The sequence below is a fragment of the Microtus oregoni genome, unplaced genomic scaffold (assembly GCF_018167655.1).
Source record: "Microtus oregoni isolate MIOR12 unplaced genomic scaffold, Mior012 000012F_ref0000307, whole genome shotgun sequence".
In the NCBI taxonomy this organism is placed as follows: Eukaryota; Metazoa; Chordata; class Mammalia; order Rodentia; family Cricetidae; genus Microtus; species Microtus oregoni.
In genome coordinates this window covers 20898941-20959888 of record NW_024543071.1, presented here as the reverse complement: position 1 = coordinate 20959888, position 60948 = coordinate 20898941, and the positions used below count along the sequence as shown (strand labels likewise).

Genomic DNA, 60948 nt, shown 5'->3' with positions numbered 1-60948 from the left:
GACTACAGAAAGAGTGATGAACTAGACAATGAAGAGGAAGAAACTGTCTGTCAAAGTACATGATACACTTGAATGAAAATATCATTTTGAATCCTATTACTTTGTGAAATGAACATATGCTAATTACATATCCATTAACTATTTTAAATAATCACAAAAACAAGCATACAGTAGAAACTGTAAAATGGCAAAATTATACTATAATTTCAGAATAAAATACTTTCTAAAAATTAACTATTTTCAAATAAAAACTGATTTTCAAAATATCAAATTCATTGTTCATATTTATCACCAATATTTGGTCATAACTCTGTAAAATTAGGTCAAAATCACTAAGACGCACCCTCTAAAGGACAAGGTTAAATAACTGTTCATTTCTATTTTTTGTTTTCACAGGGACAAAGTCTAGTTGGAAGAGAGCTTAAACAGTGCCTAGTTGGTTACTCAATAATGCTCCAAAGTACAAGAGGACAATTCTATGGCCACATTATAAAACCTCTGTACTACCTGATCACACTTGTGCCAGTGGGAAGGCTAACCATGGATCTGCTTATGGTCTTGGTGCTCATTCTGACATGTCTGCTTCTGTTCTCATACTGGAAACGGAGTTGTAAGAGAGGGAAGCTACCCCCTGGACCTACTCCTCTGCCAATTATTGGCAATATCCACCAGATAGATGCCAAGAAAAGGCACCAAGCCTTTACCAATGTAAGTATACTTTATGCTTGTCTGGTACTTTGTAAAGAGAGATATAAGTAATGCTGCTTTCAAGGAAACTCTAGTACTAGAGAAAATATTTTTAAATAGACGTGGAGTGAAAAACTGTAAAGTTGTTTTTGTCTTTTCTGAGACTTGCCTGTAGTACTGCAGTTGGAATTAGTAATAAACAAGTTTTCAAATACTGCTTTCATAAATATTTTCTATTATTTTGATTAATGGCGAAGACTGAGGATTATAGTGATATTTTGTGATCTAACAAATAAATCTTGCCTAAAGATCAAAGTGCAGAACTAATAAAAATATATATGCTGTGGTGGCACAATACTTTAATTCTAGGACTTAGAAGACAAAGGCAGACAGACCTTTGTCAGTTCAAAGCCACCTTGGGCTACACTATACTGGTGCCATCTCAAAGAGAAACAAAGCCATGTGGTTGGTAGTGGCTCACACCTTTAAATCAAGTACCAGGGAGGTAGAGAAGGGAAGTGATATGGTTGGGCAGAGAGAGAACTCAAGGCGGGAGGAGACAAGAGCTCAGATGTGCTCTGAGAATGCCATCTGAAGATACAGTCTGAGCATTCAGTCTGAGGATTCAGTCTGGAGATGCAGTTTGAGGTTCAAAAGACAGATTCACACCTTTGAATCTGAGGATTCTGCAGAGGTAAAAGTCCCTCTAGTGGCTGGCTGCACTGCTTCTCTGATCTATCAGCTTTCACCCCCTAATATCTGACTCTAGGTGTTTACTATTAAGGCCAATTGGAATTAGCATTACAATGAATATTATTTAAATGAGTCATAAATGTAGAGATACATTGCTCTTAGATTATTCATTCATGCCTTACTCTGTAGAATTAATTGGATCCTGATTAAAAGTAAAGCAATGGGCAGGGATCACATAGGCAAAGGAAACCATAAACAGTGTGGCTTAGCTTATACTGTGGTTTCCCGATCTCCTTTGATTCCATACAAAGCCTATGCCTGGGACCAAAAATACTTCATGATGAGGATATTTTTTCTACAGTTCTGTATATTGTGGTGCAGCTTCTGTGACGCTTACTCTGTACTTTTGTAATAATAGATGAGGACTGAATTTGAACTCTTGTGCTGACCCAAGAGTTTAGATGTTTACCCTTCTTCACAGGTTTTGTAATTTTTAACAGAAAGTATTCACAGCTGGGTCCACAGAAGTCATGTGACATGTCTATGTCAGTATGTAGTTAGCGTGAGAATGATCTGCATTATCCATAAAATGGATAAGAATAGTGTGGATTTGAAGGCTCTACTCCTTTGCATTAGAACCCAGGAAATGAGTGTGGAATTTTTACTTCAGGTACTTTGTGAACTATGACAAAGTGACCTGTTGAATATCATAGTAAGGTGATTCCTTCTCTTTAGACTATAAGTGTCCTGGGATATTGCTGGCACCCAGAAGGTCATTTATATGAAACAATCATCATATTGAAAGGTATATACAAACTTCAAACTTAGTTTTTCTGCATAAAAATATTTTAACACAGTTCTATTGCCAGTATGAAGAGGTCAACTACAGTGACAATTTTAGAATATTTGTTTTCTATTATTATTACAGTTCTCTAAAATCTATGGCCCTGTGTTCACTCTGTATTTTGGCATGAAACCTACAGTGGTGTTGCATGGCTATGAGGCAATAAAAGAAGCTCTCATAGGTCATGGGGAGGAGTTTAGTGGAAGGGGAAGTGTCCCGATTCTTCAGATGGTTTTAAAAGGCTTTGGTAAGTATGCATGTGTTTCTGTGTATACTGGGTAATATACATAGTGAGGTGGAGGGTGGAAAGCAGAGGTCATGTTGCTCTTCAGATATATGTTTGGGACTCTATGTCTGCGACCACTCTGTTTATTTATGTATTTCTCAGACATACTCCCTAATCTTCTATTTCAATTTCTTTAGGCATTTCTTTTACCAATGGAGATATATGGAAAAAAACAAGGCACTTCTCACTCCTAACCCTGAGAAAACTGGGCATGGGGGAAAAAAGTATTGAGAACCATATTCAAGAGGAAGCACCGTTCCTTGTGGAGGAACTGAAGAAAACCAATGGTAGGTGCAGGTTTACAATCTGACATTTACATCTTGTCCTATGTATATCTGTGTTAGTCAATTTTTCCCATTCTATTCAAAGCATTGTTTTCTAATGAGATGTCATGGGTATGGGTCTCATGTTAATTTTCTATGGAATTATAGAGCAATACATTACCCTCATCAAAAATACTGTTTTCCTTTGCTTATCATCTCACCACAATACAATTTCCAATAGCAATAGTTACTAAGAAAACATAAGAACCCTAGAAAAGATTGGATTAGCTTTCTTTTCATTACCTTACTTTTCTTCCATTTTCCTCTTTTTTCTTGAACAGGTCTAGACTGCTTCTCTAAAGTGTCTAAGTGTCCTTGTATTATGTTTACTGTTTTTGGCAACTGTGGTATGATGTAATAATTTTATTTCTTTTTGAGTGTAGTAGAATTCTTTTTGATTAGTGCATCTCAGCTGCTTGCACGGTATCAAAATGATATTGTTATATCTTCTTGCATAACATTTAGTGGTTTGATTTCTGACCTTAATAAAACATGTTTCAATATAAATATTCAAAAGAAATGTACATGCGGAAATAACTAAACTTAGTAATTTTACTTGAAAAGTTGGCATTGTTGGCTCTCTAACATTTCCCTGTGTGTCTTCAATTTTCATGTCATTTTCTCCTTTAAGTTTTTGTGTTAGCTCTCGGTGCCAGGAGAGCCAGCATTGGGGTGAGTTTATGACCTAGTGGCAGCAGCCCAGGACAGGGAACTCAGAAGCTCTTCAAGCCCCTTTCCTTCTTGGGCTCTCTGCAGAGCCTCTACGCCCTGCATACTGCCCCTTTCTTTCTATCCAACCCAGCTTGCATCCAGAACCCTCCCCACTACTGCCCCCCTGCCCTCTTTGGGCACATAACATCACCCAGCTCAGCCTGTCTGGGCACTGGGGCCGAATCCTCAGGGCAACCAGGCAGGCGGGAGTTCCTTTGTTTCAAAAGGCTGCCTGCACCAAGCAAGGTAGGAGTTTTGTTTATGAACTACCCAACAAGCACGAAGATCTGATCTCAGCACCAGGAGAGCCAGCATTGGGGAGAGCCATCACTGGGCACGGATATCTGATCTCGGCACCAGGAGAGCCATCACTGGGGAGAGCCATCACTGGGAAGTTACATCAGTAGGCAAGGAGACCTGATCCTGTAAAAGAAGATCCATAAGGGAGCATTAGGAGGAAGAGATGGGCAGGCGCCAATGCAAGAATTCACCCAACAATCTGAAAAGCAACATGAAACCACCAGAACCCAGCGAAGTCACAACAGGAGGACATGAACACCTTAATCAAGAAGAAGTAGAAAAAATTAACTTTATGAAAGTGATTGATGCCCTTAAACAGCATGTAAAGAAAGCCCTTATAGAAATTGATGAGAAATATAACAGAATGTTTGAAGAACTGAATAAATCAGTGAATGATAACCTAGAAAACCAAGAGAAAACAATCAAACAGATAATAGAAACAGTTCATGACTTGAAAACTGAAATGGAGGCAAAGAAGAAAACACAAACAGAGGGCCGGCTGGACATGGAAAATTTAAGTAAACAAACAGAGACTACAGAAACAGGCATAACCAACAGAATACAAGAGTTAGAAGAAAGAATCTCAGATTCTGAAGATACCATAGAGAAAATAAACACTCTAATTAAAGAAAACAGCAAGTCCAACAAACTCTCATTACAAAACATTCAGGAAATCTGGGACACAATAAAAAGACCAAACCAAAGAATTATAGGGGTAGAAGAAGGAGAAGAAGTGCAGCTCAACGGTCCAGAAAATATATTTAATAAAATTATAGAAAAAAACTTTCCAAACCTAAAGAAAGATATACCTATGAAGGTTCAAGAAGCATACAAAACACCGAATAGACTGGACCAAAAAATAAACATCCCCTCGCCATATAATAATCAAAACAAAAAGCATAGAGAATAAAGAAAGAATATTAAGAGCTGCAAAGGAAAAAGGCCAAGTTACTTATAAAGGTAAACCTATCACACTTACACCTGACTTCTCTATGGAAACCATGAAAGCCAGAAGGTCCTGGATAGATGTACGACAGGAACAAAGAGACCAGGGATGCAAGCCCAGACTACTATACCCAGCCAAACTTTCGTTCACTATAAATAGAGAAAATAAAATTTTCCAGGATAAAAACAAATTTAAGCAATACGTAGCCACAAATCCAGCCTTACAGAAAGTAATAAAAGGAAAATGACTAACCAAGGAGTCCAACAATGACCACAATAACTCAAACATCTAGAGATCCTTCACCAACACATCTCAAAGAAGGGAAACACACAAACTCTACGACTAAAAAAGTGACCAGAGTTAACAACCACTGGTCATTAATATCACTTACTGTCAATGGACTCAACTCACCTATAAAAAGGCACAGGCTAAGAGGTTGGATACGAAAACAGGATCCAACATTCTGCTGTTTACAAGAAACACACCTCAACCACAAAGACAGGCACCTACTCAGAGTAAAGGGCTGGGGAAAGGCTTATCAAGCAAATGGATCTAAGAAACAAGCAGGTGTGGCCATACTAATCTCTAACAAAGTTGACTTCAAACTTAAATCAATCAGAAGAGATGGAGAGGGGCATTTTAAACTCATAACAGGAACAGTTCATCAGGATGAAGTCTCAATCCTGAATATCTATGCCCCTAATATAAAAGCACCCACGTACATAAAAGAAACATTGCGAAAACTCAAGGCAGCCATCAAACCGCACATACTAATAGTAGGAGACTTCAACATTAATCTCGCACCAATAGACAAGTTGATCAGACAGAAACCTAACAGAGAAATAAGAGAAATAATGGAGGTAATGAAGCAAATGGACTTAACAGACATCTATAGAACATTCCACTCAAATAGGAAAGAATATACTTTCTTCTCTGCAGCTCATGGAACCTTCTCAAAAATTGACCACATAGGCGGTAACAAAGCAAACATCCACAGTTACAAAATAATATTAGTAACCACCTGTGTCTTATCAGATCACCATGGATTAAAGTTAGAATTCAACAACAATGCTACCCCCAGAAAGCCTACAAATTCATGGAAACTGAACAGTCAACTACTGAACCATACCTGGATTAAGAAAGAAATTAAAGTATTCCTGGAATTCAATGAAAATAAAGAAACAACATACTCAAACTTATGGGATACTATGAAAGCAGTCCTAAGAGGAAAGTTCATAGCACTAAGTGCCCACTTAAAAAAAAAAAACAGAGAAAGCACACATTGGAGACTTAACAGCCCATCTGAAAGCTCTAGAAAAAAAAAAAGAAGCACACTCACCTAGGAGGAGTAGAAGACTGGAAATAATCAAACTGAGGGCTGAAATCAACAAAATAGAAACACAGAAAATAATGCAAAGAATCAATGAAACAAAGCTGGTTCCTGGAGAAAATCAACAAGATTGACAAATCCCTATCCAAACTAATCAAACGGCAGAGAGAGAATTTGCAAATTAATAAGATCAGAAATGAAAAGGGGGACATAACCACAGACACAGAGGAAATTCAGAAAATCATTAGATCATACTACAAAAGCCTGTATGCCACAAAACTGGAAAATGTAAAAGAAATGGACACTTTGTTAGATAAATACCATATACCAAAGTTAAACCAGGACCAGGTGAACAATCTAACTAGACCTGTTAGTAGCAAAGAATTAGAAGTTGTTATCAAAAACCTCCCTACCAAAAAAAGCCCAGGACCAGATGTTTTCAATGCGGAATTCTACCAGAACTTCCAAGAAGACCTAATACCTATACTCCTTAATGTATTTCACAATATAGAAACAGAAGAGTCATTGCCAAATTCATTTTATGAAGCTACAGTCACTCTGATACCAAAACCGCACAAAGACTCAACCAAGAAAGAGATTTATAGGGCAATCTCACTCATGAACATCAACGCAGAAATCCTCAACAAAATACTGGCAAACCTAATCCAAGAACACATAAGAAAAATTATCCACTATGATCAAATAGGCTTCATGCCAGAGATGCAGGGCTGGTTAAACATACGAAAATCTATCAATGTAATCCATCATATAAATAAACTGAAAGAAAAAAACCATATTATCATTTCATTAGATGCTGAAAAAGCATTTGACAAAATTCAACATCCCTTTATGATAAAAGTCTTGGAGAGATTAGGGATACAAGGGTCATATCTAATTATAATTAAAGCTATTTACAGCAAGCCGACAGTTAACATCAAATTAAAAAGAGAGAAACTCAAAGCCATCCCACTAAAATCAGGAACACGACATGGCTGTCCACAATCTCCATATCTCTTCAATACAGTGCTTGAAGTTTTAGCAATAGCAATAAGACAGCATAAGGGGATCAAGGGGATTCAAATCGGAGAGGAAGAAGTTAAACTTTTGTTATTTGCATATGATATGATAGTGTACATAAGCGACCCCCAAAACTCCAGCAAAGAACTCCTACAGCTGATAAACACCTTTCGTAATGTGGCAGGATACAAGATCAACTCCAAAAAAATCAGTCGCCCTCTTATACACAAAGGATAGGGAAGCAGAGAGAGAAATCAGAGAAGCATCACTTTTCACCATAGCCACAAACAGCATAAAATATCTTGGGGTAACTCTAACGAAGAAAGTGAAAGACCTATTTGACAAGAGCTTTAAGGCATTGAAGAAAGAAATTGAAGAGGATGTCGGAAAATGGAAGGATCTCCCTTGCTCTTGGATTGGGAGGATCAACATAGTAAAAATGGAAATTCTACCAAAGGCAATTTATAGATTCAATGCAATCCCCATCAAGGTCCCATCAAAATTCTTCACAGATCTTGAGAGGATAATAATCAACTTTATATGGAAAATCAAAAAACCCAGGATAGCCAAAACAATCCTATACAATAAAGGAACTTCTGGAGGCATTAACATCCCTGACATCACACTCTATTACAGAGCTACAGTAATGAAAACAGCGTGGTATTGGCATAAAAACAGAGAAGTCGACCAATGGAATCGTATAGAAGACGCGAATTTTAACCCACAAACCTATGAACACCTCATTTTTGATAAATGAGTTAATAGTATACAACGGAAGAAAGAAAGCATCTTCAACAAATGGTGTTGGCACAACTGGATGTCAACCTGTAGAAGAATGAAAATAGACCCATATCTATCACCATGCACAAAACTCAAGTCCAAATGGATCAAAGACCTCAATATCAGTCTGAACACACTGAACCTGATAGAAGAGAAAGTGGGAAGTACCCTACAACAGATGGGCACAGGAGATCGCTTCCTATGTATAACCCCAGCAGCACAGACATTAAGGGCAACGTTGAAAAAATGGGACCTACTAAATCTGAGAAGCTTCTGTAAAGCAAAGGACACTGTCACTAAGACAAAAAGGCAACCTACTGACTGGGAGAAGGTCTTCACCAACCCCACAACAGACAAAGGTCTGATCTCCAAAATATATAAAGAACTTAAGAAACTAGACTTTAAAATGCTGATTAACCCAATGAAAAAATGGGGCACTGAACTGAACAGAGAATTCTTAACAGAAGAAATTCAAATGGCCAAAAGACACTTAAGGTCATGCTCAACCTCCTTAGTGATCAGGGAAATGCAAATCAAGACAACTTTAAGATACCATCTTACACTTGTCATTATGGCTAAAATAAAAAACTCCAATGATAGCCTTTACTGGAGAGGTTGTGGAGAAAGGGGTACCCTCATCCATTGCTGGTGGGAATGCAAACTTGTGCAACCACTTTGGAAAGCAGTGTTTCGGTTTCTCAGGAAATTTGGAATCAACCTACCCCTGGACCCAGCAATACCACTCTTGGGAATATACCCAAGAGAGGCCCTATCATACAACAAAAGTATATGCTCAACTATGTTCATAGCAGCATTGTTTGTAATAGCCAGAACCTGGAAACAACCTAGATTCCCTTCAATAGAAGAATGGATGAAGAAAGTATGGAATATATACATATTAGAGTACTACTCAGCAGTAAAAAACAAGGACTTATTGAATTTTGCATGCAAATGGATGGAAATAGAAAACACTATCCTGAGTGAGGTAAGCCAGACCCAAAAAGAGGATCATGGGATGTACTCACTCATAATTCATTTCTAGCCATAAATAAAGGTCACTGAGTCTATAATTTGTGATCCTAAAGAAGCTAAATAAGAAGGTGAACCCAAAGAAAAACATATAGTTATTATCCCTGCTATGGGAAATAAACAAGATTGCTGGGCAAAAAATTAGGATCGTGGGGTTGGAGTGGGATGGGGGTAAGGAGAGAAGGAGAGAGAAAAGTGAGAAGGGGAAGTTGGGGGGAACTTGGGGAAACGGGATGATTGGGGATAAAACAAGGTTGGATAGAGGAGCAGGGAATCACATAACTTAATTAAGGGAACCACCTTAGTGTTGGTAAGAGACTTGAACCTAGAGTGGCTCCCAGGTGCCCAGGGCAATGTCCCCAGTTAGTTCCTTGGGCAGCTGAGGATAGGGAATCTGAAATGACCCTGTCCTATAGCCATACTGATGAATATCTTGCATATCACCATAGAACCTTCAACTAGCGATGGATGGAGATAGAGACAGAGACCCACACTGGAGCATCTGACTAAGCTCCCAAAGTCCCAATGAGGAGCAGAAGGAGGGAGAACATGAGCATGGAAGTCAGGACCACGAGAGGTGCACCCACCCACTGAGACAGTGGGGCTGATCTATTGGGAGCTCACCAAGGCCAGCTGGACTGTGACTGAAAAAGCATGGGATAAAACCAGACTCTCTGAACATGGCGAACAATGAGGGCTGATGAGAAGCCAAGGACAATGGCATGGGGATTCGTTCCTACTTCATGTTCTGGCTTTGTGGGAGCCTAGCCAGTTTGGATGTTCACCTTCCTAGACCTGGATGGAGTGGGGAGGACCTTGGACTTTCCACAGGGCAGAGAACCCTGACTGCTCTTTGGACTGGAGAGGGAGGGGGAGAGGAGTGGGGGGAGGGGGAGAGGGGCGGGAGGAGGGGGAGGGAAATGGGAGGCTGGGAGGAGGCAGAAATTTTTTTTGCCAATAAAAAAAAATTTTTGTGTTAGAAAAGTGATGGTTGTTACTTTGCCAACACTCTGGATGCTACTCCTGTTGCTTATGAATGAAGAATCTTATTATGGCTGTGCATCCCTAAGTCAATTTGTTTTAGCATTCTTGACAAGTATAATAAAAGATTGCCTATCAGATTTTATATATGAATGGCATGCACACATGCAATAACAATCTCAATGTCTTACCTTCCAATGTTTTGCTTAAACACTTGGTATTTCTTAGAGTACTGCATTATATTAATTGTAAGGTAAAATATCAGTAAGTTCAAGGAATTTCTTATGCTCACTAGTCCAAATTTGTTATATTATTTGCCCTTATTTGGGTTTACATAAATTAGGCTCAACTTCAATACAAACAATATTGGTCACAGCAAATTCACCACTGAAAGGAATAAAAGGAAATAATCACTTTCTCCTATCTATTTTATTCTTTTCTGTGTTGTCCCAAAAATAATCCACCCAAGTGAGTCATATCACCCATAGAATGTTGAGTCCTCCCTCATCATCAGAAATGCAGGAAGAGCATGAAAAGATTATGAACTCAGTTTAGGTTGGTGGAGCATTTACTCTTCTGAGTTTTCTTCTTTTGTGCTAAGTGTGGTTTGTGTCAACTTGACTTAAACTAATCAACACAGAAACTGATTACTCACATTTTTACTTGTGAAATCAATCACATGATATATGTAATACATACATTTTAATCATTTTTGTGATATGCTATTTTGATACTTACTCTAAAGTAGCAATGAAAATATCCACAACTGTGAGTTTTGCTCAAATGTATTAAATGCGAAGTTTGGCCATGATAAATATTATTTTCTTTCCAGAAAATCGCATTGTTGAAAATCCACTGGATTCTGGATGACATCGTGGAGACAAGTTTCTAATGACAGATCATGAACTTTTTTAAGTCACACTGATTTTTTTCTCCTCCTTTTTCTTCCATTATTTCCACTTACATTCACTTTTGCTTTTATCATTCTTTCACTACAGGTATTAACATGAAATAATTTTTTAAACAGCAAAATTCACTATTTTAAACATGAATATGTGAAAAGGAAAGTCTTCAATAGTTTCCTCATGATTTTTGCTTTATTTGTAATGGACTTTGGAAATATAGGCTCTCATATAATTTAGTTATGTAAACAGGTCAGGTAATAGTTAAAGTTGTTGCTTTTACACTTTCTTCCCATGGAACACTGACTTATCCCATTTTTCAAGTTTCTTTTCCTCCTAAATCTTCGATGTTTATACATGATCCCTCTAGTCCAAATTACTAGCACAATAGATTATTAATTTTTGTTTTGGTTTTTTTTTCTGTTTTTTGGTTTATTGAAATAGGATTCCTCTGATAGAACTGAATGGCCTGTAAGTAGATCTGTAGACAAGGCTTGCATGGAACTCAGATTCACCCATGATTCATAGAATTGTCCTCTCCAGTTTTCCAGGATTAGGCACTACTGACACAGATGGGAGCATTGTTGAGATTGGCCCATAGGCTTCTCAGCCCTGCACACACAAGCACAGAAAAACTGTCAATCCAGACAGATTTCAGAGACTCTTTTCCCTATCAATGATGAGCCACAAGGGCTTATATCTTTATTTGAGAAAGAAGATGTTGAGTAGTCACTGGTACCTATTCTCAGAAAACATTTCACAGAAGCAAAAAGATTAAATTTTAGTGGTAAAAATGTTTTCATATAAGAAAGAACTCTTGCGGTAAATTATATCAGTTCTTATTATCCAGAAAAACAAACCAAAAAAATTACAATGAAAGAAACATTCACCTGAATATTAAAGAAAATGATATGCCCAAATACTTGTCACTGTCAATCAAACTATGTCAAACTCCTATTACAACAACTTTCCTCATTTGATTGCTAAGGATGAAGGATAAGACTAGAATCAAAAGAGTTATAATCAATTCAGTTTTATATCAATCAGTTATAATCAACATGGATGACATTTCAAAGGCCTCCATTAGTTCCACCTTAATATTTTGTTTGTGACCTTGGAGCCCAGACCCATTTTGATCTCAAGAATCACTACTATATTTTCAATGGATCTTATGAGACAAATAAGCTGCAAGACTTTTTGATAGATTCATAAAAGTTTTTTTTCTGTCCTGAGTGTAAGAATCTTGAAACAGATCTGCATGTCACGCCAAAGGAGCAAACAATAGCTGATTCTTATAATGTCTGTGGGTATCAAATTTGTTTGATATATGTTATAAATTCTGGACATTCATTATCAAAAACCCAAGTGAGAATGGTGATAACAATTCAAGGAGTAAAAGAAAGGTGAAGAAGAAAAGGATTTGACATATCTTAAAAGAGATGTATGATGCAGACCTTTAGTGATACAAATTTTCCCCAGATGGATAGAAATATTCTAAAAAATATATCTCAAAAGAATTTGCCAAAGTTATTTGTGTTCAAATAGAATCATTAATAAAATTTTGATGGACATGAAGGAAGTATCTTCTTGTGATAAAAGAAAGATTGTTGTGAAAATATTTAAGTGTTATATTCAAATATTGTTAGTGTACCAAAGTTAAAATGTTGTTATCTGTCAAAGATGAGATTAAGACATTGATGTTGGTGCCACATAAATAGATGGATGCAACTTAAGAATTTACTGCCAGAAAACTTTTTCTATTATCAGCCAGCAGTGCACCATGTACATACAAGAGCTGAAATGGTTTAATATCATGCTACAATTCACATGAAAATGCTATTATTGTGAATGACCTGTGATTAAGCCCAATAAGATAGCTAGAGAGTCCTTCCATATCACTGAGTAATGGAAGTTTGCTCAATTGATAAATGTTTTAGAACACTAGTATTGGACTAATCATACCTCATTTAATAGCTATAAAAATAAATAATTAATATTGATCATTGTTCAAACTTTGGACTATTAATAGTCAATGTTAATGTAATTGGCTAATTTTTTGGATGTAGTGTCATTTATTGTAAGATCCTGGAACGTGGAAGATTGTTCTGTAATACAAACTGCAGAATACAAACAAAAACTTTTTGGTGACCTTACCTATTAGGATACAGAATGCTCTAAAAGTGTCATCAGTATCCTTTCAAATGGGCAACGGGTAATTCCTGTAATTCAGATGATCAAATGGCAGTGTGACATCCTCACAAGAAGTAAAAATGATCTGCTTATTTTAATACAAAATTTTCAGTCATCGAGTTATGACTTTTCAGTTGGTATACGGCCACCCCAAAGTAGGATTGTAACTGTGTCCATTGCACATTAGATGATCCAGGGAAATTATAAACCAACAAGCATTTTGCATGTGTTCTGTGGTTGCTTTGTCCTGAGAGTAAAGGTTTGATGTGTGGTTAAACGTAAACTCTTATACTACTACTTAGGAGAATCCAGAAAAAGGAGCATTTACTCCCTAGCAGAAGTGAGTGGAGTTTTTACATTTTAATCTCATAAGAGAATTTCAATATGTTTAGACATACTGTATGTTGTGTATGGTATGCTCCCCCTTTACTCCCTAGAATAACTTACAATTTAATGCCTTTTATGTTTATATATAATAGCCTATAGTTCAGGTTTGGGTTACAATCTTGCCAAAATAATTGTTACTGAGTACTATTTACTCCATGATCCCCAATTGTCTTTTTTGAAGGGAAAACCAAAGTCAGAATTAAATAAGTAAATAAAAATCAATTTACAAATAATAGCACATGCTTAGGGTTAAACCAGCCAGTAAAATAGACATGATCTCTTCTTATTTAACTAATGAGTTTGAAATGAACTGAAATGTAATGTCAATATGGCTGTGTATTATTCACCAGATAAATATATAGTTGTTAAGAATATTCAAAACTATAATTCCATTTAAAATGTTTAAATTACTTTAACTAGTTAACAAAAGCAACATTTCTTCTTCATATATTTTAGTAACATTTGGCATTTGTTTCCAACTCTTCAGGTTCACCCTATGATCCCTCCTTCATCTTGACCAGTGCTCCCTGCAATGTCATTTGCTCTATTATTTTCCAAAATCGTTTTGAGTATAAAGATCAAGTTTTTGTTAGCTTGATAGAAAAACTGAATGCGAACTCTAAGATTCTGAGCTCTCGTTGGGTACAGGTAAAGCCAATATCCTATCCTTCTGAGAACACACTTATGGTCTTTTTTCCTTTCAGCTCAAATCAATATGGATCAGGAAGGAGGGAGGTGACCAGCTGACAAGGGCTAATGTATTGTGGAAATAATTCTCTGGAGGGAGGACTCAACCCATAAGTGTACAAATAGCAAAAACCTAGAGGCAGATGCCAACTGAGTGAAGCCTGATCGCTTCTTATCAATTAATCTTCCTGTCGATTTATACAGACTTGTTAAAATACTGCATCTGTTTCTATAAGAGTGATCAGTCATTCACAGAATGTTTTACTAATCAAATACTGTATCTATTTTTCATCAAGCACATTCTGAACATATTACTGGGAACTTTATTTCAGTATAGACAGAATTTTCTCTGAAAGGAGGAAGAATACTAATGGCAAAGAAAGCTGACAGTAAACACTGAGTACTCCTGTCATTCAATGGGTCAGTTGGGATTCTAATTTATAGATTGTCAGTAAAAATGGAAAGATGTATGTTTTAATGCTATGTGGACCATAAATATCCTCATAGAATTGTTCTAGTATGAACGAAAGTTTCTTGCTCTCTGCATACAAAATGATTGTTTGATCAAAGAGAAATCCCTAAGGCCTATGTAGTGCAATTGATTTTACCACACACACATTTCTCTGAGCCAAACCCAACACTAAAGAGTCATTGCATTTCAAAAGATGGTTGATAGATAGTGAACCTGGGACACTAGATTTTTCTGTAAATGTCACCCCAAAAATTTTAACTTCTATTGTCACATTGAAAGGCTGTGAGTGTTTAAATCACATGTATTTCAAACTGTAGGACAGAATTTATTTGAGCCTGCAATGAGTTTATGTGAACAAAATTTATGATAAAAGGTGACGATGGAAATTTTACTAAGGTCATTAACAATTATGGGAAAATTGAGAAAAATCTTCATCAAGTCTATTTAAATAAAGAATGTAATCAATACACCTTCTTATGATGAATATGAATCATTCCTCTATCTAGCAATTCAAATCATTCATGTGACACATTACTAATATATCTTACTTAGGTCAATACAGTGTCTATTTTTTGTAAATTCTTGCATTTTCTTGCAGCTTTGCAATATGTTCCCTGTTCTGATTGATTATTGTCCAGGGACCCATAATACATATTATAAAAACTTGACTTCTATCCAGAGTTACCTTTCGGCAAAAATAAAAGAACATGAGGATTCCTTGGATGCTACCAACCCTCGGGACTTTATTGATTATTTCCTAATTAAAGGAAGGCAGGTAAAGTGTTAATATTCATTTATTCAATTATTAAATTGGTAAAGTATTTTATACTTCATTGAAGTGATGTTTAAAACCATGGCAGTATCATTTGAAAAAAAGATAGTATTGTTTATGTGTGTGTAAGCCTGAAAAAAAGATGGTTAATATCGTTAATAAGAGCACATTGACACCATTCTTTTAATTAAAACCAAAAAAGAAAAACTCAAAAAATCTAGCATGATATAAAGACAACACAAAAGCCAAACAAAAGGAAACAAATTTCAATATAGTCATAAATCACAAATTTTCTGTCTTAACTTGAACATGAATATCATCAATGACTGTGTTTTGATCACTTGCATATCATACAGATTAAAAGAAATCTGTACACATTTGCACTGATCAACACAATATTGACTTCTAAAGGATGAATGATGTGTACCATGGGGAATAGTAGGTGGATGAAAGAGTAAAGCTTTGAGTATAATTTCTCATGAGTTAATGAATTAATACCAGTGCGGTTAGAAATTGGGTTGCTGTCAGGATTAACTGTTGGCATTGTGTAATTTTAGAAAGTGTTTCTCCACAATTTAGTTTGCACTCTTGTTAAGAAAAAAACTAATGATAAATATTCTGGTGTGATGGGAGTCAGTTGTACTTCCATTTTCATGGTTTGTATATTTTATTGGTAGTTCAGTATCCGAGGTCTTTGTTATTGAAATATTATGTCAGTATTTAAAATCCAGAATTGTGAGTCCCTGAACTTTGCTACATGTTTCTGACAGACTGCTTTACCATTCTGAATCCTTTAAATTTCCATATGAATTTAAAATATGGTGTCAATATTTGTAGAGAGGCCAGTGGAAATTCACACAGAGACTGCACTTAAATGTCAATCATTTAAAACAGAGGTAATATTAACATATGTTGCCAGTCACCAATTTGAAGCACTGACAACCTTCTAGTTTCAAAATGTTGCATCACTTTACAAATTGCACCATGCATTATCAATAACTGTGAGTGTAATTTTTCTCTTCATGGACTTTCCTGTATCTCTCTGACAGAGTATACTGACATCTAAACCAGTTCTCAGTAGAAGGGATTTAGTTTTCTCTACCTGCACATGCATACAATCTTGGATGCTTCTTCAAGTTCAGCTTGTTTCTGTACTGTGGTCACCTGTTACTGCAACCTTGGTTTACAAGAATGATAACAACACACTCATTCACCATTCTGTGTCTTTGCATTATTTCTACCTCTGACTCTTCTGAGCTATTCGTTTAGAAACGTGTGCGTGTGTTCCTTGATGGCAGGTTTTCATGTTTTTTGTGCATATCCCCAGCATGGAGTTCCTGTTTCAAACTCATTTCATATTTATCTTTGTGAAGAACACACAAAATTTTCAACTAACTGTTTAAGATTCATAGCTTTTTTATTTTTTGAGTTTTCTTTCATGTGTAAGGGATTTTTGCCTTTTTACTCGCCTACATATTATTCTGTATATCTGGCTATCAAAGTATTTTGCATCTTGATGTGTGTGCCAAAACCACACTGCATTCATTGCTGTAGGTTTCCATTTTGAGGGTTCAGATCTTTCTCTATAGTTTCATTTGAATCTGTGGACTTGTTTTCCTATTTGATTTTTAGTACGGATAGAAGTGACTCATTAGATTACTTTGAGGAATAATAATGTTGCAGGAGGTCCTTCTGTATTTGCATTGCTTTCATTGGTTAATCAATAAAGAAACTGCTTGGCCCGGTAGAACAGAACTTAGATAGGCAGAGAAGGCAGAACTGTATTCTGGGAAAAAGAAAGCAGCAGATAGAGCCGAGCCGCCATGCAGCTGCCAGGTCAGACATACTGAATATTTCCCGGTAAGCCACGACCTCGCGGTGACATACAGGTTATTATAAATAAGTTCAATTACAATGTGAGAGTTAACCAATAAGAGGCTAGAGCTTATGGGTCAGCCAGTATTTTAATTAATACAATTTCTGTGTGGTTATTTTGGGGGTTAAGCTAGCTGGGCAGCTGGATGCTGCCCACTCTCCTCTTTCTACGTAATACCTCCATTTTAAAGCTTTTTCAAATTTCAGGGCTTGTGTATGAATTGGTTTTCCACTTATTTACTTATATTCTGCTTCTTAGTTCCAGAAATGGTTCGAAGTGTGTCAATCTTTCATGCATGTAATTATACAATATTAAATCTTTTCCAACAATTTAAATGTTATTATTTATTTGATTTCATTTTCGTTTACTAATTTCTGTTGTACAGAGTAATACCTAAGTTTAATTTTTTACTTCAAATTGCACCGATGTAATTTGTTAGGTTTGGTAATTTTATCTTTTTCTGTTTATTTTTTGTTAATTTTATATACCAACCACAGTTCCCCATCTTTCTGTTCCTCCAACACCCACTAACCCACACCCTTCCACTCCTCATAAAGGGTAATATTTTGAGTGTATTTTCATGCTAGATCCTGTTCTTGTCTCTGTATTTCCATATCTGTACACCTATTATATATAGATGTTAATATCCTTCTCTAGTTTTTGGAAAATTTCTACCAAGATATTCTAAAGCATGTGATCTATGCTGTTATTCTTTTTCTATATACACTTCCTGAAGGTTGGGTCTCTTCCCATTGCTCAAGTGCTCTCTTCGTTTATCTTTATATATCTTCTTTAATTTATCATAGGCCTTTAGAGAGTTATCTAACTCCTCTACTCCTTTTTGTGCTTTATTTTTAACTGAACTATCTAAAATATGTCAGTGTTATTTTTAGTATGTTATTTAAATATAATATAATTACACCACTACTTCCTGCCCTTTCCTTCTACCTATACCTACCATGCACCACGCTTCCCTTGATATTCATGATCCAATGTTCTTTAATGATTGTGGCTACATGTGTAAGTGCATAAGGATAAGTACATAAATTCAACAATGTGAGAACATTCAGTATTGACCATCTGTATATTTTAGGACTGACCACTTAACATTGGATAACCTTTTCTGGTGTTCAACTTTGAGAAAGACTACATCTCTCTTTCTCCACAGTTTTTAATTGCAACTCATCAGCTGGGCTTGTCATCCCAAGTAACTCTCCTCAGCAGCATCATAATTCACTTGATTTTATAACTATTTCGATTATATTCAATAGCCCTATTTTAGACATCTCATGAGTGTAGCTTCCCTGTCATATCAAGAAAAGCCATCTTGCAGAAAACTTCCTTACCATCTGATTATTGCTATCATTCTCCCTCATATTCTAAGATGTACACTGAGCCTCAAGTGTAATGGGTTTATCATGAATGTTATAACTGAGGCTGAACATCCCATAGACAGTTGTTCTCCACAAGCTAATAGGTGATAATTTCTTCTTCTTCTGTAAAAAAAAAAATACATCACTTGTAAATAGAAACAGTTCATTTGTTTCCTAGCTGCCCAGATACAAATGATCACACAGAAACTATATTAATTACAAAACAATGTGCCCTATTAGCTCCAGATTTTTATTAACTAACTTTTACGTTTTAAATTAACCTATTTCTATTAATCTGTATATTACCACAAGGCTGTTGCCTACTGCTATGTTTCTGGTATCCTTCTCCTTCAGCAACTACATGTCTCCCTTGCTCTGACTATACTGTCTCTATTTCTTTTCCAGCCTGATTATATTCTGCCTTCCACAAGCCAAAACAGCTTTATTCATTAACCAATAAAAGAAACACATATAGAGGAGGATATCCCACATCATCACCCCTTTTCTGTCTAATTAACAAGAAAAGTTTTATTTTTTTATTTATTTATTTGTTTATTTATTTATGATTTCTGTCTCCTCCCCGCACCCGCTTCCCATTTCCCTCCCCCTCCCCCGATCAAGTCCCCCTCCCTCATCTGCTCGAAGAGCAATCAGGGTTCCCTGACCTGTGGGAAGCCCAAGGACTGCCCACCTCTATCCAGGTCTCGTAAGGTGAGCATCCAAACTGCCTAGGCTCCCACAAAGCCAGTACGTGCAGTAGGACCAAGAACCCCACTGCGATTGTTCTTGAGCTCTCATTATTCCTCATTGTCCGCTATGTTCAGCTAGTCCGGATTTATCCCATGCTTTTTTAGACCTAGGCCAGCTGGCCTTGGTGAGTTCCCGATAGAACATCCCCATTGTCTCAGTGTGTGGGTGCACCCCTCGTGGTCCTGAGTTCCTTGCTCGTGCTCCGTCTCCTTCTGCTCCTGATTTGGACCATGAGATTTCTGTCCGGTGCTCCCATGGGGGTCTCTGTCTCTGTCTCCTTTCATCGCCTGATGAAGGTTAATATTTATGAGGATGCCTACGTGTTTGTCTTTGGATTCACCTTCTTATTTAGCTTCTCTAGGAACATGAATTATAAGCTCAATGTCCTTTATTTATGGCTAGAAACCAAATATGAGTGAGTACATCCCATGTTCCTCTTTTTGGGTCTGACTTACCTCACTCAGGATAGTGTTTTCTATTTCCATCCATTTGTATGCAAAATTCAAGAAGTCCTTGTTTTTTACTGCTGAGTAATACTCTAATATGTATATATTCCATACTTTCTTCATCCATTCTTCTGTTGAAGGGCATCTAGGTTGTTTCCAGGTTCTGGCTATTACAAACAATGCTGCCATGAACATAGTTGAGCATATACTTTTGTTATATGATAGGGCCTCTCTTGGGTATATTCCCAAGAGTGGTATTGCTGGATCCAGGGGTAGGTTGATCCCGAATTTCCTGAGAAACCGAAACACTGCTTTCCAAAGTGGTTGCACAAGTTTGCATTCCCACCAGCAATGGGTGAGTGTACCCCTTTCTCCACAACCTCTCCAACAAAGGCTATCATTGGTGTTTTTTATTTTAGCCATTCTGACAGGTGTAAGATGGTATCTTAAAGTTGTCTTGATTTGCATTTCCCTGATCGCTAAGGAAGTTGAGCATGACCTTAAGTGTCTTTTGGCCATTTGAACTTCTTCTGTTGAGAGTTCTCTGTTCAGCCCCATTTTATAATTGGGTTGATTACCCTTTTGCGGTCTAGTTTCTTGAATTCTTTATATATTTTGGAGATCGGACCTTTGTCAGTTGCGGGGTTGGTGAAGATCTTCTCCCAGTCAGTAGGTTGCCTTTTCGTCTTAGTGACAGTGTCCTTTGCTTTACAGAAGCTTCTCAGCCTCAGGAGGTCCCATTTATTCAATGATGCCCTTAGTGTCTGTGCTGCTGGGGTTATACGTAGGAAGTGGTCTCCTGTGCCCATGTACTGTAGAGTACTTCCCAGTTTCTCTTGTATCAGGTTCAGTGTGTTCGAACTGATATTGAGGTCTTTAATCCATTTGGACTTGAGTTTTGTGCATGGTGATAGATATGGATCTATTTTCATTCTTCTACAGATTGACATCCAGTTTTGCCAGCACAATTTGTTGAAGATGCTCTCTTTTTTCTATTGTATACTTTTAGCTCCTTTATCGAAAATCAGGTGTTCAAAGGTTTGTGGGTTAAAGTCAGGGTCTTCTATACGATTCCATTGGTCGACTTCTCTGTTTTTATGCCAATACCACGCTGTTTTCAATACTGTAGCTCTGTAATAGAGTTTGAAGTCAGGGATGTTAATGCTTCCAGAAGTTCCTTTATTGTATAAGATTGTTTTGGCAGGAAGTCATTGCAAGCAGCTTGCAAACTTCTAGAATTGACAGAGACATCTTGCTGCCAGGACAATCACCCAGAGTTCTTCTCTAATGTTGAGGCATCAACCTTCAGCAAATAGATCCATAGTATCCAGCAGACTCTTCCATGAAGCAGAAAATTTGAAAGACTATTTAGTCTATATTGGTACCTCAAACAGACAAATATCATTATCAAGAAAAGTTTAATTTCTTCAAACATTTTAATTTCTATATTCTGTAGGTCTTTGAATTATTTAAGATTGTCTATCTAAATGAAATATATTTCTATATATCTAGAAAACTAACTAATAAGACTGAAGTTTGATTATTGGAGGTGACAATCCATTAACTTGTATTTCTTAATTATTCAATATATTTTTAAATTAGCTGCACAATACATTATTTTAAACAAAAGCAGAAATACATGTATAAAGTGTAACAAAATCAACCTTAAATTTGTATCAATAGACCAAGATCCATACCAAAGCAAAGTGTTCATCTTTATATTATATCCCCCTTTAAATGAAAACAAACATTTATAAACAATCATTTGGGAAATATGGGCATAGTTTTCTCCAAACTGTTTCCTACTATTCATTTGGAAATGTATTTTTAGGGTTCACAGAGACCTTTCAGGGAATCTTGTCCCATCAAAACCCATTACCCTGAAAGGAATCCACAGGTTCTCATATTGTGTGGAAACAAAAGCAGAACCTCTTTCCAAAGACACATAATCTTAGAACCAAATTTTCAATTCAAGATACCTTATGTTGGTTTATTTTAGAAGCCCCCAGAATCAAATGTTTCTCTTCAGTCAAAAATTCCAAGGAAAACACAATAATATATATCATCTAGATTGTCTGTGTATATTCCATCATTATGTGGATTATTTTATTTTTCTTTACTTCTTTAATCTACAACTGTCTATACTCTTTTATATTACTTTTACTGTCTCTTTATAGACTGTTTTATTTTTGAAACTATTTCTTTTTATAATTCTCTACACTCTTTTCCTTCTCTTTTTTAAACCTATGTACATTTTTAAAATACACTATGATCCATTCAGAGTTTTATTTCTGTCTGCATTTATCTTTAGTGTGTATCTGTAATCATTTTCTGAGCAGAAGCACTTTTATTTAATGTTAAGCAGGCATGGCTAGGACCAATTTCATGACCCTGCCTGTTTGCTCTGCCAAGTCCAACATGGTGGAATCATGTTCACAGGCTCTGCCAGCCATGCTTACCACCCCAGCTCTAGGAAAACAGTGGGTCTATGTTGCCATTAAGCAAATTGAAGCACTCTGTTTACAAACTCCATTTAAATGCTCCATAACAGGACCTTCCATCAAAAACAGAGCTACTTGTGCTGCCAATATGAACCAGGATGTTGGCTCTTAAAAGAACCCTGAAGTTTTTGCTGCTAATGTTTGTCAGGAAGCCTTCTATTGCAAGAGCCTAGTTGTGCCTCTGCTCACTGCCAGCAAGCAGAAAAAAAATTTGGAAAAAAAAATGGCTACCCAGAAGCTGTGCTTGGCTCCCATTTTGTCTAGAAGCCCTATTTTTAAGTTTTTTTAGGACTTATATGGATCCATGTCCCAGAGAGTGGGTGCCATTTTGTAAACAGGGACTGTATATTTGTTTTCTGGGTGCATACACCCTAATAACCACACTAAAACTATATTAATTACATTAATTACATCACAGTAGTCCCATTAACTCAGGATTCTTTTTTTTCTGTTTTTTTTTTTTTCTTTTCTTTTCTCTTTTTGAGACAGGGTTTCTCTGTAGTTTTAGAGCATGTCCTGGAACTCACTCTTGTAGACCAGTCTGGCCTCAAGCACACAGAGATATGCCTGCCTCTGATTTCTGAGTGCTGAGATTAAAGACATGTACCACCACTGCCCGCTACCTCAAGATTCTTATTAGCTAACTTTTACATCTTAAATTAACCCATTTGTATTAATCTGTGTATCATCATGAGGCTGTAATCTGCCAGTAAGTTTGTGGCATCCTCTCCTTCTGCTCTCTCTCTCTCTCTCTCTCTCTCTCTCTCTCTCTCTCTCTCTTTCTTGTGCATGTGCTTGTGTGTGTGTAGCTCTTCAACCCTGGCTATATTCTGCCCTGCCATGGGCCAAAGTATCTTTATTCATTGCCCAATAAAACCAACATATATACAGAAGGATATCCCACATCACTACTATGTGGGTATTAGGATAAATATTTTTAACACAGTTAAGAAATTTACTGGCTTGTCAAAATGCACTTAGGGTGCTATTCTCTTAGAACTATTTCCTTACTAGAGTAGGAAGCCAGGGTTCCACTAGCATGCATGTGTTCCCTTTGTTGAGCAACCCTTACACTCAATAAGTCGTTTTACTAACAAGATATGAATCAAAATTGCACCACTGTATATCTCCAAATGCATTTAAGCATATATAAATATAATTGTTAGTTTTTAAGTATAATCCTCTAGAGTTAATTAAAGTTAATATGGACATAAGCAATGTCAATTTATGATTAGAAAATCATATGAAGCTCTATTATGAGGGGAAACAGATGAGCTTCTTTGGCAGTTGCAGTAAAGGGAATGTAAATTATTTTAATAGTGTTAGCTATACAATATTAATACACTGGAGACCATCTAGTAATCATGAAAATGTTATCAGTTTGATAATTATAAAATAATGATGATTTATTTCTGAACTTGCCTCAACATTTCAAGATGTAACTTTGTTGACAATCCTGTAGCACAGCATATTTACAGCTTAGTCAAATCATTATTCAGCCTTTTGATTTATTCCATGTAGGCCATGATATCTCATTGGGCATATATCTTTTACCCTTCCATAATTCATAGATCATGTTGCTATTTGACTCCTTAATGGAATGGAGATAGATCATCTTGACTGGGAACCTAATCTTGCTAGCTGTGCTTGATCTATTTTAAATACTTTGAACTCAGTAATGAATGTACAGCTATACTTAGTCCATAAAAATCTTTGAGAATATTTGAAAAGGAAGTTCTTGATAGAGCTTTGAAAAGGTAGCATTATGTCCCCAATTCTCCTGTTTATTCTAATTCAAATTGTGCTTCCTTATTTAATGGAAAATCTTGTTATGAAGGCCTTAAATCAAATGTCTACTGAACTCAGGTATGAAGATATTTGTAACCCTCAAGTTATTGTCATATAGTAGACATGAAGCATTAGAGTCAACTTGTCAATGTTCTTACCATGTTTAATATATAGGCTTTCCTTTTATAAATGAGTCTTCTTATGTCCATATAAAATGAAACATAAATTCTTCAAACACATGTGTTTAATTTGAGAAAAGAGACAACAAACAAAATCAGCTTCTCTTCATATTTTCTACAGTCTTACAGGTCAACATTGTACATACACGACACAAACACACACACATAGACATACACACAGGTATATAATCTTGGAAGTGCAATTTTGACAAACAGGAAATATATGTATGAATAATGAAGTTTAGATATCTATACCACCGTCTCTGAAATGCCATTTAGTTTCAGCCATTGCTGTACCTCTAGATTCTGTGCTATCAACAATTTAGAATTGTACAATACTGTATATTCAATTGTTCCTTAGATATGACAAGAGATAATTTGTTAAATAATGGTATCAAATCATCCTTAGGAAAATAACAATCAGCAATCGATATATACACATGAAAACCTGACAGCCACGTTGAGTAATATGATTCATGGTGGAACAGAAAATTTAAAGACAACAATGAGATTTGCTCTCCTGCTCCTGTTGAAGCACCCACATGTCACAGGTGAGATTGTATGTGGTAAATCAAAGTATTCTGGGAAGATGCTGGCAAGATGCTGCCAGCATCCTGTGTGGTGTTATTCAAAAATCTCAGTGTTTAACTTGCAGTTCCACTGGCTGCAAAAGGGAGCATAACTGAGAAAAATGAAAAAAACCACAGCTGAAGAAATGTCCATCAAAAATTGTCCTTTGTTTGTGCTTCCTGGCAGGCAGTCTGTTCTAGGCTCCTAAAGCATATATGGAGCTGTGGCTGAATACTGACTTCTTCCCCAAATTCAGGCTTTTAGAAAAGATGAATTCTTGTAGTTACTTTCTTCATTCTGATAAATTTAGTTATGTGGTAAGGAAAATAGAACTCACCTCACAAGAGTTAATAAGTAATTCTAGTATTTTATGCTTTTTCCTGTGAAATCTTACAATCTTTGAAGAAATCAAGACTGTTTGGACAATTAGAAGTATATTTTCAATTGTGTTGAAATTATGATTTCAAATCAGTATTTGGAAGTTTTACCAGAGTCCATAAAAGTTCTGCTGAACAATATTTTCTTTCATTGATAACATATGTTTTCCTGTCTGGTGGGCCTGGTACATGCCTTTAAGTAATTGGAACTGACAAAAAAGAAAAGTGTAAACTAAAATGAAAAGACATGCATTAATAAAAATATGTATCGAAAATAAAACCTAACTCTAATATTTGTTATAGGGAATATTTATGATCTGCAATTCTTTCCACAATGAGTATCCATATTACTGAGTATGATAATCTAAGATCTATTATAGAGAAGTGAAAGGATGCATGTGTACATGTGTACTGACATGTGTGTGATATGTTTGTGTTCATTACTAATAGATATGCATTTATAAATAGGATGTAGGCTTAATTAAGGGTTTCTTTTTCTATACCAAATATTCAATATTATTTGTACTTGAGTATATAAAATAACAGTTGTTGTTAAAATACAAATGTATTTCTTAGTAGTGTTTGGTGTTGAACCTGCCCACCGATGATTAATGAGATAACTGGAGTAAAACTGTACAGAGACCCACACACACCCTGTTACTTTACTCCTATTTCAACATTTGTCATTGCTCCTAACCAGCTAAAGTCCAGGAAGAGATTGACCTTGTGGTTGGCAGACAACGCAGTCCCTGCTTGCAGGACAGGAAGCAAATGCCCTACACAGATGCTGTGATTCATGAGATTCAGAGATTCATTGATATCACCCCCAACAACCTACCCCATGAAGTGACCTGCGATGTCAAATTCAGGAACTTCCTCATTCCCAAGGTAAACTAGTTTCTTTTTTACTCTTCTGTGCTAGTGATGCTCCCAGGTCACAGTGTGGTTCCAGTGTCTGAGTCACACTGTTTTTTGGGTTCCTTATGCTGCTTCATAATCAAGAAGGCAGTCATCCATCAGACAGGGAACAGTGGTGATAATTCCACTTTTGCTCTGCCTTTCACATTTTGCTTGGACGAAGATTGGGGTTTTAAATTTTCACATGTATTTTTCAATTTTCTTTCAAATTCACCCAAGAACATTTTGTGGTTTTTCTCATGAAGAAAAAATTAATGAAAATGTTGAAGGAGGTTGTATCCTGCATTATTCAAGCAATAGAAAAAATATATTATACTTTTACCTGTGCTTTGTTTTTTCTCTATAATGATTTGTTTTCACTGGTGAGTTTGGAAATATTTTCTTTGAGTTCCAATGAATAATGAATATTCTTGATATTGTATATTTAGATAAGGTTGTAAAAGTTAATTTAATCCTTATAATGATCTTTCTTTACAAAACTCATATATTTTTTAGTTGAACAAATGCTTTATCTGAAAATGTATGTAGAATGTAAATTATACTTAACTTTTCCACATAATATTTTATGTATACTTTTATTTTTAATCCTTTTTATTCACTATGCTTATGTTATTATTGAAGTCATTGATGAATTTCAGATAGCATGAAATAAAACTGGGTTTCAATTTCTAACCTCACTGAAATACAATGTTTTTAAATTTTTATCAGTACACTTAGAATGCTTGAGCAATCAGAGACTAGAAAGGTGTAAGGGAACTCAAAATGTAAATTATGCTTTCAATTCATGATTCATTTAGAGCACAGATGAAGTTGACATAAATATGTGATAAAGTTGAGTGAGTGAATAAGTACAACTGATCTAAAGGAACACACATTTCATTTCTGATCAATGTAACTGCAATATCCAACAGTCAAATCAATGTCTTTGGATAATTAAGGAAGTATTTTTATCTAATTAAGTTGTGGCAAAAGGATATTCCTGAGATATGAATTGTGGTTTTTAGTAGTGAGGTCTAGCATAATATAACAACACTCAATTTATGACTCTTTATATAACTAAATAGTAAATAGACTAAAAAGTGGAAAAGCAATGACTTATTACCAAAACAAGTGGTGGTAAAGACTTCAAGATAAAACCAGACACACTAAATCTGATATAAGAGAAAATACATATTAGCCTTGAACATACTGGCACAAGAGACAATTTTCTAAACAGGACACTGATAGCTCAGGCACTAAGATTGACAATTAATAAATGGGACCTCATGAAACTGAAAAACTTCTCTAAGGCAAAGGACACCCTCAATAGGAGAAAACAGAAGTTTACAGAATGGAAAAAGATTTTCACCTATTCCACATCTAACAAATAGCCAAAATCAAAGATATATAAAGAATTCAAAAAGCTATAAAGAAGAAATAAAAAAGTCCACTAAATATAGGACACACGAGTAAACATAAAATTCTCAGTAGAGGAATCACAAGTGACTGAGCAAACCTTAAATTTTCAAGATCCCTGGCCATCATGGAAATGTAAACCAAAATAATTTTGAGATCACATCTTATACCTGTTAGAATGTCAGATCAATAGCACAAGAGACAGCTCATGTTAGCAAGAATGTGGAGCAATAGTGATGCTTCTACATTGATAGTGGGGGCACAAACTTTTAAATACACTACAGAAATTAATATGCATGCTTCTGTGAATATTGTTAATCAGTCTACCTCAAGAACCAAATTTTCCACTGATAGTCAAATATTCAAAGATGATCGATCCTACCAAAACTACACTTGCACAACTATGTTCATAGAAGTTGTGTTTATAAGATCCATTAACAGAAAAAAAAATATAAGTTGTCCCTAATTTAAGAATCCATACAAAAAGTGTGGTCTGTTGACCTAGTGGAGTGTTATCAGTTGCTATAAATATTATATCATAAAATTTGCAAACAAAAGGATGCAACTAAAAAAATCATCCCAAGTAACCCAGGCTCAGAGAAGACAAACATGGTATTTGCTCAATTATAAATTGATAGTAGCTATTAATTAATGGATAACTGTTAATCCACAGACCCAGAGAGGCAAATAACAAGAAGTGCTCAGGGGCAATACATGAATCAACCTGGGAAGAAAAGTAGAATAGATTTGGTGGGTTCTGAAGGCCAATGGGAATGGGAAAAGGAGGGATAATGTGTGTGGGGTGATGGAAGAAGAGTTCATGGGTCAAGATGGCTAAAATTTGGTAGCATTTGTGGATCGTGGTGGAAACCTAGTTCAGAGGGAAATCCTTGGAATCTATAAGTGTGTTCTTAGGACTCTTATTAACAGGGGCTAAGGAGCCTAAACCATCCATCTTCTGTTAGCAGGCAAAGCTTCCAGTGGGGGGCTGGAATACTAACTCAGCCACAAAACCTTTAACCAACAATTTGTCATACCTACAAGATGTTATGGGGCAGTGATAACTCTGAACTTGTGGGAGCGGCCAACCAATGACTTGTCTAATTGAGGCCCATGCCAGGAGAGAACACCCAAGTCAAATGCTGCCTGGATAGGTGCACAGGAAACAATTAAATGACCCAGAGACCTGGGGTAGAATAAAAAAGAACTGGCAAAAAACAAAAATAAAAAATCATAGATGCTCTTTGAAGATAATCTGCTATATAGATCAGTTATCATCAGAGAGATTTCCTCTGGCAGTTGATGTGAACAGATGCAGACCGACAGTGAAACCTTAGACAGAGTTTTGGTTCTTGTGGAAGAGGAGGAGGGAGGATGGTAGGAGACTGAGGAGTCATGGATGCCAGGAGAACACAGCCCCCAGAATTAGCTCAGGAGGGCTACAGGTGCTCACAGAGACCGAAGCAGCCATCATGGAGCCTGTATGGATCTGCATGCACTATGTCCTCTGAAAGTAGCTTTGGCTGTTTATCTTGGGTTTCTAGTGAAACTCCAAACACTGGCGGTGCAGGTATCTTTGGCACTTTTTCTTGTTCTTGGTACCCTGTTCCTCCTATTATGTTTTATCTTCCTGCCTTGATATAAATATTTTTGCATAGCTCTATTACATCTTGTTATTCCTTGTTTAGTTGACATCTCTGTGAGGCCTGCCTTTTCTGAAGGGAAACAGAGTGGCAGTGGATTTGAAAGAGAGGGTTGATTGTGGGACTAGGGGAATATGAAAGAAGAATAAATAAAAAAGAATTACATTGATTCCTCTCATGTTTCATCAGTTCTGTTTCCTCAAAAAACAGTGTATCGGCGTAAATAAATGCAATGCAGATACTAAACAATATTTACACTTTAATGATAAACTTACAGAACCGAAGTTCCCGCGTGGCACAGGAGGTAGGAAGGAAAAAAGGGCCGAGTCGCCTCTCTGTGCGCCCATTTATTGGCAGGCATTCACCCGAGGCAAACCCCGCCCCCTAAAGGGGCTGTCTTAACCCTACAAAACAGCATCCCTCATGCTTGTATATGTGTGTTTATATACACAAGCAGTACATGTGAGAAGAGACCCTTCCATCATTGACCTGTAGGAATGCATCAATATCTGAATTCTGTCCATGAGAGAAACCAATTGATGTTTGTGTGTTTAGACTTTGTTTGTGTTCCATCATGAATGAGTTCCTATATTATTTACATACAGTACAGCTCTCCACATGATATCATGACCCATGTGACTTATATAAAACAACTGATAAACTAGAGCAGCAGGTGTTGAAACACCCGTGTCCAAGTGTGCAGGGATAAGGAACAGACTCAAAGGATTAGTACCAAAACCTAAGTTCTGACTTCAAATTCAGTAGAGGCACATTAGCCATAGCACTGTTGTTTGTCTCAGTCTCCTCCCTGTTCCCTGCATGTTCTGTCTGTTGAAATGTCCCTGATCTTCTTTGTACCTACTTTATGGAGCCATGATATCTTTGTAACTTGGTGGCTTTGTGTGAGTTGTTTGCAGGGAATGACCATATTAACATCACTATCATCAGTGTTGTATGACAGCAACGAATTCCCTAATCCAGAGACGTTTGATCCTGGTCATTTTCTGGATGCAAAAGGAAACTTTAAGAAAAGTGACTACTTTATGCCTTTCTCAGCAGGTAATATAATCTCATTTTCACGACTTTGGTGAAAAGAGGAACTGTGGGAAATTTTACAGTGATACCTAAGGGACTCATAGAATTGTATTTTGTGCATGATTAGTACCTATGCATTGTCCTTGACACCTCTTCCCTGCTAGGATCAAATTTGGAGGTTACACTTACACACTTCAATAAAGTAAAGAATGTTAGTAGTTATACAATTTGCAGTCTTCCTTTATGTGTACATCTCATGGATACAAAAGACATCATCATAGAGAATAAATGTAACCTAGCCTTTGAACAATCACCATTAAATAAGACTGCCATAATGTTACTTTTTTTGTTGTTTCACACTTCTCCAGGCTCAGCTATGTAGAAACACATTAAAAAAAAATACAGAAAAGCTCCGATGGGATGAAGCCCACTCAGGGAAGCCGATGAAAAAGAGGTTGATATGCTTGGACTTGGTGTTGAGAGAATCACCCATTCCTGACCAAGACAGTTGCTAAGGATAAATATGTAAAAGTTTACTCTCTAATACTTCAAATATAAAACACAAATATGAATCAACATTGTAATTTACGACTTTCTATCTGACACAAAGGACATAAATGAAACACAAAACCAAAAATTAATATCATTTTACAATCTCATTCTTATTGAGTTTTAGTATGCATACAATGACACACCTATATTTCAACCAATCGTCAAATGCCTTTAATTCTTGCACTGCACTATTCTCTCTTATTTCAACTTCATATAGGTTCCTTTTTTATACATTACTTCCATTTGTCTTCCTTTTTCCACCCCTTTTCTCATTCTTTATTAATTCATTAGATTTTAAAAAAAAATAAAAACTGAAAAAATAATAATCCACTCTCTCCCCTCCTCCCATTCCCCCCACAATAACCTCACCCCCAACCCATCTTCAGAAAGGGCAAGGCACATTGCCTTGTGGAAGGTCCAAGGCCCTCCTTAGCCTGAACAATGTACACATCCAAAGAGAATAGAACACCAAAAAGCCAGTACATGCAGTAGGGATAAATCTTTTTTGTTGTTGTTGTTTTGTTTTGTTTTGTTTTGTTTCAGGTATTGCAGATAAGTTTTATTGAACTTATTTCATCCCTGACATAAAATAAGTTTCTTATAGGAAAACAAGTTAATCGCTGTTTTAAAACCCCCTTTCGTCCTTGAGTTATTTGCTTGTATTTTTTGTGGTCTTAGTGCCACTGCCAGTGACCCCCTCAGTCCTCCCCAGCCATGCAACACGTTCTTAAAGCACCAAGTGCACTATGTCCTGCTGGTGTGCTTCAAGTTTAGTGACATGCTGTGAAGCATGAATAACCTACAGGTGGCCAAATTCATGATTGAAAACTGGATCAACTCTTGAGTAGCCTCTAGCTGCCCATATCTCTTCATTAGAGGGGAAGACTTTTTGAGCATAATCCCAGTCCTGGCTCAAATTTTGGGTAATGTTAGCCATTTTGGCAAAGGTGATAAAGGGCTGGGTAAATGAATCAGCAATTAAAAGAACTTGCTTCCTTTGCCATAATCCTGAGTCAATTGCCCAGCACTAATCCTGGGAAGCTCAGAACCACCTGGCTTCCCTGCTCCAGGAGACCTGGAGCCATCCTCTGAACTTCCTAAACAAGTAACTTTGACATATTCATTCACCCACACATTCAAACATGTTTAACTGTTTAAAAGAAAATAGTGAATAATGTGTGTGTGTGTGTGTGTGTGTGTGTGTGTGTGTGTGTGTGTGTGTGGTTTCCTAGATCTAGGTGTAAGAAATTCCAGGTCACCGTGATGTCATGGAATCCTGTAGTTGTGGAAGGAGACTCTATTGGAATCTTTGGGTCCCTGCTACTTCATTAAGAAGGGTGCTGGTCACAAATATCGCATCTTCACACCTACAAAGCATGTTCTGATATGGAGTTTGACATGGATGATACTTCATGGATCAAGTGATTTTGACAACAAACTCATAACATGATCGCTTCAACCTCTTTCTTTTTGTGCAGATATCATGCTGACTTTTATTGCTATAGCTCTATAGTATAATTTTTTAATTAGAGATAGTGATTCCTGTAGCCATTCTTTTATCATTCAGTATACTTTTAGTTATCCTGGCTCTTTTGTGAGTCTATGTAAAGCTGAAAATTCTCCTCTCAATTTTCATAAACAATTGTGTTGGGATTTTTATGAGGATGCCATTGAATCTATAGATTGTTTTGATATGGTGTTCGATTTTACTATATTAATCATGCTGACCTTTAAGCAAATGAAAACATTCCATCTTTTGATATCTTCATCTATTTCTTCAATGTCTTGAAGTTTTTAGCTTACAAATCTTTCACTTATTTTGTTAGAAATATCCTAAAATTGTTTGTTTGTTTGCTCACTTGTATGTTTTTTTGGTTTTGTTAGTTTGGGGTATTTTATGTGTGTTGTTCTTGTTCTCATGGTTTTAGAATATTGCGAAAAGCATTTTTTCATTAATTTCTCTCTAAGTACAATTCTCAGTTGTACATCAAAAACAAGCTGTTTTTTCTGTGTTAACTTTTTATCCTGCCACTTTGCTGAAAGAGTCTTTCAGCTGTTGGTGGTCCTGGTGTATACTTTAGGGTTTTATAGATATCATCTACAGGTAAGGACTATTTTTAATTCTTTCTTTCCTATTTGCATTCCATTGTTTTCTTTCTGTTGTCTTATAACTTTAACTAATACTTCAAATATTATATTAAAAAGATATGGAGAAAATGGACATTCCTCTCTTGTTCTTGATTTTAGTAGAAATGCATTGAGATTTTCTGTTTAGGCTTACTTTGTCTATGAACTAACTCTAAGTCACCTTTATTATGTTTACTTTAGTTCCTAATATCCCTAATCTCGTTCAGGATATTTCACAGGAAGAAATATTCTGTTTGGAAAAAAGCCTTCATTAATGAAAAGATCATTGTGTTATGTTTTAGTTTGTTTATATGGTGAATCAAATTACTTATATATGTATGTTGAATCATTCTTTCATCTCTGAAACAAAGCCTATTTTAACATTGTACATAATTTTTTTAGGTGTTCTTGTATTTGATGTGCCAGTATTTTATTGAGAATTTTTACATGCATGGTCATGAGGCAAATTGATAAATACTATAATACTTTCTCTCTGTCACCCTTCCTCCTGTTTTTGTTTTGTTTGTTTTTGAGACAAGGTTTCTCTGTATAATGGCACTGGTTGTCCTGGAACTTGCTCTGTAAACAAGGCTGGCCTAGAATGTATAAAAATACTGTTACCTCTGCCTACTGAGTGCTGAGAAAAAGCCCTCACCACCCCTACCTGGCTGTAACTCCCTTTTTCAGTTAGGTCTTCATGTGGTTTCCATATCAGAGTAATCGTGACTTCATAAAAATAATTAGGCAATGTTCCTTTTGTTTCTATTTTGCAAAATAGTTTGGAGTCAATTTTATTTACTATTCTTTGAGACTGATAAATTTCTTCACCGAGTCTATCTGACCCTGGACTTGTTTTGGCTGATAACTTTTAATTACTATTTCTTTTCCACTATGAGTTATAAGTTTATTTAAATTTCTTATCTTACCAGATTTAACTGTTGTAAAAGTTGTATATATCAAAAATTTATATCTGCTTTTAGGTTTTCCAGTTTAGTTGGATACATACTTTTGCACTGTGCCCTTATTGTCATCAGACTTTCCTTAGTGGTTTTGTTCTTATGCCATTTTCAAATCTACTTTTAGTAAATTATGTTGTTTCTTTCCATCTTTTAGTATATTTGTTAAAGGTTTATCAACTGTATAGTTTTTCTCAATGAGTCAACTCTAACTTTCACTAATTCTTTGTTTTTTTGTTTTTGGGTTTTTTTTTTTTTTTGGTTTTTCAAGACAGGGTTTCTCTGTAGCTTTGGAGCCTGTCCCGGAACTAGCTCTTGTAGACCAGGCTGGCCTCAAACTCCCAGAGATCCACCTGCCTCTGCCTCCCGAGTGCTGGGATTAAAGGCATGTGCCACCACCGCCCGGCTGTATTATTTTTTATATTTACTCATTTCAGCCTTCAGTTTGATTATTTCTTTTCATCTTTACATCCTGGATATTATTTTTTTTTTCATTTTCTTCTAGAGATTTCAGGTGTGCCATTTAGTTAATGTGTGTACTCTCTGTATCTCTTTCTCTTTCCCAACCTTTCTTTTTCTCCCTTGTTTTGTTTTGTTGGACAATTAGGTCTATGATTTAACCTCTTAGGAGGGACTTCATCGTGGGTCTTAGTTTTCAGTGTTCATTTTTATTCACCTTTAAAAGCATTTTATTTCTCTTTTGACCCATTTTATATTCATTAGTGATTTGCTTAGTTTAGGCAAGTTTTTAGCCTTTCAATAGTTTCTTTAGGTGGTGGTATTTATCTATAGTTCATGGCAATCAGATAGTTTGGAAGGTCTTCTTTTAACTTTCTTGCATCTGTTGAGAAATGCTTTGAGTCCATGTATGTATTCAGTTTTAGAGAAAGGTTCATAAACTGCTCAGAATAAGGTAGACCATCAATGATTATGTGAAATGATCAGAAAATATCTGCTACACTAATTTGATTTATGTTGCTACATAATTATATAGCTCATGTGTAGTGAGAAGGCGAGCAGGCCTGCTTTTTGTCCCGCCCAGCTCCCGCATGGCTAGCTTTACACCTGAAATAACAACACACAAACTGTATTCATTTAAACACTGCCTGGCACATTAGCTCTAGCCTCTTACTGGCAAACTCTCACATCTTAATTAACCTATTTCTAATAATCTGTGTACCACCACGAAGTGGTGTCTTACCGGGAAGATTCTAACCACTGTCTGTCTTGGGTAGGAGAAGCATGGCATCTGCCTCACTGCCTTCTTCCTCCCAGCACTCTGTTCTGTCTTCCCTGCCCACCTATATTCTGATCTATCAAGTCAAGCAGTTTTCTTTATTAACCAATGAAATTAACACATAGACAGAAGACCCACTACATCACTCATGCTTTCCTCTGGTTTGTTTGTCTTTCTGGATAACCTGTCTTCAACAATATACTTCTTAAGATCGTATGTTATTTGGGAAAAACATGTACTCAGTGCCAGCATCCTGCCTCAATCTAAGGGCCACTTAATGACTAGATAATGATTATACACAATTAGCACCAAATAACATGAGCCATCTTTATTTATACATTATCAGAGCTTGTTCTACCAGGATTCCATGAATAGTTTTATTATTGGTTTTTATTATTGACTTCTAAGAATTACATCATAGTCATCATAAAACTACTTTTAGCCCCTTATCTACTACACAACACATTTTCTCATCCCTTATACAACCTCAGTCTAGGCATAGAGTCTGACATTTTTGCAAGTTTAACTAACTATCTAGTCAAGCACATACTGTTCTTACAGCACATATGTAAGCTGACAGATACTCGCAGTTTAAAAGTTAAAGGTTATAGACATGGGTACATTGCTCTAAGGACAAAAATATATGAACCTGAGCAATTCTTTTGTGTCTGTAGGAAATGTTTTTATATATTTTCCTGGCCTTAAAGACGGTGCTATTCCTCTCATTCTCTCTATAAAAGACACTTTGTCAACGCAATCTTCTCCCATTCCACGGTACCCTTCTTCTTCCACCCAGTAATTGCTCCTGTATGTGGTAAAAATTGATTTATCCACCCCGGCTTTGCATTATATTTTGTCCTCTTGTAGTATACCATATCCTACCATTAATGCTTGGTATCTAGGGAACTTATTCTCAACAGTTGTTACTGTGTTTTTCCCTTTTTTTTGTGATTACCTCAACCCTATTCACAGAACCGTGAGGTATTAGTTAATGTTCCAGGTTTGTTTCCTCACGTGAACCCATTATTTCCTGCAACTACCGTTCTGAGTTTGTTTCTTCACGGTGTTATTACTATCTACCTTTGCCTGAAAATAATTAAGAAAGCCTATCTAGTTAATTTTTACTGCCTCTACAGAGTCAGGAAAGTTTCCAGAATAAGGCATTGCAGTTAATATTTCCAAATAAGAAAATTGAGAAGGATTAACCCCTGAAGAATCTTAGGGGACAGCATTGGAGGAAGAATGGAGTTTGCAGGGAAAATTAGAGCTGTCGCATGTGTGGCGGCCAAAGTGAAACTAAAAATCACCAAAAGATTCATCAATATAATGAGAGAGAAGAGTGCACACCAGCCTAGCAAATCTGTCACTGTCCTTCTGTGTGCCCAGATCCACTGTTTCCTGACAAGTGACATACCATCTCCACTGGAATTCCTTTGCAGAGACCCATAGGACTTGCTTATATATGCTGATCTGAGACTGGATTACACAGCTCCTAACACGCCATCTTTATTTATTTGCTTAAGCAATTGTCCTCTAACCCACCCCTACAGCTAACCAACCGTCCAATAACTCAGCACTTACATTAGTCTCTTATGCTAGTTCCAAACATACTGCATCCCACACTCACTCACATACAAGGCATAGTTACCTTTCTTGCCTTTTTTCCCCTACAGGAAAACGAGTGTGTTTAGGAGAAGGTCTGGCCCGCATGGAGCTGTTTCTGTTCCTGACCACCATTTTACAGAACTTCAAGCTGAAATCTCTGGTTCCCCCAAATGAAATCAATGATGCCCCAGTGTACAATGGATTTACTGTATTCCCTCCCTTTTTCCAGCTCTGCTTCATTCCTGTCTAATGAAGATCAGATGCCTGGTTCCTACTGTGTTCTTCTCTGAAATCACCCTCAAACCTTGTATTTAACACTTTCCCGGAAGGCATACAGTGTCCTTCCACACTCTCACAACTTCTGTTCCCTAATTTCCCATGAACATCATCCGGTCTCCATTTTATAGTCTCTGAAGTAATCGTCAAAGATAATTGCCATTTTCTATTCTCCGTAGCACTGTTACTATCCCTTGTACCCACTTGTAGCTAAACCTGTAATTAACAGGGCTCCCAAATAAAATAAATAGTGTCCAACTATATAATAATTCACAGTCATGCTTGTTTCTTTTGTATGTCCTTGACAATAACGTATTAATTATTTATTTCTGATTTTAACAGATTTTCCATCAGTTTTCATAAGAGATGAAAGAAATAGGAGTTCCCAAAGGTCTTGCTGGACTGTATAACAAGAAATTTTCAGAATGTAAAGTGGGAAAAATGTTGAGATGGCTCAGACAGCAATGTTCTTGTCGTACAGGGCTCAAGTACATACATTTATATTCAAAACAAAACCTAAAGGTCATACCTGGTGGTGATTACTATTTATACCACAGTGGGAGACTGAGTCAAAAGCATCCCTGGATAGAGCCCACTCATCCAGTATAATTGCCAAGCCTGGAGTCACACTGGGATACCCTGTAACGACACCAAAGACTGAACACAGACCTCCACATGATCATGCAGGTGTACACACTTACACACACAACACACAAAGAGGCAAATACTCACTATTGTACAAGCAGTCTGTTATCATGTAAACACACAGGCCTATACTCTTCACCGGAACACACATATGCAAAAGAAATTATTGAAGAGGTTGGGGTGAGAAAGCTCTTTAGCTGGGGATCCCCTACAGTTACTAGAAGCACAATCAAGTATTTTGGACAATACTTGATAATTCTTACTATATATAACTGATGTTGAATTAGAGCCCTTTTTATTAGCCAAAAACTATGGTGGAGCTTGATCTGTTTGGCCATTGCCATGGGCATGGTTTTCTATGGAGATGTGATAGGATAAAATGGAGGAGAAGGGTTGTGCATGATCTCTTGGGTGTTCTGACCTGGAGCATGCCTTGTGGTTGATCTTCATCACCCTTGGAAGTATGACAAGACAGCGACAGCTCGATCAGCCACTGCATCTATATTGTTTTCTTAACTGGATATCAGATACATTCCACAGTCCCAGAGAAGCTAGGTAACAAGAAGGACCCTAAAAGAGACACATGGCTGTCCTAGGAAGAAGAAGTAGATGAGATTTTCTGTGTAAACTCAGGGAGGAATGGAGTCTGGAAGCATGAGGAAATGAGATGTGTGATTTGGAGGAGGGACAGAGAGGAAGAACAATGAAAGTTATATCTTCATAGAGGGAGCCATTGTGGGGTTAAGAGGAAACCTAATACCGGGGAAATTCCTAAGAATCCACAAGGATAACCCAGGCTAAGATTTTTAGCAATAGTGGAAAGAATGCATGAACTCACTTTCTCCACTAATTACATTGGTGACTACCATAATAGTTATCATAGACACTGAAAACAACAATAAATAAGTGGGACCTCCTGAAACTGAGAAGCTTCTGTAAAGTAAAAGACACAATTAATAAGTAAAAAAGGCAAGCTACTGAATGAGAAAAGAAGTTCACCAATGTTATATGAGAGAGAAATATATAAAGAACACAAAAAACTAGACATCAAAATTTCAAATAACCCAATTTAAAAAATGGGATACAGAACTAAACAGAAAATTCTCAAAGGAAGAATCGAAGTGGTCAAAAGACACTTAAGGGAATGTTCAACATTCTTACTCATCAGAAAAATGCTAATCAAAACAACTCTAAGATACCATCATACACCTGTCAGAATGGCTAAGATCAAAAGAACCAATGATAGCCTATGCTGGAGAGGATGTGGAGTAAGGAAAAAACTCATTCTTTGCTGGTAGAAATGCAAATTTGTACAATCACTTTTCAAATAGGTATGGTGGTTTCTCAGAAAATTGGAAATCAACCTACCTCAGGATCCAGCAGTACAATTCTGGGGCATATACCCAAAAGACACTCAATAATACTACAAAGACATATGTTCATCTCTCTTAATAGCAGTATTATTTGTAATAGCCAGTACCTGGAAACAACCTCAACAAAAAATGGATAAAGAAAATATGGCACATTAGAGTACTACTCAGTGGTAAGAAACAAAGACATCTTGAATTTTACACGTAAATGGATGAAACTAGAAAACACCACCCTGAGTGAGGAAACCCGGAACCAAAAAGATGAATATAGTATCTACTCACTCATAAGTGGTTACTAGCTATAAACAAAAGTTATTTAACTGATGTAGGTGGGTCATCTGTCTATCTGTTACTTCCATTGGTTAATAAAGAAACTGCTTGGCCTTTGATAGGACAGCAGCTTAGATAGGCGGAGTAAACAGAACTGAATTCTGGGAGGAAGAAGGCAGTGAGCCAGATGCCATGCCTCTCTTCTCCAGGCAGTCGCCATGACTCTCCTCTTGAGACAGACGCAGGTTAAGATCCTTTCTGGTAAGCCACCACTTCGTGGTGCTACACAGATTATTAGAAATGAATTAATCAAGATGTGAGAATTAGCCAATAAGAGGATGAAACCAATGGGCCAGGCAGTGTTTAAAAGAATATAGTTTCCATGTAATTATTTCGGGTAAAGCTATCTAGTGGCTAGGAGCTGGGAGGCGGGAAGCTGCCTGCAGCTCCATACTACATTTAACCTATAGTTCATGATCCTAGAGAAGCTAAGTATCAAGGTGAAACCTATGAAAAATATAAATAGATACACCTGGAAATTCAAAATAGACAAGATCAAGACAAAATTGGGAGCATAGGGGTTGGGGGAGAAAAGGAGGAAAGGCAAGAGGAGGGGCAAAGGTGAGAAGTGATGAGAACTTGAGAAATTGGAATAGTTGAGATAGAGGAAGGACAGAGATGAGAGCAAATAAAGAGATATCTTGATTGAGAGAACCATTATGGGGTTAACAAGAAACCTGGCTCTAGAGATATTCCCAGTAATCCACAAGGATGACCGCAGTTAAGACCCTAAGTAATAAAGGAGAAGGTTCCTAAACTGGCCTTGCCCTGTATTCAGACTGATGAATATCTTAAATATCACCATAGAACCTTTATCCAGCAACTGATGAAAGCAGAAGCAGAGACCTGCATTGCAGCCCTGAACTGAGTCCAGTTGAAGAATGGGAGGAATGACAATTTGACCAAAACCATGATGAGTACACCCAATGAAACAGTCCTTTTGGAAATCAATATAGTGGTTTCTAAGAAAATTGAAAATCAATCTACCTCAAGACCCAGTATTACCACTCTTGGGCATAGAATAGACTCAAAACATGCCCAATCATACCACAGAGACCCTTGCACAACTGTGTTCATAACAGCTTTATTCATAACAGACAGAACATGGAAACAACCTAGATGCCCCTCAACCAAGGAATGGATGAAGAAAATGTGGTGGCACAGCACAGCCCAAGAGGAGAGTGACCAACTCCCCAACTGGACAACCCAATCTCTAGGCCCTACTTAGGTCCTGGGTAAAAACCTTGGGCACCACCCACCTGCCTCTGGTTCCCTAGCCAGCCAGCAAGCAAGTCTTTGGCAGGTAGGCTGTTCTATTCATCCCTATCAATTGGACCCTGTTGAAAGACCCTCAACGAGGACCTCTTTTCCTGGAGGAGACCTCCCCAACGCCAAGGAACAGGCCGAGACCGCATGGATGCAAATCGCAAGAGGTTTATTGAGTAGACACAGGTACCTGTGGGCAGCAAGATCTCTCGGAAGATTTGCGCACCTGCCAACTGGAGGGCGGGCTTTTTATAGGGAAGAGCAAAAAGCAAGTTTACAGAAGCAAAAGCGTGGTTATCTGTCGACTGGAATGAGGCGGGGGCATGAATGGTTTCCTCTCTCAGCACGGGTGTCAGCAAGAAGCAAGTTTACAGAAGCAAAAGCGTGGTTATCGGAATGCGGCGGGGGGGGGGGGGGGGCATGAATGGTTTCCTCTCTCAGCATGGATGCCTGGCAACAGTCATCCTGTTCCTATCTTATAGCTAACCTGCTTTGTTGACATCTTATCTTATTGACATCTTGCCTTGCAGTCTTCCTATCTCTATCTCCTGCTCTCTCAGGCACATGGATGTTCTTACGGGAGCAGGCTGGCTGCTGATCCGGAGAATTTTTTTTTAAAGCAAACAGGACGTTCCCCCAGGAACATGCTAGCTACGGGTTTTGAGGAGGGGGTCTGTAGGGTCTTTCACTGTAAGCTACAAGTTCCACTCCACCCCCAAACCACCCATCACCCGCAACCTCAGAGGAACTCTGATGTACAGATTGTGACTGCACACACCAAACCAAGAGCTGAGTAATCAGCTCTGGAGCAGGGCAGCCCAGTCACTAGGCCCTAGGTCGTGGGGCACAAATGCAGGCTCCTCCCCCATCTAACTTATCTTCACTAGTCAGGTAGCAGGCAAGCCAGAACCTGGAAACAACCTAAATTTCCTCCGCCGAAGAATGGATAAAGAAAATATGGTACATTTACACAGGGTACTACTTGACGGGGGGGGGGGGGGGGACAATGACATCTTGAAATTTGCAGGCAAATGGATGGAACTAGAATAAAAACATTCTGAGTGAAGTAACCCAGACCCAGAAAGATAAACATCATATGTACTCACTCATAAGTGAATATTAGACGTAAGGCAATGAACAATGAGCCTATAATCCGCAACCCCAGAGAAGCTAAGTAACAGAGAGAATCCTAAGAAAAACATAAATGAATTCCCTGGGAAGGAGAAATAGACAAGATCTCCTGAGGAAATTGAGATCAGGGGGGTGGGGAAAGAAGGGACTGTGGAAGGGGAGGAGGGGAAAGGGGGAGGTGGAGAAGAACTTGAGGGAACAGGATGGTCAAAATAGGGAAAGGACAGAGATGGAGAGCAAAGAAAGAGATAACTTGATTGAGGAAGCCATTATGAGGATAGCAAGAAACCTAGCACTAGGGAGATTCTGAGGAATCCACAAGGATGACCTCAGCTAAGACCTTAAACAAGTATGGAGAGGGTGCCTGAACTGGCCTTGCCCTGTAATCAGATTGATTACTACCTCAATTGTCATCATAGAACCTTCATCCAGCAACTGATGAAAACAGATGTGGAGCACTGGGCTGAGCTCCCAAAGTCCAACTGAAGAGAGGGAGGAGCAATAATATGTGCAAAGGGGTCAAGACCATGATGGGATACCCACTGAAACAGCTTTCCTGAGCTAATGGGAGCTCATTGACTGTGGTCTGACAGTGGGGAACCAGCATAGGACCAAACTAGGTCCTCTGAATGTGGGTGACAGTCGTATGGCTGGGGCAGACTGTGAGGCTACCGACAGTGAGATCAGGACTTATCCCCATTGCTTGTACTAGCATTTTGGAACCCATTCTCTTTGGAGGGATACCTTACTCAGCCTAGATATAGTGGGTAAGGCCGTGGTAGTCCTGTCTCAAAGCGATGTGCTAGACTTTATTGATTTCCCATGGGAAACCTTACCCTTTCTGAGGGGATGGAGGTTGTGCTGGGGTGGGAGGAAAGTGGGAGGAGTGGGAGGAAGGCAGGGAGTGGGAACTGGGATTGGTATGAAAAATGAGAAAAGATAGGTTTTGGGGGTTTTTTAAAGCTAAGTCTGCCATGCAGCGTACTGTTTATGGCGGCGGGAAACAGCCAGGCTCACTTGCCTCTGCACTCCTAGCAGATTTGATCCACCTGCTTACTCAGGCAGGAAGTGCTGAACTGAGGTTGCTTTCTCAAACACTTTTCTCCTAACAACCTGGAGCCAGCAGGTGGCGCTGCAGGGCTGAGAATGAGGTCTGCTGCAGCACACAGCTCCTCCAGGGCTCCCAACTCTAGTCTCTTCCAGTCTAGTTTCAGAAAAGGATGTGGCTCCTCCTACCAAGTAGGGATTTCACATCTCTCCCTGCCTTCTCTTCTACCATTTGCACTGTCTCTTATTTCTTGGTGGTTTTCCTGTTGACCGAGTGAGCTATGGGAGGAGGATTTCTTATATTTGAGACCCCAGCCTTTGCTGTGTTGGTCCCTTCTGTGGTCAGTTAGCCTCTCCACCCTGTCCATGAGTGCAGAGATGCTGCTCTTTCCTTGCAGACAACCCCCTTCAGTCAGGAAGTGAGGGAGTCTGTTTGCTATGCTTGGGGCAGAATGCCTGGAGCAGCTGCTCACTCTGGCCCTTCTGAGATGCCTTCATGTAGGGCTGAGGTTGGGTGAGGTGAAGAGATTGGTTGCCTTTGATAGAAAGCTAAAGGGGCCAGTGTGGTGGCACACACCTTTAATCCCAGCGCTTGGGAGGCAGAGGCAGGTGGAGTTCTGAGAGTTCTACATAGTGAGTTCCAGGATAGTCAGGGCAACATGGAGAGACCGTGTCTCAAAAATCAGTCAATCAGTCAACCAATAAACCAACCAACCAAGCAAACAAACAAAAAAACGCCAAATCAAAACCAATCCAAAAATCAAACTAAAGGAACCATTAAAATACTCAATTATGGGCTGGAAATTTAGCTCAGCTGTAGAGCTCTTTCCTAGCATGTGTGAGGTCTTGAGTTCCAAACATTTTAGAACTGGTGAAATGGCTCATCAGGCAAAGTAACTTGCTGCCAAACCTGAGTTTGAACCCCACAACATACACGGTAGAGGAAGTAAACCAAGTCTTACAAGTTGTCCTTTGAACTTCCTTCCCTCAGCATAGCACGGCATGCACACACCTGTACATACATGGGTGCACACATACACACTAAATACATGGAACTTTTGAAATTAAACTTAAAAATGTGTTTATGAATGTTTTGCCTGCATTTGTGTCTATGGATATGTGTGAGCATGGTGCCCAAAGAAGTAGAAGAAGTCACCAGATTCCCTAGAACTAGATTCACAGGCAGTTTTGAGCTACCACGAGGATGCTAGGAATTGAACCTGGGTTGTTTGGAAGAACAAATTTGCTCTCAAGCACTAAGCCATCAAAAGTTTTTAAGCATGCAAACATTTTAATCAAGCATTTTCATAAATAAGCAAATTAATATAATGCAATTACAGAAGCTTAGACTGTAGGCTTCTTCCAAAGAAAGAAAGAATGTCTCCTGTGATTTGGAGTGCAGGACCATCAAGATGAGGGCATGATGAGCCTTCCCCAAGCTCATCTATAGATGATCTCTTAACCTTGCTCCCTCTCATGGGTTGTCAGATGGATATCTGGTCCCAGTGTCAGAGGACCCAGGAGTAATAAGAGAAACCTGAGAGACTGTTATATGTAGCCAGGGAGGGCAAAGGAAAGTTCAGAATCCTTTAAAACATGCTCAGAAAAAGAAAAATTACTCTTGTTGTTGCCCATAAACCAACAAAGCATCTAAAGCTCACTCTCCCTGTTGTAGGAGAGTCTGCTTGTGTATTCCCAGCTGCCCAGACTCCTGAAATAACCACACAGAGACTATATTATTTGCAATACTGTTTGGCCAATAGCTTAAGTGTATTTCCAGCTAATTCATATCCTAACCTAATCCATCTCCATTAGTCTGTGTATCATCACGTGGCTGTGACTTACTTGCAAATTTTTAACCTGTCTGTCTATAGTTCACCCAGCATTCAATTTAGTTCTCCCCACCCAGCTCTACTCTATCCTATCACAGGCCAAGGCAGATTGTTTCTAGGAACACTCTGTTTAAAAATCCCTTTTTAAGTGACTATGTGTGCCACAATTGAAACACTTGACATTTTGGTTTTTCTTCAAATCTCTGGAAATCACCTCTCCTATCCAAGCATCATCATAGTCATGAAATCAATATTGACTGTATCTTGAATTCATTTCTCCAGGGCACTGATCTTTCCATTAAAGTTCTAATTACCATTTATGCATTGAGAATTATCATTTTCAATGCCAGAGATTCAATTATTATTTTTCTAGCTTCATAATCTGGTATCATTCTATTTTCTGCTAAAATTAGTCTTTGTAAGAAATCCATGAAAGTTTCCTTTGAGCCCTGGATAAGTTTAGTAAATGACTCAATTTTCTTTCCTACTTCTCCAATTCTGTACCAAGCATTCAAAGCTGCTGTGTGACATGAATCTAGGATGTGGTCATAGTATAGAGATTGCCTTTGTACATCAGTACAATATCATTCTCCAAGAAGCTGGCTTTGGGAGATTTTCATACCCCTAGCCCTACTACATTGTCCAATGGTCTTAGCCTCTTCTTTCTAAGGTGAGTCCACTGTATTTGAGGACCAGACTCCAAGACCACTTTAATCAAGTCTCTTCAGTCTCTAGGGATAAGTCTATCACAAGTTTTAACATCTGTTTCACAAAAGGTGAATGTATGCCATACGAGACTACCACTTCCTTGAGTCTTCCTAAATCTAGTGTTTCCACAGGAGTCCATTTAACTCTTGTACTGCCGTGGAGGTATCTGTCTTTTGGCAGTTCCTGTGTAAAGGTATTTTCTGTGGCTGCTTAAAGCACCTAATTGGACTAATAAAAAACTGATTTGTGGTGATATCACAACAAAGTCACACCTCCTAATAGTACCACTTCCTATGAGAATATGGGGGCCAATTACATTCAAACTACCACACGAACAAACATTATTTCTGTCCTAACATTCCAAAATGCAATTTTACAGTCATTTTTTCAGCTTCTCAGCTCCTGGTCTCAAATCCAGTCATTTAGATCTAAATTTTAGACTAACTAAGATTAGGTTTCCCAAGAAGAATTTCCCAATCACTCTGTTCTATTTGTCTTCACAAGGACTTACAATTTCTATCACTGATATATGTACACAAGCAATGGTGTGGGGGCAGAGGTATGTAAGAATGCATAAGGGGCAGTATTTATATACATGTACATGTACGTGTTCACAGAGGAAGAGCATATACAGACACACATGTAAAACAATTTCTAAAACTTTAAATAAAATATCATTTGCATATGACAGGATTTTTGTACTGGAAAATGTCACTGCAAGGCAACCAACATTAAAAATATATCAAAGAATTCAATTTTTAGCATGCTCACATGTTTGATCAAGTAGTTTTTAAATAGGTCTATAAGTTAGATTAATAATTACATAATTTTTAATGTAATAATATTCAGTATTTCAAAAATAACAATTTATATTTACTATTGAGGGGCCATTGCACAGCTAGCAAGCCACTTAGAAATAGTATTGAAGTCATTAAAGATATGTGGCTATAGTAACATATGAAGGTAATATTTCAAAACTAATCTAAAAATTATTAAATATGGATATGTATTTAAATGGGAAATAAGTTTGAAAATTATGTAATAGACAAAGAGTAAAATATTATGAGTTATGTTTGTGTGTTTTTAAAAACATCTATGATATGTTGTTATACAAATGGCAATTCTAAATCATAGTTCACTTAAAACCCACATATGCAGATATTTCGGTTTGTATATATGAGGTTATATGGAATCATACATCAAGTGTGTAGAGGTAGCTCTGGAAGGAGATAAGAAAAGGGTATCCTTGGAAACTGGGAAATTTAAGTTTATCTCATGCTACTCCCCTTGGTAAGCATGATTTTCCATTGTATCTTCTTATGTGCATACATATTTATCTGCCTATATGTTTACAAACATAACCATGCACATCACTTTTAAAATTTATGAAGAAAAGACAAAGTGTATACATGACACACTGTCAAGAGATATTCTCCTAGATAATGACACAGGAATGAATGACAGTTCAGTTCCATTGTCCATTAGCTTTTCTGTAAAAGCACAGAATAAGTCTGCTTGCTAACTCTTACTAGAACGACATGATTTGATAATGCATTTTCAATTTGGATTGCACTCAAATGAAAATGTAACTAATGATCTGACACACACCACAACAAAAATTTTATTATTACTGAATCGGTGAGGCTTTTTTCATATGTGGAAACTGGAACTTGTTCATAAAGAATTTCATGAAGAAATTTTAGAATATTTCGGAAGTAGCAGGTCTGCCACTAAGAAGAACTGCAGAATGCAGGCACATAGGACACAAAACCCCTGTTTGCTGACAAGTAAAAGCAGGGTCTCAGTCATCAATGAGAAAGACCACCCACTTCAGATTGGAATGAAACAGAGTTCATAAGAAGGAGGCAAAGACAATAAGCCAGTTTGAACTGGGGTGGTGTCGATGTCCTCTGGATTGACGAGAGGTTTTAAAGTAAAATTCTGTAAAATGCTAGTCAGGATTAAAAACATCTCCGTGCGGGCCAGACCTTCTCCAATACAAGCCCTTTTTCCTAAAAAAGACATAACAACTGGTAAGTCATTAAATTCTGATTTTGAGTTAACACACATGGAACACATGATAATGATAACTAATTAACCCAGACTAATTACCAGACAACTGACTGTATTTTTGTACTGCTCTGTTTTCTTTCCCATCCTTCCATTCCTCAAGACAAATCTCTTTTTTCTTTTCTTTTTTCTTTGCTTTGCTTTTCTATTCTTTTCAGCTATTTCTTTTTGGGGAGGTAATTTTACATTTTTATATTTCATAAATTAATATATTTACATCATTTTTAAGCCTTCCTTTCCCACTCCAAGTTTTTCTGTGTCCCACCTCACTCTCAAAACATTCTTTTCTTTTCTTTTCTTTTCTTTTCTTTTTTTTTTTTTTTTGAGACATTGTTTCTCTATGTAATAGCCCTGGCTCTCCTGGAACATGAAATTCTGCCTCAGCAGAACAGGTTCCAGTCCTGCCTGGTTCTTGGTCTATTGAAGGCCACTTGCTTGTGTCAGACTTGTAGTTTCCTCTGTTCCCAAGGGAACAGTCTCTTCCTTTTTTATTACTTTAATCATCATTTTAACATTTTAATCATACCTTAGAGTGTATCAATTTTTCTTTTCTTAGACCCTTTCAAACTGAAAGAAGACACTTAATGGTACTTCCTGCGAGCAACTTCTGCAGTCTGACCATTCAGCTTGGTGTCCTTCAAAAACACCAACTCTGCAAACTACTCTCCCTGGACTCCCCTGGAGGACCTGAGAAAAGCACATTTTCACAGGGTACTATCTTCTCCTATTCGTTTATCCTCTTTGTTTCTTTCCAACACTGAACCCCTGGATCTGAGCACTAAGTTGCTACATTAAAGTGTTCCTTGGATTCACAGTGACCTGACTCCTCTGGGTAGAGAGAAATGCCTCAGAAGAATAGGATTTCTTTCAGAAAGAGCTCTTGATAAACTCAGCTATAGGTTCAGAAGCAGGGCCAGTAGGTGGAGCCTGTAATCCAAGGAGAAGCAGCCTTTATCTTGGGGTTGCTGCCTCTGGCCTCATACAAATGGCTCTCCATGCCACCCACAGGAGCCTCCATACATGACCCTTCTCACCTCACCTGGGTCCTAACACACATGGAAACAAGGCTCACTTGCCTGCTGAGAAAGCCAAGAAGCAGTCACTCTTCTTGAAGTTGCCTTTCTCATCCAGAAAGTGACCGGGGTCAAACTTCTCCGGGTGGGGAAATTCTTTGTCATCATGTAGGACAGAAGTCAGACTTGTCATTACACTTGTGCCCTGAAAGAAAAAGAACAAAAGTTTGGCCTTGGAACCTGAAAAAAAATTATATGTCTCTCATTTGATCTCTTTGTTCTGTGGATGATGAGCAGATTGAGGCAAAGAGGGAAAGAGGGAGAAGTCATTTGTTCTTGTCAAAAAACATCAATACCAGTACTGACAGATTTTGTATCCAATAATTCTCATTCAGGGACTTTGTGCATTGACCTCATCACAACCAACATCTCTAGTTTGTGCTCTGATGCCAGGAATCTACAGAATTGAAGAAGCTCCCTGAAGTGCATCCGTCTTGACACATTCAACAGTGTCATCCCACAGGGCAACGCCATTGAAAATTCATCTGAACTTGGTGGAGGAGTAGAGAGAAAGATCGTAAGATCCAGTGGGGATGGAGGACACCAAGGAAACAAGGCCTTCTAGACAAACAGAGCTGGCATATTATATAAAGTCACAGAGACCATAGCAGCATGAAGAGTACTTTAACAGGTCTAAGCCAGGTGAGTTCTCAGCACTGCAGGGATAAGCAGACATAAGTCCCAATCCCTAACCCAGAAACTATCTTAAATTAACAACTATTGACTTAGGAAAAACTAGTTTCCTCTAACAGTCTCAGTAGGGAAACAAACCGCACTTTAGGCAGGACCAATGTCAAGCAGTAGATGCCCAATGCAAGAAGAACTCAGGTGTTTGTGGAAGGCTTGTTTGTTTGTTTGTTTGTTTTTTAATGCTTTCTCTGGGAATTCTTTTTTTTTTTTTTTTTTACTTTCAGGTCTTTGGTTTATATAGTATGGTATCTGATTTTGTTTTTAAGTGGTTTCTGTGCATGTGAATTTGTGCATCCATCTGTATACGTTCCATGAGCTTTTCATTTGGAACTTTGTTCTCTGGTTTGTTCTATTCTGGTTTGTTTGTTTTTGTTGCTACTTGTTTGGGTTTTTCTTGTTATTGTTGTTGTTGTTTGCTTTTGTTTGTTTTGGGGGATTGATTTTTTGGTTTTTGTTTTGATTTGATTTTTTGAGACAGGGTTTCTCTGTCTAGCTTTGGTGTGTGTACTGGAACTTGGTCTGTAGACTAGGCTGGCCTCAAACTCACAGAGATCCACCTCCCTCTGCCTCCTGAGTGCCGAAATTAAAGCTGTGTGCCACCACCGCCCAGCTTGCTTTTGGTGTTATCTAATGAGTTCATTATCTAATGAGAGAGAGAAAGAAAGTGTATAGATTTGGGTGGGTTGTGAGGTAAAGAGATCTGCAAGGAGTTGGGGGAGGGAAACCCATAATTAAAATACATTATATGAAAAAATATGCTTTAATTTAAGAAAGGTAAATTCATCTCATTTTTTCATTCTGGAAGAATGAATGCGCATCATTTTTGAAAACCTCATTGCCATTTTCTTCAACAACCTTCAATGTTGCATAAGATTAAGAACCTCCCATTAGTAAACTTGGAAAAGGAGAAATGCAAGCCATAACAAATGAAAAGCTATGAGCCAGTATGATTGTATAAATTTAGAGTGGTCATACAAAACTTCAAAATATAGCTATTATAAATATATTTGAGCACTTGAAAAAATAACTGTAAAAGAATACAGGAGACACTACATTTCTAAGTGAAGGAAGTTCTTATTAATATATCCAATTACTACAAAGTATCAAATATTAGTAAATAGGGAGTCAGCTGAGAGACTCCACATGATGATCTATAATCATAACACACATACGTGTTATTAGAGTAGAATTTGGAAAAACTGTGAATAATCTTGAACATGGAAAGTTCTTGAAAAATTAAAATATTACAGAATGGGATTTTCATTATCTTGGTATTATCCAGAGGGCAGGTTCCAGGAGAAAGGATTGAAAGACTTTATCTTGGCTCTATAGCTTTAGTCTCTCTCCCTTATTAAACAACCAGTGTCAAGCCTACCCTATACGCCCACACAGAAGCCAAAGAGAAAAAGGGTACCTTCCAGAAACAGAAAGACCAGAATAGGAGAACCCTAAACTTTGATGGTGAGATCAACAAAATATTTGGCAACTTCATGAACTAAGCGTATTTAGGACAAACATTAAAATTGTATAATGAATTATTCAAAACATCCACTAATACCACTAGCTAATACAAAAACAACTTCAGAGAGAGAGAAGTTATGTCTTTATCTCCAAAAAAATTTGGGGCTCAACTAACATTAATCATTAGCATTTATAATATAGAGTCCGGTGAGATGGTTCAGTGGAGAAAGTACTCGCCAAGCAACTGTGAGGACTGGGCTTGTATTTGACTTGATTCCTTAAACTAGCTCTGTGATACTTTTAATCTGCAGTTAATTGTAATAAAATGAGTTTATTATTGGTAAACCAAATACTAAGTGCTGGTTAAAACTAAATAGAAAATGGTGGCTCAAGCCTGTAAATGCCAGTACTCAGGAGGTTGGAGCTAGGATATTATTTTTAAGTCCAGAATAAGACCAAGTCTCAAAATAAACTGTGTTTATAAAAACAATACCAATACTCAACTTACTGAGCTACATAGATGAGTTCCACCAAACCAAGGAAAAGGAAAGATATTGCTGGATTGGATTTCTTCTAAATAAGTCAAACAGAAAGCACAGAGGGAGGAGGGAATACAGAATTGTGGTTAATTGACAAGAGTAGTAAAACCCCCTGGAAAGCAAGAATGTGGACAGCAGATTGAACTAACAGGCGGGAAGCATATGGACATATCAATGGACTGAAAAGACTGTGAGAACCCAATCATGTTAGAAAACCATATCAACAAATGACAAACAAAGGAGCAGAGCATGAGGGGGCTGAGGTGGCTGGTGTGTGATTCTGGCATCTTTGCGGAAGGTCAGGTTTTATGTAATCATATTACTTAATTGTTGACAAGCAAAGATGCACGGTGAGGAACACAGATGAAATAGATCTCACCTTGGGAATGTGGTATCCTCTGAATTTCACGTCCTGTGTTGTTTTACGAGGCAAGGGAATGGGAACAAAATCAATGTATCTCTGGATCTCATGCAGCACAGCTTCTGTGTAGGGCATGTGGTTCCTGTGCTGCATGCAGGGCCTCCGATGTCTGCCAATCACACGTGCAATTTCTTCCTGAATTTTAGCTACCAGGGTAGAAATCATGGTTTTTATAAAAAGGAAAAGAATTATCTTTTATATAATTCTTGGTCATTTTCAAGTTGTAGAAGGAAGTGGAGAGATGAGGAAAACAAGTTCCAACATTTCTGCAAGACTAGAAAATCTAACACACAGATGACAAGAGTCTAAGTATAAGATACTAGTGTATATAACATAAAGTGCTTAAGACTATAAACACTTTCAGCAAAGCATCAGAATATAAAGTTAACATATAAAACCAATACCTTTCCCATATATCAATAACAAACATACTGAGAAATAAATTAACGAAATAAACACATTCACACTATCCTCATACACACATACACACACACACACACACACACACACACACACAAACACAGGGAGAAACAAGCAGTGGGGAAAAAATAAGACTGTCTTTCCAATAAATGTTGTCAGCTAAACTGAATATCTATTTGCAGGAGAATTAAATTACATGTCTTTCACTCTATGCAAAAATCAAAGTAAATCAAATCCTTTCATTAATGCCTGAAATGTTGAGACTTCTAGGAAAAACCTCAAAGATAAACTTAAAGAAATAGGTATAGGAAATAACTCTTTGAACAGAGTTCTGAGAACAGGGCATTGTCCTCAAGAATTAACATATGGGACCAAATGAAATCAAAAGAGTCTACATAGCAAAAAAAAAAAAAAAAGTTTAAAAAAAACTAATAGAAGAGTAAACACAGAATTCCCAGAATAGGACAAACTCTTGGCCAACTATTTTTCAGACTAAGTTTCAGAAATTCAGAAATTATGAAGAACTGTAATCACTAATTGCTAAACAAAAAAAAATTTGTCAGTCAGCAAGTGGATAGATTAAATGAATATAAAGTTCTCATAAGAAGAATCACAACTGGCTAAAAGTGTTTGTTTAGGTGATTAACAACCCTAGTCATCAGGAAAATGTAAATTAAAATTACTTTGAGATAGCATCTTACACAAGTCAGAATGACTATCATTAAGGAATCTGACAACAGATGTTGCTGTGAATGTGAGAAAAGGGACCCTTTGCCTTGCTGATGGGAGTGCAAATTAATACAGCCATTATGGAAAACATTATGGCAGTTCCTCAATAAGCTAAAGAAAGATGTGTCACATGAATACTCCCAGATATATATCCAAGATCCCCATATGTTACCACTGACACATTTATATATCCTTGTTTATTGATAACAAAAAATGGAGCTGGCCTAGGTGCCCATCAACCAGTGAATGGATGGTGAAAATGTCTACATATACAGAATGGAAGAGTTTTCAGCTGTAAAAGAAATGACAACATAAAATTGTTCAGTAAAAAAATGGATAAGGAAAATATAATATTGAGGTAGACTAAACTCAGAAATGAGAAACCGCATGTTCTCCCTCATAGGGGAACCCTAACCTACTGTGTCTATGTGTATGCATGTAAACAGTTGTGGCACGTGGAGACAAAGCAGGGGTATTATTAGGTGATGAAAGAAAACAGAAAATTGATGTGGAATTTCCCTCTGTATGCTATGATTACCATTGATTAATGAAGAACTGCTTTGAATCTATGACAGGGCAGAACAGCACTATGTGGGGAAACCTAGGCTGAATGCTGGGAGAAAGAGGGCAGAGACAGAGAGAAGCCATCGAGCTGCTGGAGACAGATGCTGGAAACTACCCGGTAAGCCACAGCCATGTGGCATTACACAGATTAATAGAAACGGGTTAACTTAATATAAGAGTTAGCCAATATGAAGCTAGAGATAATGGGCCAAGCAATGATTTAATTAATACAGTTTCTGTGTGATTATTTCGGGTCTAAGCTAGCCAGGCAGCCAGGAACCAACAAGCCGCCTCCACCAACAGAATATAATAAAAGGAGCACATGGGCATGATGGAGGAAAAGATGCTTGGAGAAACAAAGGACTTAATAAATAGGACTCCAGTTGCTAATGAAATAAAGTCAGCAATTGATAAGAACTTCATGAAATTAAAAAGCCTCTTCTTTGCAGCAAAGGAAATGGTTGATCAAATGAAGAGGCACTCAATATAATAAGAGAAAGTCATTTTCAACTACACATCTGATGCAGGGTTGATATCTAGAATACACATGAACATGAAACTCTAAACACGAAACAAATAATCCAATCAAAACATGGGCTATAGTTCTGAACAGAGTTCTTAAGAAATGAAGCACAAGAAGCTTGTAAACATTTTATAAAGTCTGGTGTGGTGGTTTGAATGAAAATGGCTCTCATAGACTCATAGGGAGTAGCAGTGTTAAAGGTGTAACCTTGTTGAAGTAGGTACGGTCTTACTAGGAGAAGTTTACCGTGGTGGTGGGGGTGGGCTTGGAGGGTTCAGAAGCTCAAAGCAAACACAGTGGATCACTCTCTCTTCCCATTGCCTGACATCCAGATGTAGAACTGTCTGCCACCTCTCCAGTACCATGTCTGCTACCATATTTCCCACAATGTTGATAACAAACTACACCTCTGAACTGTAAAGCAATCCCAATTAAATGCTTTCCTTTATAAGAGTTGCAGTGGTCATGGTGCTTTTTCACAGTAATAGAAACCCTACGAGACATGGCCATTTCACCTGTAAACTGTCAACAGCTATGATAACCCACAAAACATCTGTACAAGACTGGTCCCATCAACCTTCCCTCTGGAGGATCTATGGGGAGTTAATGTTTCCTGGGATGTAAACAGAGATTCTCTTGAGTAATGTAGCCACTGGTCAGTTGTTGATAATCTAGTAAATAACACTGATGTGGGATTCCCTTCTGTATGCCATGAATGTTTTATTACCATTGGTTAATAAAGAAACGGCTTTGGCCAATGGCAGGTTAGAATAGTGCTAGGTAGGAAAACTAAACTGAATGCAGAAAGAACACTGAGTCAGATGTCATGTGGCTGCTGAAGGAGAAAGACACCAGAGACTAACTGGTAGGCCACAGCCTCATGGTGATACACAGATTAATAGATTAATAGATTAGTGATAACCAATTAATTAATTGGTTTATTTAAGATGTAAGAGCTAGCTAGGAATATGCCTAAGCTATTGGCCAGTGTTGTAATTAATATAGTTTCTGTTTGATTATTAGGATCTGGGCAGCCGGGAAATGAATGAGCAATCTCCATTTACATAAAACCTTACCAATGATTGGGTAAATAAACCTAACTAACTTTTGGCTGATTGTAAAAAGACAAAAATCAGACATAAAGTAAAAGGGACCAGAAAGGAAGAGTACGGCTATTACTGGGAGAGAAGGGGAGAAAGAAAGTGCGGTGGAGTATAATCAAATTAACTATATGTGTATGAAACTGTTGTAATAACACACATCATTGTCTATAATTAATATATGCTAAGAAACGTTTATATGATATATACTTTCTGTAAAATAACTATTTATTATGATGTAGGGAAAATGTAAGGAGAGACTAGTTCTATTTGGGCCCTAAGAAAACTGCTATATATTTGTCTCAACCTAATCAAGAATTCTGAATCATAGCAGGGAGAATAGTGATCACTGCCCTTTCATCCCTTGCTGCAGCTTAAATATTTTATTTTATCTTTATTATGATCTAGTTTGAAGTGAATTAATCCAGCAGGAGGTAAGTGCACTAATTATGCAAATGTTGCTAATACAGTGTCCATTCTAGGAAATAGTGTAAGAGTTGCTAGTGCTATCTGCCCATTTCTACGTGGACATTCATCTGTCCATCTATGATCATACCTGTGACCTCTGGGTGCTTCAGCAGGAGTAAAAGCCCATATTTCATTGTGGAACTTGTTGTCTCTGTGCCCGCACCAAAAAGATCCAATATGGTGGTGACCAGGTTTTCCATGGTAAATTCTGACTTTTTATTGTCTTTTTCCTAACAATTACAGTTTATAAGAATTAGTTTTGCCTGTTTGAATATTTGTTAGTTTTAAAGGCTTACAGATCATAAAATAATTCAATATGAAAAAGAATTTTATAGGTAAGCTATCTGTCGTCATGGCCCTAAGAAATGCATGCCTTATATCCTTCCTATTGCCATAGAATTGCTGATTGTGTCTTTATGTGTATACAAGCTGGAAACTTTGGAGAACGGCAGAAGAATAAACAAACTGATGCAGAAAAGTACATAATAGAGACTCCTTTTACTTCACTTATTGTAGTGTCTTTTTTGGACCACGGGGGTAGTTTAAGACTGGTCCTTAATGCCCACAAAAAGTGTTTATCAAATCAGTTACTGGTTCCATCAGTTTTAGCCCCAGTAAAACTTTATTACATTTAAAGTCTCAGGAACTATACACATACAAACTCCATTGCTATTTTTGACCAATTCAGTCCTTATGCCCACCACCATAATTAAAATCTATGTCACCTTCTCAAAGATAGCTCAGCTGAAGACTGCAGTTACCATCCTCTAGCATATCCTCCTTTTAGACTAAACTGAAGTTTCCTCAAATCTGAACTCACCTGCAAAGATTTCCTAGAGTCTCTTTAAAGAAAAATCCTGTGTTCCATAAGTATTTACACCTGTTGTTTATGGAGGTTTGTTTACATATAAGGGCAAGTACTCATCACTCTTGAATGGGTGTGTATGTGTTTTCATTTGCCTCAAAGTAAAAAACAAACCTAGAACACGGTAAAGGTAGACTTCCTAATTCTAAATAACTGAGAATTTTAATGATCCCAATATATTCTAAATGATTTGCCTTAAGAAATTAGTTCAATGAGCAATGAATGTATCACTAGAAGGAACATTAGTTTGAACATCCCACTTTTACCAAGAAAAAGAAAACTGAGTCAAAATTCCCACAAATATGAAGTAGCAAGTCAGGATCTCTTATACCTTTTCCATTCTAATCAGAAAATAGTCAATGAAGTCCTGAGGGCTACTGAGGCTCAGAGATTCTTGATGACTTTTTATTTCCTTCAAAACAAACTCTTTTTGTTCAGCTACATATTTAAAGAAGTTTTTGTGGCTTCCTGGGAGAGAGTATAAAATAGGGTAGGCACTGCACAGCTGGAAGAGAAAGAAAGTTGCATTAGTGTAAACAATACACCTTCTAGGCTTTGGTTATCTGTCCAACACTCCAAAAAAGTGAGTTCCCCATGTCTCCTGTGTTCCTATGTGCCTGGCATTTAGAGAAGGAGGCACAGAATGGATCAAATGATCAGAGTTGCCATGCGCACCGCTTGCACAGCAAATACTGATCACATTCAATTCCCGGCAGCAAATCTCCAGCAGAATGAGTAGGCTAATCCAAGTGTCCCTTCTGTTGTACTGAGAACTCTGAGATGCACAATGGCTAGTCAAATTCTGAGAACACATATCAGTGATAGCATGGATAGAGTGGTTTTGGTTTTTATCCCAGTTGTATATCCTGCATATGTTTCTCCAGTCACCTGAAAACTGCAACTCCAATAGACATGAGGAAGTGGAAGGGGGACATCTCATGAGGTTCCACTCAGAGATGAGTCGGGACTGCTGGGAGAGGGAGAATATGTGGTCTCTGGGGAATGTCTCCTAACACTAAATGGTTAGCCTGAAATTATATCCATACAAGCAACACTAAATAAATCAGCGGTCTATGTTTACATATTGTGGTCTGGGGGGGGGGGAATGTGGGATGTGTTTCTGTATACATGTTGCTTTCGTTGGTGAATGAACAAAGCTGTTTTGACCTTTGGCAGGGCAGTATATAGCCAGACTGGATGAGGTATAGGGAGAGAGTAGGTGGAGTCAGGGAGATGCCATGTAGCTGCCAAGGGAGGCAGCCACCATGTAATTGGCCAAAAAGCAAGAGGTAACAAACCATGAACCTCGTGGTAAAATACAAAATAATAGAAATGGGTTAATTAAAGATATAAGAGCTAGCTAGAAATACACCTGACCTTTTGGCCAAAGAGTATTGTAATTAATATAGTTTCTGTGTGATCTCCTCTTCTCTGGATCATCTAATTAATGCCTAAACGAATGTCTGATTATCATAGTAGATAAATGAAAGTGAAAAATTCATAATTTTCAACATAATATCATTAGTTATTCTCTTATCTATTCATCACTCCTCAGGATCTGGCTCTGTTCTTCTAAGTTACTTTCTGGAAAGGCTCAGATCAATTCTATAAAAAATGAAACACTTGAAACAGAACAGGCTATTAACTTACTAAATATTCTAAGGTAGTAGCTCATAGAAATGTTCTCTTACCTATAAAGAGCCTACCCAAATTATTTTTCCACCAAATAAAGTGCAAGTAAATTGTTTATTCCACACTATTAATAATTGACAGGTCACATTAACATTAATAATTGGCAGGTCACATTAACATTAATAATTGACAGGTCACATTAACATGTTACTTGCGATCTATAAAAATGAAATAACTCCTCTTTTATGACTACTGTAATGTTCTGTCTCTTTAAGAGACAAGCCACCCCCACTCCCTTCCTGCTTTCAGCGTCAGACCCCTATTCTCTCTCTTCCTCCAGTCCCCTCTCTCCCCACTTCTCCCCTTCCCCCCTTTCTCTCTTCTCTCTCTCTTTCTCTTTCTTCCTCTCTCTCTCCCCCCTTCCCCCCTTTTCCTTCCCCTCCATAACACCAAATAAATGTCCGATTTTATTTTGTATGGTGTGTCTATCTCTGTGCCTCCCACCTGCCACCTGCCCACACTGCTGCCGGGGACCAGCCAGCCGCCACCTGGCTGGGGACCAGCCACCTTGGTTTGGGGACCTGCCGCGTGGTCTCTACCCCACAGCAAGCTGCTGGGGACCCGCAGCAAATCCATTACAAACTCCATGGGTATTGCCCAAAGTTACCTCCTGATATCCTATAGGGTTTCTTTTAGTGCTTTTTTTAAACAGCATTTGAAAAGGACAAAGAGTATATTTACATGCAAATTCCACATGCTCCACAAAAAGATTGTACCCACACTGAGTTATACAGCTCAAAAAATTAAATTCACTGTAATCAGTCAGCCTTATTAAATGTTCCTAATCTATTGACTATTTTTTACCGATTCTGTTGTTTATTTAAATTTGGGGGACAAGTTTATTGAGTGGCCTAAGAAACAGTTCAGCCTTGCGGTAATAATGGTTTGCACCATCCACATCCAAAATGGGTATCTCTAAGAAAGATTGAGGCTCAACATTAACTGACCTCATACATAAATCAACACATGAAGGATAGAGATGCACTGAGAATAGAAAGTGACCTAACTGGGCCGGGCGGTGGTGGCGCACGCCTTTAATCCCAGCACTTGGGAGGCAGAGGCAGGCGGATCTCTGTGAGTTCGAGACCAGCCTGGTCTACAAGAGCTAGTTCCAGGACAGGCTCCAAAACCACAGAGAAACCCTGTCTCGAAAAACCAAAAAAAGAAAAAAAAAAGAAAGAAAAAAGAAAAGAAAAGAAAAGAAAAGAAAGTGACCTAACTGGAAAGAAAAGGAGCAGAAGGATTGTGGATGTAGAAAAGATGTAGTAGAAGGAAACATTTGCAGCGAGGCACTTGAGGATGGAGACTAGTTAACAAGAAGGAAACATTTGTAATGAGGTACTTGAGGCTGGAGACTGGTTAACAAGAAAGAAACATTTGCAGTGAGTTACTTGAGGATGGAGACTAGTTAACAAGAAGGAAACATTTTCAGTAAGGCACTTGAGGATGGAGACTAGTTAACAAGAAGCTGCAATGGAAGGAGCATAAGTGGTTTGTGACAGAAATGAAAATGGAAATAAGTGTGAAGAAGGGTTAGTGTGCTCCTTCAGCTCAGTTTCCTTGCTTTAAAAGTAAATAAATCAATCAAACTTTATTGAAACATGACAGTATAATACGAACTGCAGTCACCTCAGCTACTAAAAAATATTATCAGGAAAAAGAGCACATAGGAGAATAGCCAGGAACAGTGGCGGCCATTATTGGTAAAAGGTGGTACCTATAAAATTTCTTAGTCCTAATGAACCTCTGATTGTTATTTTGGATTAAAATAGATTTTCGTATGATGATAAATTCCTAATGTTATGAAGGTATACTCAGGTTAACAAAAATTAAATTAGAGATGCTTTTTTAGACAGAAGGGGGATATGAGGGCTCCCAAGGATAGATTGCATAATGTTTACTAACTTTAAATTTTTAAATGCTAATGAAGCAGGGACCACAACTGCTGAAAGGCATTGGACTGTGAAAAAAAACTGAACTGAATCAGCCTGTATACTACAAGAATGTTTTAACATCAGAATGGAAACCAAGGAAGGTGTTATGACTGGGCCACAGTTATGCTTATGTTTCTCCAGGAGACATAAAGTGGTGAAGAAAGAGATGCAGAAGGACCTTAAAGTAGAAGGCTGCCCCTCTTACCTGGAGACAGCTAAAGAAATTGGCTGGTGAGGGAAACAATGGTTTGATTGGCTGAGAAATCTGTGAAAGCTACAACTCTATGTCTTGCTGTGCTGTCCATGGTAACCGTACAGGTAATAAGAACCAATCACACATATGGGATCTGTATTCTTAATCCTCTAACTTGCATAGGAGTAAATTTGGAAGATATGGATATCCTACTGGCAGTTAATGGCTCTTCTCGGTCCTTATGAAAACCAAGGACCTGCTGAGCATATGCAGAGGGTAAGGAAATCATAAATTATACCACGGAAGTGTAATTAATTCCTATTTGTATGGGTAATGGAACTCAATATCTAAATATAACTTTCAGGTATAGCTGCCTATGTTTAATACTACACAGGATTTTTATGTGTTTTATATATGGTTCATGCATCTGGTTTTAGAGGATAGGAGATTCATGTCACCAGATCCATAAACCTGCTGTTTTGTGACAGGTGGGTTACAACAAGGAATCTGAGTGTTTACATTGGCAACAATGTGAAAGTGAGAACCCTTGGGTGCTAAATAATATCTACCATGGAGAAGTTAATTGATTGGAACCTGAATGGCTTCCCTCAAGGCAAGTATTCTCAGAAATGAGGTGGCAATGGTATAGTTTGAATGAAACAGTGGAAATCAGTTCTACTCTGAATAACCTGTTCAATGGCATGGTGTTGAAACGTCAAGCTCCCTTTTGGAATCTGGCAATTCAAATTAATTTGTGGAAATTAGTAAGTACCTTTTGACCTCTTAAAGCATGGTAAAGAAAGTAGAACATAAATAATAGTAAATATACTTTGTCCTTTAGCTTAGATCAGAATAACTTTTTGGTAGCATGTGTTCTGTTACCTCATTTGTCACCTCAGAAAGGGCAAAGCCAGCCTTCTAGAAGCTAGTAAAACT

At 37.6% G+C, this 60948-nt stretch overlaps 2 protein-coding genes across 4 annotated transcripts in view; one reads left to right on the top strand and one right to left on the bottom strand.

Annotated features, from left to right (window-relative positions):
* Positions 1–531: 531 nt before the first annotated feature.
* On the top strand, positions 532–37207 carry LOC121453949 (cytochrome P450 2C26-like). 3 transcript variants are annotated; one of them, XM_041661013.1, is made up of 9 exons: positions 532–708; positions 2309–2471; positions 2648–2797; positions 13894–14054; positions 15245–15340; positions 24660–24801; positions 25898–26085; positions 30071–30212; positions 36734–37207. In XM_041661013.1, the coding sequence occupies exons 1-9, from the start codon at positions 541–543 to the stop codon at positions 36913–36915; spliced, it is 1392 nt and encodes a 463-aa protein (XP_041516947.1). In that variant the 5' UTR covers positions 532–540; the 3' UTR covers positions 36916–37207. The 3 variants fall into 3 exon arrangements, with proteins under 3 accessions (XP_041516947.1, XP_041516946.1, XP_041516948.1); XM_041661012.1 differs by having other exon boundaries at positions 15164–15340; XM_041661014.1 differs by having other exon boundaries at positions 15164–15340; positions 30102–30212; positions 36734–36891.
* Positions 37208–46868: 9661 nt separating this feature from the next.
* The window catches only part of LOC121454325 (cytochrome P450 2C70-like), a 23751-nt gene continuing 9671 nt past the window's right edge, over positions 46869–60948 (bottom strand). Inside the window, exons 5-9 of the mRNA XM_041661610.1 lie at positions 56525–56698; positions 55417–55558; positions 51483–51670; positions 48417–48558; positions 46869–47282 (exon numbers count right to left, since the gene is read on the bottom strand). Coding sequence (XP_041517544.1) covers positions 47101–47282; positions 48417–48558; positions 51483–51670; positions 55417–55558; positions 56525–56698 — 828 coding nt within the window. The 3' untranslated portion in view covers positions 46869–47100. The remainder of the gene's footprint in view (positions 47283–48416; positions 48559–51482; positions 51671–55416; positions 55559–56524; positions 56699–60948) is intronic.

Bases quoted from the DNA above. Each gene is read 5' to 3' on its own strand.
- LOC121453949 (XM_041661012.1), top strand. From the start codon at position 541: ATGGATCTGCTTATGGTCTTGGTGCTCATTCTGACATGTCTGCTTCTG. The intron at 709-2,308 runs GTAAGTATACTT...TTATTATTACAG, and splicing joins GGCACCAAGCCTTTACCAAT to TTCTCTAAAATCTATGGCCC. The intron at 30,213-36,733 runs GTAATATAATCT...TTTCCCCTACAG, and splicing joins CTTTATGCCTTTCTCAGCAG to GAAAACGAGTGTGTTTAGGA.